The 54296-nt window shown below is 40.3% G+C and overlaps 2 protein-coding genes across 4 annotated transcripts; both read right to left on the bottom strand.

Moving 5' to 3' along the window:
• Positions 1 to 5311: 5311 nt before the first annotated feature.
• smad7 (SMAD family member 7) lies at positions 5312 to 14100 on the bottom strand. 2 transcript variants are annotated; one of them, XM_057360974.1, is made up of 4 exons: positions 12980 to 13585; positions 12193 to 12246; positions 8475 to 8539; positions 5312 to 6200 (listed from the first exon to the last, which is right to left on the bottom strand). In XM_057360974.1, the coding sequence occupies exons 1-4, from the start codon at positions 13434 to 13436 to the stop codon at positions 5658 to 5660; spliced, it is 1119 nt and encodes a 372-aa protein (XP_057216957.1). In that variant the 5' UTR covers positions 13437 to 13585; the 3' UTR covers positions 5312 to 5657. The 2 variants fall into 2 exon arrangements, with proteins under 2 accessions (XP_057216957.1, XP_057216956.1); XM_057360973.1 differs by having other exon boundaries at positions 5313 to 6196; positions 8474 to 8539; positions 12980 to 14100.
• A 5762-nt stretch (positions 14101 to 19862) lies between these two features.
• Positions 19863 to 53919, bottom strand: dym (dymeclin). 2 transcript variants are annotated; one of them, XM_057360698.1, is made up of 17 exons: positions 53713 to 53919; positions 51933 to 52129; positions 50531 to 50583; positions 50214 to 50307; positions 49775 to 49908; positions 48971 to 49043; positions 46296 to 46421; positions 45570 to 45709; positions 39600 to 39779; positions 38881 to 39059; positions 38639 to 38764; positions 37785 to 37898; positions 37352 to 37446; positions 29862 to 29967; positions 25811 to 25993; positions 25480 to 25593; positions 19863 to 21468 (listed from the first exon to the last, which is right to left on the bottom strand). In XM_057360698.1, the coding sequence occupies exons 2-17, from the start codon at positions 52070 to 52072 to the stop codon at positions 21319 to 21321; spliced, it is 2007 nt and encodes a 668-aa protein (XP_057216681.1). In that variant the 5' UTR covers positions 52073 to 52129; positions 53713 to 53919; the 3' UTR covers positions 19863 to 21318. The 2 variants fall into 2 exon arrangements, with proteins under 2 accessions (XP_057216681.1, XP_057216682.1); XM_057360699.1 differs by having other exon boundaries at positions 19863 to 21465.
• Between the last annotated feature and the right edge of the window lie 377 nt (positions 53920 to 54296).

Raw genomic sequence — 54296 nt, 5'->3', positions numbered from 1 at the left:
CTCTCTCTCTCTCTCTCTCTCTCTCTCTCTCGAGTCTCTCTCTCGAGTCAGCTTCAGTGCTAAAAGTTCATTATCACAATCATTATATAATGTTTAAAACACTTGTTTTTACAGACTCTAGATGCACAAACCTTTTACTCGCGCTATTTTATCTTTTATCTATGAGGTTGTTTTTGGATCAGACTCCTTGCATCACAGCATCACACAGCATCATGAACAGGTTCGATTCTTGTTTATGGTTCTGTCACCTGCGTAACTCAAGGTAGGTGTGACCTTCTTGTTGACATCAACATCGTGTGTGTGTGTGTGTGTGTGTGTTCCCATAACATCCCATAATCTCGTCTGTCCTTCACCGCAGTGATGTGTTGATGTGCAGTATTGCAGTACCCTTTATCTTGATTGTTTTTGGACTGTGAGAACATCCATCACGTGAAGAGGCCGGAGTGAAATGCCAAACGTGTTCACACACACGAGATGTTACACGTGGTCAGAATGAATGATGTTTTATTTCTAGGAAATTATTTGTATTCTAAGTATGTGTGTGTGCTTGTTTACAGGCGTTGTGTGTGTATGTGTTTACAGGCATCACACAACACACACACACAAAGGCTAGAAAGTGGAAACACGTGTGTGCCAGTAAATAAACGTGTGTGTGTTGAAGACTCCCTACAGTTCTTCTTACAGACACTTTAATTAGATAAAAGGCGTCTGGATTAAAGGCAGTTCCTTAATGCAAACACCCCTCCATTGTGCTGGAGCTGATTTATGGGGCATTAGCAGACAGAGCCGCCCGGTCAGGAGCTCGGCAGGTGGGACAGACAGCAGTCCTCCACCCCCCACTGACGGACATCCAGCCTGCTGTCACCACACACACGCACTCACACACACACACACGCACGCACGCACACACGCACACACACACACACACACACACACGTAACGCCGCTGTTTTTATTATCTGGTGTAATACTTGTTTTGTGGCCATTACGAGAAGTGCTGATTATTTTGAGAGTTTCAGATGAGTCACGTCTGAGGTTGTATTTAACTAATGATGTTGCATCTGTCTGATTCAGAGCCTGCTTTCATTTAACATCACACACGTTTATTTCTGTTTGTCTGAACTGTGCTTTATTGTTTATGATGTTTATTTGTTCGTTTTCTCTTGTAATGATTCTCCACTGTTTAACTGAACACAACAGAAGCGAAATACTTCATGACTTTTGAAGGCGTAGAGATAAAAGCGCGTGTAAATGACATGTTAAAACTCCTGAATGTGTTCTAGTAATCTGGTGATGACATCATTTGCATTGAAATCAGTCTGTTTGTTGTGTTACACATGCATGTGAATCTGTCGTCTTGTTTGGAGGACTAAACAAGTGAAGCGTTTGTGTTGTGTTATCTTATGAACACCGTTTCTCTGATTTTCTGTCTTTTAGAATCTACTGAACTGCACTTGACTGGTTCTGTGGAGACAAAAGTTTGAATGTTTCTTGCCGTTTTTTACGTGTAGGCCTGCACTGTCTTGTGTGTGTGTGTGTGTGTGTGTGTGTGTGTGTGTGCGTGTGTGTGCGTGTGTGTGTGTGTACTTCCACACTGTAAATTACAGCAGTTCACAGAGGAATTCACACGACTCAGCTTTTCCCCGACTCGCTCTCTTTTTTTTCTCTCTCTCTTTAAAACACTTGTTTTTACAGCCTCTAAATGCACTAACCTTTTACGCACACTGTAAACGCATCCAACGGCCACACCAAACACTGTTTTTATTTAGTTTATAGAGATTAGATGATGTATACAATAATTTTTGAAGACAATCTTTTCCGGGTAGGTTGATCTTGTTCTTAAAGGGATAGTTCACTCAAAAATGAAAACTCATTATTTACTCATTCCAAACCTGTCTGACTTCAGAATATCTTCTTTGTGTTTCTCTTCCTCTGACATCAGTCTGATTATCAGTCATTATCTGATGTTTCTAAATTACACCACAGGAAATCAAAAAACACTAGTCACCTTCTGTCTGCCTCTTTCTGTCTGTCTTTATCTTTGACTTTTTTTGGTCCAGAAAGTTTGTTCTGAAGACGAACCTTTTTTTCTGAAGTGTCATGTGTCCAGACTTTATCCTTTTCATAGATAAAATGATTCATGTGTTTTATGATTTGTTCTAGGTAGGGTTTGGTTTAGTCTGCATTAAATTTGAGTCATAAAACCTATATAATCCCTGTGGCATCTTCACAATTAAATAACGTCTGACTGGAGGTGTCATTGAAGTCACAGCCCATTTACACACCGATGACCAACTCACCTGTCTAGTAGTGACCAACAGCGTGTGAACATAACCAGCGCTGTCTATTAACCAGGTGAGATGTGACTGATTTGTTGCAGAACTAACACTGGGAGAGAGAGAGAGAGAGAGAGAGAGAGAGAGAGGGTGTTGTCTAACTAACAGACAGATCGGCTCCAGTAGACGCCTGCGGTTGGCTGGTCATTCGTAGTGTGTGAAGAGTACATGAAAAACATTCCCGCTCATGGGGGCAACAGCGTTATCAGAGAGAAAATGAAAAGAGAATGAGATGAGATAAGGTTAGTCCTGCTGTCAGACAGGTGAGAGGTGAGACCCCTGCTGCAGGACCACAGACATCATCATCAGATTCACACACGAATGCTCCTCAGTGAACCTGATGTGAAAAATATGAATTTTGAGTATTCGTGCGATTTACCCAGAAAGACGAGCCAACATATAACAATCTGATGTCATTGGAAAACATTTTAGTTTCACCATTTTCTTTCATTAGTTCTTTAAAAAACATGCTTTAGAGAACCAATAAACGGATCTAAAGAACGCAACATCATACTATCACAAAAAAAAACTTCCAATTCATTTCATGAAGTATACATGAGCAGAATATTTTATATGTACTTCAAATGTGGCCTACACTGTAAGAATTTGATGTAATTTCGCAGCAGGTTTGCCAGTAACTTACTGTAGATTTAATGTACAATTTCTTTTTAGCGTAAACTTGCCTAGTTTATATATTTTTCTTTCATAAAACAAGACTTAAAATCTTGGGTCACATTTCTTGTTATGTAAATGTCTCGTAATTTAAGAAGTTTTAAATATTTTTACAGAAAACAAGAGAAAAATGCTAAGGAAGAATGACATTTTTTGCATTTTGTTGCTGCGCTAATGCCAGTCTCTTCTTGCTCATTTTGAATCTCAAAAGTAAAAGTGTTTTCATTTTGATTAAAGTAATTGAAAACAGTACTAATTGGAAAGTATATTAAGTAGTAATTAAAGATACAGTAAGTTACTGGCAAACCTGCTGCAAAAACAACACTAAAGTTTTAAAGTGTATATATACTAAATTGGCCCACTTTTTAGTTTAGTTTACTTTACATATCCTGTTTTTCTAAGCACATTTTTACAACATGTTTTATTGCACAGATATATAGGAAAAAAACACAGAACAATACAGTGAACAAAACAATGTCTGCACTTTTTTCCATTAATTTTCCTCTCCAGACAAAAACCAAATAAACATTGGATTATGTTTTTCTATACTTCCTTGTTTTTAGTTAAAATCCAAAACTACTGGCCTGAATAACTGTAAAATCCCAATTTAATCACACAGAAGAACTCCACCAAGCAGTGTTCGTGCTAAGAATGTTTTTTTGTCAAGCCCAGCAGACAACACAGTCTGTTTTTCTTTTGTTTTGTCTGAGCCGAGTTGTTTTTAGCATCTCAGGATGCCGGACTTATCAAGATGGCTGCTGCCCGGAGCAACCGGCCCGTCTCTCCGTGAGCTGCTGATGTCCCATTCTACACCAAATAAACCCACTAAAGCTTTTTCACTCCAGATCACCTTCACAGTGCATTTAGTGGTCAAGATTTGCCAAAAAATGGGAAGAGTAATATCAGCGATCTTGTGACTTTTCAAATCAGTATTATTAGACATGAATCTGATCTGGGGGAGCATTTTGGTATTAAATGTCACTGCGTAAATTCTGTGTATATTAATTTTTTTGTGTGTATATTGTACCAGTTTTTAATATATTGTATTGTGGTTGGTGTATTTATTTGAGTAAATTGTCACACAAACTGCGCTTCTTCTAGAACGCATGAATGACACCAGATTTTCAGAATTCTAATACGAATGTTATTCATCCTTCAGTTGGTTATAAAACATGACCTTTGACCTCAATGACATCAAACCAAGCAGCAAATGTTATTTATACATCATTTTTCAAGAAAAGTGTTATCGAGACATTCATTTAGTCCATTTGTTCTTCACTCATCCGTCTCAACGTTTTTAAAAGCTGTCATGAGTTGGTGTTGAGCTAACAGTCGTGCGTTTGTTATCTGTTTGTAATAAAGCGTCTCCCTGCAGTCGTGTGAGGTTGAGGCGTCTGTCCGGGTTTCCTCGTCAGCACACGATTTAGACGCTTTAGCAGCGTTCGGATTACAGGACCGGAGACCGGCGTGACACTAATACCCACGAATACCCTTCAGACACGCTCGCATGTGACCCGAGAGACAAACAAACTTACTTAACCTTTATTTTGTACTTTTTAAAATAATTTTGTAATCATTTACCTTTGGGTCCATCTGTCAGGCTGTCGGGTTCAGATGGAATCTGGGGCTGTGAATGTAGGTCTCTGTCTCTCGGGGCCGGTCAGGTCAGAGCAGGCTTACGGCCCTAATCCCCCCACCAGACGTCCATATCAGGAGAGACAGTAGGAGGTGTGGCGGCAGTCTAGACGGGGCCACAGACGAGACCCTCCCCCAGAGTCCTGCTGTTCCTGCCACACATTCAACCCCCGGGGCAGTTGATTTACACGGAGGGAATGTGCTCTCACAGTAACCCAATCACATCGGCAACGTCATTTATTAAGAGCTTTAACTAGAACATGAAGCCATGTTCTGTGGTTCACCGAGAGACGCTGGGCTTTAAAATCATGAAGGTCAACGTAAAAACAAACTTAAAGGATAGTTGAACCAAAAACGACAATTCATTATTTATTCCAAACCTGTATGACTTCATTTCTTATGCAAACCACAAAAGAAGATGTTTTGAAGAACGTTGAAGAACGTTGATAACGAAACAACATTGACTACCGTTGTGTGAACACAAAACACAGAGACATTTCTCAAAATATCTTCGTTTGTGTTCCACTGAAGAAAGACTCGCTCGCATACAGGTTTACGACCACATCAGAGAGAATAAATGATGACGAATGATGAAATTTTCATTTTTGGTTGAACTATTCATTTCTTCAAGCAACCGCTTTCCATATAACACCAAATGATTCAAATAAAAACAAATTCCAAAGCATTTTGAGTATTTTTTGTTTAATTTTGGCATTTCTCTTGTCTGCATTTATATTAAGCAAAGTGCATCTTCTCATTGTCTGGTCAACACATTGCACAATACATAAATAACAATGCATATAAAACTTCGTATTTACACGTAATAATATATTTATATTTAACATAAAATACATCTTAGCTTTAATTTCACTTTCATTTCATTTAATTTCATTTCATTTATTCAACCAGTCCAAGTGAGTTTTCCTTTGCGTTCTTTCTGGGGGGAAAAGAAAACCGTAGCCCGCGAAAGGTAAGGGCTAGTCCGTCTCCACGGCGATGAAGGAATGGCTCAGCGTTATCGGTTATTGAATATGACCTCGAGCCAGCAGGGGCAGCTACTGATGAACTGTCTGGTGTAGCACTGACCCCAGCCCTTCACGAAACTGATCTGCACGGTGAAAACCGTCGGCGGCTGCAGACTGAACTCGTGGTCGTTGGGTCTCCGCAAGCTTTTCGCCTTCTGGAAGTCGAAGGCCTTTATGGAGAATCCGGGGAACACTTTATGCACCAGCAGCGTCCGCGAGTCCGGGTTGTCCAGTGTGGCCGACTTGATGAAGATTGGATAGCAACTGCGGTTGTACACCCACACGCCGTCGGCCTCGCGACTGAGCTGGATGCCGTAGCCGATCTTCGCCCGGACCGTTTGCACCAGCTGGCTCTTGTTGTCGGAGGCGAGCTGACCCAAGCAAAAGCCCGTGCCTTGAGGTAGGTCGTAAAAAATGTCCAAAGACGACTCCTGGACGGAATAGAGACGCCCCACGCGGGTCTTCTCCTCCCAATACGCCACGACGCACCAGTGAGGCTGTTCTCCACGTTCCTGAAGAGCCAGAGAATCTGCCGAGAGATGAAGACACCAGGTTAGACAAGATGCCAGGTCGAGCAAATGAAAGATAAAACGCGATGAGAGAAGAGGGGAGATCTTTAGTTCACACAAACACACGCACAAGCGCTTTTTGTTCTGCCAAACCTATCGAGCATCTTTAATATCGGCGTTCGTGAGAGACTGTGAGGAATCTGGCTCTAGCACTCGCCCGTTCCTTACGCCAACATCCCTTCTCGTTTGTGATGTCACGACTGGCAATTCATGACAACACAAAAGACATGCAGCTACAAATATTCGAAAACGTGCAAAAGATGCCAAGAACTCCCAGAATCCTCTGCGAGCGAGACGTCAATTAGCAAGAGCCGTCATTAAAACCCTGACAAACATAGCCGTAGTAATTTGCCATGATATGAATGTCATGATATTCTATGTATAAACAAAAGCGTAGTGTACATACGAGCTGTATGTGAACAAACATAATATACAGGTGGGGGGGTTAGTCTGTCTGGGCTTGTCAGCACGTCTCAAACCAAACACACACACGCCAGCATAAAGTACAGACTCCAGACCTGCTCATTATGACGGGTTGACACACAACGCGGATCCTAAATCAGACCTGAAGAACAAACTTAAATACAGTCAACACAATGTTTAGCTGTTGTGTGTTTGGTTGCTATGTGCTGCACTGATGCTATTTTAATCTTGATAGTTCACCGGTCTCTGTTATGACAGCATTAACACAACACACACACAACACATACACACGTCAAATCCCAAACTCTAGCTGGAAGCAGACTGTGCGTGTGTATTGCTCTGACAACCACACTTGATGAAATCTAACATTACACACAAATACTACTGCACAGGTACACAAATGTGTGTGTATGAATGGATGTTTTGTGTGTGGGTGTGGCGTCTGTGTGTCCGTCGGTTGAGTAACCAAGGTGTCACCCGACTGACATGGTGACAGCCAGACGCAGAGTGTGTCCTAAAATAGATTGTGTAACATGACACACACACACACACACACACACACACACACACGAGTGGGTCAATGGCAGTTTAGGATCACATCTTGTGTAGCCTCCAGCTTTCAATGGACATCCTGAATTGTGTTAGTTTAAATGCTCTCTCTCTCGCTCTCTCTTGTTTGTGGTTGAGCTGAAGTCAAATCTCCATTTAGAACTGAACCGCCTCAGGTAACAAACCATCTATCCTCAATCCACACTGACTCCCTTTAGTCTGAGCACTCACATACCAAACACACGCACACACACACGCGCGCGCACACACACACACACACACACACACACACACACATCTGGTTTACTATCCCCGTGGGGACAGTCCATAGGCGTAATGTTTTTATACTGTACAAACTGTATATTCTATCCCCTATCCCTAACCCTATCCCTAAACCTAAAGATCATAGAACACTTTTTGCATTTTTAGATTTGTAAAAAATATTGTTCTGTACAATTTATAAGCTTTTGTGCCCATGAGGACCTCAATTTTGGTCCCCACGGTGACACGAGTCCCCATGTGTTGGTGTGTATTCAGGTTTAGGTCCCCACCGGGATATACAAACATGAACACACACACACACTCACACGCACTCTCCTCCCTTGATCCTTTCCTCTCTCCGAGCTTCATTCACTCACTCCAACAGGAAAACACAAGTTCTGAGATCTTATTTTACATCCAAACGGTTGCGATTCTGCATATTGATGCTTTACATGCAACAGCCATGAAGTCAACCCTAAGAAAACAAATGAAATGTATAAATAAACGTGTTTTCTGTTAGAGGCCAGAATGGCTTTTCCTTCAGTAGAAATGCAGATTGAACTGGGGGAGAGGAGGTGTTTGTTTGTTGTGTGTCGGTACAGTTTCATCCACACACACAAGAAACACAAAACAAATGCCGGGGCCGTGGAGGCCAGAGAAGGGGGGTGACACACACATTCACTGAATAACCTATAGCACACACACTCGACTCTGAGCTCTGTACTTTAACATGTGTTTATGTAAAGCTTCCATCAGTTAGCCCGAAAGACCCCTCACACACACGCCCCGCGCTGAATTAAACACCGTCATAAAAACTCTTTAAAGTCATGTAATGAGAAACATCTGTACGCAGGATCCCAGCCTAGAGCTAGCATGCCCCCCCGCTCTCTCTCTCTCTCTCTCTCTGTCTAAACACTCTTTCGTCTTGTGCATGTTCACAGCTACAGAAGAACACGTGAAGGAACAAAAATATATAGGATGATAGAAATATACGATGCTCTTACCTGAGAACCCCATAGGGGCTGAATAAACCGTTCCCCCGGTTTCAGTGGAAGCAGAACCTGGAGAATCTGTGGAGAAAGAGAATGACAGCTGTCAATCACAGGGTTAAATAACCCGAGCGCCTCCTTTGACACGGTGTCAGAAAAACAGACCGCCCTCCTTTCAAGTATAACGTTAAACACTCCGTTTCCTCTGACTTGTGTTTTTCCATGTGAAATGTCAAAGTCTGTGCCAAGAACGCGGTTTGCGTGAGAGCTGTAACAGAAATACCCCGGATCGTTTTGGGGGATGTACTACATCGACGGGGTAGCCTGAAACCGTCTCCTGTAAATCTGACAGACGGGAAAAACACAACAACTCTTTCATCAAGCCATATGTTCTGATCTAGGGTCAGTTTCGGCGTGTATTCTCAATCTAACAGTTGCACGAGAAAGCACATCGTATCATAACATTTCCCAGCGCAGCTAGCTCCAGAACTGTGCGGTTACCATGGTGATTTTCGGTTCGCCTGACCAATCAGATGCCGCGTGCTGCAGAAATGCGTGGGCGCCTACTCGCTATTTTTGTGTCGCTAACAAAGACAAGACGTCTGAACTTTTAGGTTGAAATAAAAAGGACAAATGTTTGCGACGCGTTAATATGTTAAGCGCTGCGTGGTAGCATAATAAGCGCGATAAACGAAGTTAACAGACTTTGTGGTCACATACAAAACAGACCCTCTTCTATACCAGAAATCTTCTATATCAGGTTTGTAATGTACACACAACAAATAATTCTGGTTTGCAAATATACAATTAAATATACATAAGAATAGGCTAAATATAGGCCCCTACATAATACATAGTGCAGCATAATACATAGTGCAGCCACAGCACTTTTCTGAAGTGCGATTTTAAAGTTTACTTTCAGAGGACGCTTCTGAATATTTGTTCATTTTGAGGTGAACCAAACAAATTAATATTAACAAGATGCGCCACTGCCATTACAATGAATGGGGAGTAATGCAACGCTCCAGCGAAGGAAGTCCCGCCTTCCAGTGAAATCAGTATCAGTATTGACTGACGATTCTCTGGGGCGGGGCTCTCGTGATGCGCTTCAGTAGATGAAGCTATCTCGAACATTTAAGCTTAGCAAACCCAAGTTATGGTACAGTTCATGTCAGGTTTAATTATTGATAGGACATATGCTGTTTAATTGTGATGTTTGCCAGCGATTTAAAAAAATATCTGCCTTCCCCCATTCAAGTAGATAGGACTGTGGACTTGCTCTTAACTGCCCAGAGGCGCTGCACACATGGCCGCCGAGTGGCACGACTTCCGTAACCGGACTTTGGGTGAACTGTGAAATGACGTGGCTCACAGAAGTGTAAAGGACTGGACACTTTTCACACGCTCAAACCTGAATCAAAATCTCTGACCGCAAAACAAAAGTTGTTCACTTTTAAACAGCCCATCTTCGGGTCAAGCTGTCTCACCCAGCCCAAGAAACTCCCTCGATTATTACACGAAACCCTAAAGGCTGAAATACACTACAAGACTTCTGCTCAGATTTTCAGTCTGGACTTGTTGCAGAAAGTCTGTGCCAGTCTGCAGATTTGATCACTTAGTGTGTTTCTATCTGAAACTTTCAAAAAGTCTGCATGTCTATGATGTCTAGTTTAAAAAAAATCTGTTCATATTTTAAAAGTCTTGTAGTGTGTTCCAGCCATAAGACAGCTCACAGACAAACTGTCGATCTTTGCCTGTCTGCCAGTCTGTGGGTTTTACAGTAAAATCGCAAAAAAAACTGATCAGGTCACGTCCAAAACACTCTCTAGTTTAAGTGTTCAACCTCGTTTTTTAATAACACAAAACTCTAAAATACAAACACACAACACTGGGTAAGATAGCCTTTCTTTTTCTGTATGACATCAACATTTTTCTTGACTCATTTTGGATTAACTGTTCAGAATGTCACCAGTATATTACATCAATAAATCATGTCTAAGCACAGCGAATGCTGTCTAGGTAGGCAGCTCACTGGGATTTATCGCAGACCTGTCTGACTGTTAAAGGACAGTTCACCCCAAAAAACTGAGAAAGTTTTTTGTATCATTTACTTGACCACATGTCATAAACCTGTATGAAGAAGATAATCTTAAGAACACTGAATTGAACCCAATTGACTGATTTGCACACAAAACAAAAACATTTCTCAAAACATCTTTTGTGTTCCATAGCAAACATGCTTTCAAGCCAATGAGGGCGAATAAAACGACTGATTTTGTATTTTTGGTTGAACTAGGCTTTCACTCTATCTGTGGTAATGAAACCTTTGTGATTGAAATGCCTCTATTAGCATGCATGGCTGTTCTAGAAGAGCATTGCCAAACTTTCCGACTCTCTCGTTTGTGCTGCTTTGATTGTGAGTTTAAACCGATTGATATGCAAATGTTTACATAGACGACGTCTCTTCGCACCTCGCCGTCAGCAACGTGTGAACGTGGGATGGTTATGCATGTGTGTGTGTGCCTGACAGACAGTCTGCCTCATCCTCATCCTGACGTTATCACGAGACGCAGTCGCTCAGAGCCGATGAATTTACACACGAGCGTAAACGTCCTCTGCGTCCACGGATGACAAATAACTTCCTCTCTTAACTTTCTCTTTCAGTCAGAGAAAATCGACCGCCTGCTATTGTTCTGCATGTCGTCCAAGAGCCGTACTACGCAGCTGATGGAGGTGTGTGCGCGTCCCCGCAGGAAATGTCCCCAAATTGGCTTTCCTGTCTTCCACCACACTGCGTCTCCCGTTCGCTACCAAACTCATAAAGAGTCGTTCGCGCGCACACACATTCTGTCATAAGTGTCATAAAACATTACCAGACACAAATCATGACGTTCACGGTCTAAGATTCACGCAGACAGGATTTCAAAACAAGCACCCCGTCCAGGCCGGGCTGAATTTCAGCGTGTTCTGACTCTGAGTAAGCGATACGGTTTCTGTGAAATACCGTGAGGGCTTTTGGCTAGAATATAGAAGGATCTTTACGAGACCGATCGGCAGGAAACTTCGTTCTGGACTCTGCCAAATACAACACGCTCTGCGTGTTGCTTATCTGCAGTGAATACACAGGGCACACTTATGAAGCGCACGGCATTATGGGTAGAGAGAGAGTTCACTCAGAGGAAAGAAACAGGCACTCCCAAAACCTCCGATTAATTCGGAAGATAAATCAGCTCGGAGCTGTTCCCTTATGTGATCCATGCTTCCGCTTTTATACAAACTACTCATCTACTCTCTCTCTCTCTCTCTCTCTCTGCGGCAAAACATTCATGCAGACAACCCCCCCCCAAAAAAGTGGCAACGTGCCACCCTATGACAGCAGCTTCATTCTGTCTAAACTCAATCATAACATATCGCACACAGATCTGGCATTACCGTCAGTGTACTTTCCTATGTCAGTGCATACGGTATGATTGATTCCCAGAATGTCCTAAATAATACCGCGGCATCGTAACGCATGTTTTTACCGCGGTACGCTTCCGGAGAACGTTTTTGCCAAGACAGATGCATAGCGTGACGATATTTGAACAGGAAAAATAATAGACAGACCGGAAGTTACACTCCTGGGGAACAAAATGAAGGAATTCGCGCGTGTGACGTCACCGGCCTCGTGTTGCGTCATTGCTCCGACTAAACCGTACGCTTGAAATTGAATTCAATATAAGACTTCAACTTACCAGGTGGTTTAAGAAAGTCCGTGGGATATTTTGAGTAGGGGGGCGGGGGGGATTCTGGAAAGAGAGAGAGAAGAGTGCAGTGAGTGGAGATGTGGGCTGATGATAAGGCCTGGCATTCTCCAGCAGAAGAAGTGTTTGTGTAGTGTTGAGGGTTAGAGGCAGGACAGCTCTGATAAACACACAGCCGCCTGGCGCCAGACACACACGCACACACGCACACACACACACACACACACACACACACACACACACACACACACACACACACACACACACACACACACACACACACACACACACACACACACACACACTGATCACTGCGAACTAACTTCACACAGCTTTAAAGTGTGTTGTGTATACAAATAATCCAATAAGAAACTAAATGCGGAACCTGAAACTACAAACAAACGGTTGTTTAATCGAAAATTCAGAACTAGTTATTGGAAAATGAGTAAACTACCCAACAACACACAGACCATGTAAGGTTTATCTGCCTACAATATTCATTATAAGACAAAAATAAAAAAAGGATGCGCACCAAATAAATGCCTTAAAAACGGAATGATGTACTGTGCATTGAATAATTATTTTCTGTTCTTATATTTTTTAACTCTTAAACGAGGACCTTGTAATGTTTTCGCCACATTTAAAACTGCAATTATGACATACATGACACAAAACGTCACTGATTTACTATATCGTTTATATGACATACTACATCACATAAAGTGATCTTCTCTCAAATGCAAATGCATATAGGAAAGAGCGCAAGGCGACGTCTTACCGAGCTCGCACAGTCTGCTCATATGATGCGGGTTGCAGCACACGAGCTCTGGGTTGAGTTTCCCGTAAGATTCACAGCACGACAGTCTTTTTAATTCCGAGGAGTGCCGGAGGTCCGGCCACCGGAACACCTTGTAGAGCAGCAGCGGCAGCGGGTACGACTGTTGACCCAGCCGGGCGTCCACTTTAGCGGGCAGCAGGAGGCAGGGACTCTTCGCTCCCCCCTTGGACTCCACCGCCTGCAAAAGCACATCCAACTGTTTCTCTTTGATCTTCTTCAGGATGGAGTAGGTCAGGGCTTTCAGTTCGGCCTCGGTGCCGGGGTTCGGCTTACCGCCGCCCGGTTTCCCGAGGCAGCAGCCCGCGGTGCCGCGCGTCCCGGTGTCCGCGTCGCCCTCCGCGGGCGCGCGGCTCCTCCAGAGTCGCCGGACGAGCCCCGACCGTTTGGTCCTGAACATGCGGGACGGCGAGAGGGTTCCCCGGCTAAAAAACGGCCATTTTGTCCGCAAATCATGAAGATCCCGGGGTCCGAGTCCGGAGCCGGAGAGGACGCGGCGGAGAAACGGCGAGCAGGAGACGCGCAGACGATCTGTTTCATGCGCCAGTCTTTAATATTTCACCAACCGAACCGACACGAAACGAAACAAGAACCCGTTTGAGATCCAAAAAACTCAAATCTACCCGCAGATTGTCCGGTTTGGTGCAGATAACGCGTTCGCTCTGATGTCACCCTAACGACAAATCCACGAAACGGTCCGATATTAATCCACACGAGCACTGATCCTGTTCCGTTCCTCCAGATATCACCAAATCATGTGCCCCTTTTCTTCAAGCCGAATCCGCGGATCTGATCCAGTTGGCACCGGCGTAAAAATCCACGTCTGAGAAACGGAGAAAGTATTTTAAGCGCTTGTGTTTCCTAACGAATCTGGGCTGTGAAATGTTACGACGCTCGGAATATCCCCCCAAAAATCCTCGTTCAAATCAGATTATTCCCAAATCATAAATGCGTGGAGATCCCGAGCCTGGGAATCAGCAAGCGAGTTGATCAGAACTAAAACACTGAACGACAAGAATAAGACCAGGCGCCTCTCTCTCTCTCTCTCTCTCTCTCTGTGTGTGTGTGTGTGTGTGCGCGCGTCTCTGTGTCTCTCATTGGCGCGCCACGGGTCATGTGGTTGTCTAGACACCCTGTCGCTTTGAAAAAAAAAGAACAGGCAGGAAAAAAAGTGAATGTGTTGCGCAAATATGAAACAAAGTAACACGCAACATCAGACTGGATGTATTTGGCAAAGAGTTTACAAAGTTACGAAGTAACGCGCGCTTATGAGATGTGTTTATGAGAAATAGTCTCTCTCACACACACACACACACACACACACACACACTGGCGCCAAGCACACAGGTACACTCACGTTAAGTATGAAGCACGCACAAGGATGTCACACAGTCATTACACTCAACAAATATTTATTATGCAATCGTGACATTTCAGAAGGGAACACATCCCTCCTCCAGAACTGTTTGTGGGTAAATTGAAAAAAAAAAAACATTACGTTGTGAAATGTGCTACAAATATATTGCGTTAACATCAAAAGAACTGTATGGGTACATTATTGAACAAACTATAAATGTGTTATTTTTAAGAATTATGATCATAAACACGTTAAGTATGATAAAACTATATATTTATATATACAACATGAACATTTATCATGATAATGTTGACTTTGGCTGTGTTTGTGAATGAGCACCGCGTAGTGGTGACAAATAAAACACCTCATGGACAACTGACCCAACAAAATACGTTCTTCTACTGTTTTACTGACGCAACAAACATTTCTCTGTTTGCATTTATGAAGCATTTGTAGCTGAGTTTCATACATGTAAGTGTACATGAACAAAATGTGCAAAACGACGTACTGGAAGAAAAAACTTCACAGTAGCTAGTCCACGAAGATAAAAGGTTTGGCTTGAAAAAATGAGTTACAATAAGGTTGGAGCACAGGTATAAAGGAAAATGAATTCGAGGAAGAGCAATATTAATAGCGTTTTTCTCACACTTAATCCATAAGGGATGCTTTAACTGGCCATTCATTGTAAAGGTCAAACCCCCATCAAGCAAACAGAATAAAGTAGTTCCGCGGGTGTTTTTAAAGGGATGAGGGAGGTCACGCCCTCTGATCAATGGAAAGACACAATGGCGCGCGCCGGGTGACTGCAGGGTGACAGACGGGCGGCGCGCGGACACCGTCGCGCCTCACGTCACAGTGACCATTATGACGCAGCACATGTGTGGCCTGACGCTTCGCGAGCACTTTAATAACGGAATGACATTGTGACACAATAATCAAACGATATGAATAAACGCGCTAATCAAATACAGAAAGTGACTAAAGGACAAACGAAAGACAGGACAAAGTCAATAAACTGCAACAGAAAAATGTATACAAAGTTCAAGCAGTGGGAATTGTATCCTATCTTCGGACTTTAGTAGCCATCCCATAATGGACAGAGAGAGAGAGAGATAAGATCATGTTTGTGGTGCAGACAGAGCGCTGTTGTATTGCAGACAGTCTGCGTGGCTGCAGGGCGCTGGAGAGGAAGATAATGATGATGATGATGATGATGATGGCTCGCTATTGTTCGTGGATTCCCCACTGGCGCCGCGCGAGCTCATGAAGATCTGTGGTGTCACACATTCTCATATGAAGTCGGGCTTTTGCCTATATTAAAAAAGAACAGTATGTTTCCTGATGTAGCCTTTTCTGTTCGATTCAACTTCTTCTTTTATGTTTTCTTCATTTATTCGAGTTCGTTCGATTCTTTTAACGTTGATGGGTCGCCTCTATTGTTTTATACAGTACAGCAACAGCGCACCTTCTCCCTGTCACGTGCTTCAATCGTGCCCATACAATCAGTTTAACATGAGCAACACCGGTAGCTTTAGATCACGGCAGATTGGTAGTCTTGCATCTTATTTCTGCTCCTGATTTTAGTTTGAGCTGTAGATGTTGTTCATCTAAACGCAGTATTGCATGCGACTCATGGCTTTACATTGTAATTTCACATTTTAGATTATATTACATCTTTTACCACATCACCACATCCAAATATATATATATATACATACCAAAAATTAATTTTTAAGACAACATTATGTTTTTGTTTGTTTTTCAACTTATTTTTACTGTTCTAAATTGTGTCAGGCGTATTTCACTGGTTTTCTGCAAACTGGACATTGAAACAAGTGTGTGAGCTGTAGTTTCAGAGAACCTCTGAGACAGATTAATGGTCTGCTGGCAGATCTGACATGAGCCGAGTGTGACGTGACCACAGGAAAACCACTCCTTAGATGAGGTCAGAGGTCAGACGCATGGGCTGGTGACATTAAACCAGATCATGCAGAGAAATGTTTGAGTGGATGTTCTTTGGACTCAAACAGCAGATCATTTCAGCGTCATGTCAGTATTATCATTTTTTTTTCTATCATATTGTCATCAATGAAAATAACAATGTTTCGACATCTGAATGCACCAGACGCTTTGAAAACACACAACATTTTTAAGCAATATGGATCAGAAACATCGAGTTCAATGCGGGTGTCTTTTCTGGCAGATTTTTTTCTCTGATTGCTATACATTTGTTTACTTAAATGCAACACTAAATGTAAGATAATCTTCGCAGATTGTCAATGATTATTTTAGGGTGCATTGTCCTTTTAACAGCTGAGAGGTTTGATAGAGAGACTGCAGTAAACGGGAAGTGTGCTAGCAACAGGGAAGTACACACTGCAGTCAATGTCGTCTTGTCTAGCGTTGAACACAAACAGACATAAACTCCCTCTCGCGCTCCGTCGCCCCAGATGGGATGCCATATGCTGGGCTCTATCCGCCGGCTGACTCTCTCTCTCTGTCAATGAAAGGTATCGTAAAGACGAAACTTCTGAGAGTCGGTTGACCTCTAGACCTCAGTTTTACGAGTCTTATACGACATTGAATTGCTCTGTTAAACTTCAAGCCGTATACTCGAGTCGTTCAGAAAAGAATGTAGCCGACAAGAGCTCAGTGATGCATTTAGAAAAAGACACCCGTTAGATCAAGACGAAAAAGCAGAAAGTGGTTGAAAGTGTTTCCCATCAAATGAGCCCTTGTTTAAAATGATAAGCAATTCTAATCTGATGATTCCCTTAACAAACAGCACTTATCAGTAAGCTCACTGTCTGAATGACAATGTTCTGCTTTTAGAAGATGAGAGGATGGTAAAGGTTCCTGTGTGACGGCACCTTTAATGTTTCTTTGTCAAACTGTGCAAAATGCCAATAGCATCACGGTCGCCACGGTGATGTCCCAGCCATGTCGGAGTGGGTGGGGATTGTAGACTGACCCAGACGAATGACCTGCTGTCGGCTGTCTCCAACGCACGTATCGGGAAATACCCAGACAAACAGAGACACAAAGACACACGCGGAGACATTTGTTCACAAATCTATTAATATTAACGGGTAAAACTATCCATAACGTCAACAACAATTAACAAGTAGACATATATATTCTTAACAACAAAACGTTTCTAAATCATTATACCAAACAATGAAATTCTTGTTTTTGTAATCAACATGCAAATCAATCATAAACAACATAGAAATAATGATTCAACATGACTTGTTTACATGTCTTAGGCAACATGTTAAATGCTCTCTCATTCGCTTTGGATAAAAGTATCGGCTAAATGAGTAAATGTAAACGTAATTTCTTTAAAGCATGGAATCAAATTGTAGGAATTTGTGACATCAATGTTCATTGTACAGAAGTTTTCATTCAAATCATTATAATGATAACATCATTTGCAGAATATTTCTATTCTTTTTACTGAAGGATTTCTCCAGAACAGGTGCACAGCGTGAAACAATGCGGTGCGACCAATTGTAAACGGTACAATGCTTGCCTCATGAAATATTCATCAGTGTGGTACAGTTGATACTCTGACTGACCGTATACATTTGTTCGTATTCCTATACATCACTATACCGTCGAACAGGAACCCAAGATTGAAAATGATTAACTGTTCCAAGTGAAAAGCCCACGAGCAGGCAACTTACAGATCTACACATCATTACAAATGCAGCGGGTGCAATAAAATACATCATTTTCTAGCTTCTTGTGTCTGATAATAAAAATTCATCTTATTAATCAACACGATGCCACAGTCTGCTGGGAATATGATATTCACAATCCCACCGTACATTTATCTATCACATGAAAGACAGAGCCAGGGGTAGAGAAGGTGACCTCACAGGTAAGAAAAAGAACCTTCAGCATCTTTTTCAGCCATTTTCAGGATTGTCACATCCACAACGGTACATATTCCTCATAAACGGACACATGAAAATGAAGTTACTATTTTATTTTCTATAAAGAGGCATCACTTCTCTATTCGTTGGGTGTAATTGCTTCAGGTTTGCGCATTTTAATTCACAGAAATCCTACAAAATTTGTCGTGTCCATTTTTTGTCACATCCATAACGCATGTTCATTTGCCTTTTCTAAAATAGAAAATTTGTGATGTTTAGACTCTATCAACAAGGGTTTAGAAAAATATAAACCAGATGGTTCAATATATTCGTAACAAATACATTCTCTGAGCGTTTTTATGTCACATCCTAATGCAAAATGTCATCCATTACGCTGGAGTTGCCCATATGTTCAAATACAGTATATCTAAATAAACACATTTATTAAAAATAAAGGCTCCTTTACAGCAATGGAGAATCATTTCGCTTCCACAAAAAAAGAACCATGAATTCTCACCATTTTAACCTTTTCCACTACTGCATCAGAAAGTTTCTGTAGATGTCAAAGGTTTCTTTATAAAATCCTACACGTTGAGATAATGTTTTAGGAACGTTTGTTTTAGCTTTAAATGTATGAGAATGACGGATGTTTGATATATAAAAGAACGGTTCATTGGAAAATAGAAATGAGCTTTTCTGATGATGAAGAAAGTCATATACCGTACACCTGTAGAATGGCAAAATGGGTGAAAATATTATGGGGTCATTTTCTTTTTCTGTTGAACTGATACTTGCCTCAACAAACACCAGCTCCTAATAATAAAATAACCCAAATAAAGAGAACTTGATCAAATGAGAGACATTTGCAACCCTTTAACACACACACACGCACTTTTTTCGAATGGAAATTCTTCTTTCTCCTTGACCTATAATTACAGTAAACGTCGACTTCCCGAACATTCCTGCAGTGGAACACTAGAACCTCAAGAGAGAAACCGTCCGGAGCAAAAGTGTTCTCAGCTTTGATCTCTTAAATGACTCATTATAATGGCAGCAGACAATCAGAAAGAAAAACAAATAAAACAAACACTCATGAAAGAGTCATTTATTGCTTCACGTTCCGTTAGAAGAGAAAACATTCATGCGTGTGAGTGCAGCGCGAGTCATCAATATTGCTTTTTCAGAAGAGAAAGTCTGTCAATGTCAAATGAAATAAATCTAAAATCATCACGCATAACATATGAACTGTTTTGAACGTTTAGAAGCATATTAAAGTACAGATAATATTACGGTGTACAGGTTTATTATAGCTTTATATAGACACCTACATGCTGCATGTACACAATCACACAAAAATAACGGTTTCTGGTTAGCAATGATATTGTAAATAATAATCTGTTTGCAAAATTGTCATCAGTAGATATTTGAATCTGAAACTGAACTGAAAGGGCCAATAATATTGTTTATACTGGTATATTGTGACAGGTGATGACATAATTTCAAACATGTCATATATACAGTATGTATTTTTGGGGGGTGAACATTTAAGTCACCTTTAAAATTATAACCAAGAACAACAAAAAGTCCAATATTATGATTATAAGTATTTTATTGGTTGTATTTCACATTAGAGAAACTCTACGGAACTAAATGAAACAAAACTAAATGTAATATTGGAAACGCATGGAAAAAATAACTCCTAAAGCCAAATGTCTAGATGTGTTAAAGGGACAGTTCACACAAAAATGAAAATTCTGTCATGAATTACTCACTCTCTAGTTGTTCCAAATCTGTATAAATTTATTTGTTTAGTTGAACACAGAGAAATATATTTGGAAAAGTGCCCCAGAACGATTTGCTATCCTACATTCTTCAAAATATCTTCTTTTGTGTTCAACAGTAATTTTTCCTACTATGATAGTCAATGGGGTCCAAGAGCTGTTTGGTTGCAAGCATTCTTCCAAATATCTTTCTCGGAGTTCATCCGAACACAGACATTTATACAGGTTTGGAACAACTCGAGAGAGAGTAAATGATGACAGAATTTTTATTTTCGGGTGAACTATCCCTTTAAAATCTGTGAATGATTCTGAATCATGATCCATAATCAAAACAGATGTGAAACTGAATGATGACCTCTGGCGAGTTTGTGCTGTGTAACAGGGATGTCATGAAGTAACAGAGCTGACGAGTCAAGCCTACACTCCATTCATTTCAACTTTCATGGCCCGACCTTAAAATAAAGAGCAACAACCAATGAATACAAAACAGGGTTTCTAGAAGAATAAATGCTAAAGCTACAAACACATGTGCTCCGTTTATACAATAATGTACATGCAAATAACCAAATTTATATATATACATAAACCAGACACTCGGCTGCATTTACATGTGAAAGATGCTTATACTTTATCACACAAGTATCTAAATATGTGTTCATATTATTTTGAACCTAATTTAAATATTTTTCCCAACTGGAAAGATAAACAACAAAACATCCATAAACAAAATCAATTCATGGTTTATCTTTGCTCATATGAAGATTATATACGGGTAACATTTGAGCACAATTAACAAAAGGTAGCGACAATAAATAACTTAATTTAAAATAGCAAAGCGTCTTATAAAACAACCCAAAATATATAGGTATTCATCCCCTGACTATATGACTTGGTGATATGTGATCAATCTGTGCATGATAGAACAAACATCTTAATGGGGTTCAACGTCTTTGCAAAGCAAAAAACAGACTGACCAGAAGTTAACTGAAAAAGACTTGTTTACATTTTCCTCTCCAAGCACAAAACAAAAACAGAAATGATGATGAATGTCAGTATAAACAAACCATTCCACAACTGTACCATTCCCACAATTCAGTGCAGCCAGTGTTTGGGGGATCACGTGTCCTGTATATCACGATGACACGGATGGAAGCCTGTGAGCCCCACATGAACACACACAAAGTACCAAAACAACTCACGATGGAGGCACTTCAGCGTCCGACACACACACAGTCAGACAGAAAACTCTAGAATCACACGCTCAGTTTATGGCGAGTCCATGCTGAACAGCTCAATGCCCTGAGAGTTCCAGTAAAGACCAACACCAGAGTTAAAGACCAGCGACCAGACGTACGGGATGAAGAAATCCTCCGGCTGTTCTTCCTCCACGTATTTAAACTTCAGCTCTGGAAACTTCTGCAAGAGAGACACTTTGTAAGAAATCATATGGAACACTAGATTCTGTGAATATTTATAACAACATATGTTCCGTTTTCAGAAACATTTCTTTCTTTCTTTACTACACGGACTGTTTAAAAGTGTTGACAAACAAATGAAAGAGAGTAAATGAAAAGTGTGTTTCCAGCACAGGTCGTCTGTCAGCTGTGGGATCTCGTGTCAGGAGGAGCGCTTCGGGGTGTAATTTCACACACCTGCGAGGTAAATAAACTTGACTTTGATTGATTATATGACATGCAGCAAGACCTCAGACGCTTCTCTTCGTGTTTGAACACAAGTCTCTTAACCTCTGGGAAAACAATCCGTGTGGATTCTAACCCGAGCGGATCAGAGAGAGGACGTCAGGTGTTATCTGACAACAGACTTCCAGAATTGACCCCTGTGAGATGTGACGTTTTCTCGGTTTATTTATTAAACCAGGTTGTCTGATCGAGTTCTCAGTTGTGTTTCTTATTGAACTGCTTAGGGGGAATAAAAAAGGAATGATGGAAGTGTAAATGAATGGAGATCGTAGAGGTGAAATAATCTGGATTTGGGTCAATTTCATGGAGTTCATATAGAGATCGTCCATAATTATTGACTTTTGACGTCAGACTCGACACATCTGAGCTCAGACATGGTTGACATCTCTTCTGAAACTCTAGTGCAGTGGTTCTCAAACTGGGGGCCGTGGACCCCTGGGAGGCCCCAAGATGGATCCAGGGGGGCCACAGATTTTGTGGCATTATATGAAATAATAGACATTTATCATACATTTTATATAATCAAACATCAGAAAAATAAGACAACCGACCAAAAGTATTGATGTCCCAGGATTGTATAACAGAATTAGTTTTTGGTTTAATTAAAATGATACGTTTAAGATAATTAGTTTTTATAAGGGGGGCCGCAAAGCGATGCACTCTACACAAAGGGGGCCGCAGTGACAGTCAGATTTCAGACTCTTTATCTCAGGAGAAATATCTGAGACACAACGGTCTAGGAGAAATAAGCGAGCAGCAGGATCAAGCCAAACTAACAGCTGGGAGACGATGGTGACTCTACGGACGGTGACCCGACGCGAGCCCACGCTCAGGCGAGTGGCAGGTAAGCTGGCCATCAGTATGAATAATTCACGCTGGTCCTCTCATGTTCCCCGCCGCTCTCATTGTGTGAGACAGAGGCCGTATTGAAGCGCCTTCATATCTGACTCCACAGAAAGGGCTCAGAACTTGGCTGGACTCTCTGACTCCGGGTCCGCTGGCTCGGCTACACTGACGCTCTTCACTGTCCGTCCGGCGCTTTCAGAGCTGCGGAGCAAACGGAGCCGTCCCGTCAAGCGAGGAGGGTCAAAAGGTCAAAGGCTTTCAGAACGGCTTCAATCCAATCTGACATTCTTACGGCTCAATTTCACAAATAGAGCAGAAACAAAACCATAAAACATTCGATTATGTGCAATGAAGAATGTGAAGAATGCATCAAACATGTCTTTGTCACATGGTGATCCTCTACGGAATACGGAAAAAGATCCTGTTAGACAGGAAAATGATTAAATAAATGGTACGAAGAAAATTGCAACAAAGTGATTCTGAGATGTATCAGGACAGGTATCAGTCTGACTAAAGGAAGATATGAAGCCACAGCGGGGTCTCTCAATGCTCTAATGTTCTGTTAACTGAAGTCAAACTGTGAACTGCCAAACTGTCAAACTGTCCCCCCTGCGGGCCCCAGTGTTTCCTGGGAAGAGAAGGGCCAGATAGTGCCCGGGCAGAATGGTTGGCTGGGCTCCAAGGTCGCCCCGACACACACACACGTCTGGTTTATTATCTACGTGGGGACAGTCCATAGGCGTAAGAGAGAGAGAGAGAGAGAGAGAGAGAGAGAGAGAGAGAGAGAGACAGAGAGAGAGAGAGAGAGAGAGAGAGAGAGAGAGAGAGAGAGAGAGAGAGAATGAAAACAGAGGAAGAATATAAGTGCAGAGCTCTGGGCAGACTGGCTGGCCCTTCATGCTTCCTCTGTGTGTGTGTGTGTGTGTGTGTGTGTGTGTGTGTGTGTGTGTGTGTGTTGTGTTCCAGGGAACATCCCACACGCACACAGTTGCTCTCATGGGACTGTAATTCTGATAAGCGCTGCCCATTACATGTGTATGTATGAGTCTGATTGTCTAGACAAGAATTTTTCAATCTCAGTCTTGGGGGACACCGATGCAACACCTAAACACACACACACACACGGATATAAAAACACACAAGCAGACAGACACAAGGGGCAGATTACTAAGGAACACTGAGTACAGATCATCTTTAATATGACACATTACTCACAGTCTGTTTTGTTATATAAACACGGAGTTAAGTGATAATATTTGGCATCTCAGTGAAACTGATGTATATTTTAAACTCATTTTATCAATAGGCCAGGCAGGTAATTCTTTAATAAATGATTCTAAATTTGGATCCAAACCACTGAAGACTTGCAAATGACACAACCAGAAACATTAACACAGAGTAAAATGAATGCCTTCTGTTGTGTGAAACACTTTTTTAGTTTGATGCAAAATATATGTTGTGAGTTCACAATGCTTAATGTCAGAAAGACACAGACACCCTCGTGTGAGGGACCCCATCCTAAAATGTTAATGTCCTTAATCTTTATAAACACCCAATTTATAAACGGAGAAAATAATATTATAAATCTGAAATGATTTCATATTGCTACATTATTCTTTTATATATTTTTTGTTTTGCAACATACTGTTAAGTAAATCGAATGTAATCTATTTGATATATTTTAAATATGAAAAACTTTATTTTCATCATTTTTTGACTTAATTCTAAATAATTTACTTCCGTTAACATTTTTATGTCTTATTTTTCTAACGGTTATTCTCTGTTCTTTTCCTCTGACCCCAGTCTGAAACGGCTTCCTCTGTTTTATGCCCCATTTTTTATTTCCAAGCTGACACAGACCGAATCTAGTGCAGGATTATGGGTAATGCTAATCTTTACCAATTACACGCGACATGTGAATTCTTATATATCTCTTTTTCATGGGAGAGCTCATGGTAGACCTGTTTCTAAACGGTTCACACATTAATGGCTTAAAATCCATTTCACTGAAGAGAAAGAGAATGAGATTTTTACTAGCAGAACTGACGACCATCTCTTTCCTGAGCCATCATAAACACCACGAATGTCATCTGTGATATCTGAAACACTGAACATGCGATGGAACACGTAATTATTCTGCGGACGAACGCCACACGCCCCCCATTTGACCCGTGATTTAAAAGGAGCAGAGAGGATTGTGGGTAAGGATGAGCAGGTATTATGACATTTACACCGCTCTTAAATCAGTGACAGATAAGAGCGCGTGTGTGTGCGTGGTGTTCTGTTCTTCACATGTCATCACGCTGGTGTCTTGTAAAGGCGTAATGAACGGCCCTGCAGGAGTCATTTGTGATAATGAAGATTACGCTTGACCTACAGTCACGATGGCATGCGTGTTCTCCCGCTCGCTCGCTCGCTCTCTCTCATTATTCTCGTTCTCTCTCAACAGCTTTGTTCAACCAGATACAGTCGAAAAGTAAAAAAAACAACAAACACCAAATGCAAACAGAAACATTGTTTACTCGACAGACCAGCTGAACATTTTTCTTTGTTAAGATTCAAATGATGCGAACGATCCACTTCGGCTCAGTGAATCTTATCGGCTGACGTGTCTTGGGATTTTCCCCAATAATGCCAAATACAGTTTCACAGCTGTCGGAGGTGAATGTTCTCTGTTCAACTGTCTTTGACAGGTGTGGCCGAAAGCTCCTTTCAGTCTACATGTGTTGTTTCCATGTCAACAGCTGATGTTTGTGCACACAGATGACTGTTATCACGGTGTGTGTGTGAAGCTGGTGAATTATTAACACAATGTTTTTCTCTATGAGGAAGTCAAATGTCAGCGTTCTGTGGGTAAAAAGGAGTGTGTGTGCGTGTGTACCTTCAGACGGTCTTTGGGCAGGGCCACAGCACCTTTCTTGATGACCTCTTGAACTCTCTCTACTGAAAGGTCACTTCCTGCCTGCTCCAGACGCTGACTGAAGAATCCAATCACCTGCCAGACACACACTTACATCATCACCACGGCAACATCACTCCATCACAGCAACTCAACAGAATGCAGGCATACTGCATACTTCACAAATGAGTACAATGATAGTACACTCTTCCAAACACAGCCAAAGAAACCGTTGTGTGAGTTTAGATGCTCGCTTACATATGTAGACGGCTCACTAGGGTTTGAGGTTCTGCATCACACAGTAAAGTCTCACCGTGTCGAGGTTCTGCATGATGTCCTGGAAGGAGGGGTGAGATCGGAACTGTTCGAAGAGCTCGCGTTTATAAAGCAGAGCGTACAGAAGGTTGGGGTTGTGATGGAGCGAGTTACTCAGGCAGGAGTTTATGATCTCCAGCATCATTCTGATCACCTCCTCGATGACGTTCAGATCTTGAGCCTGAGGAACATACAGAGACCATTCAGTAACGCACATTAAAAAAAAAAAAATCAAATGTATCAAATCAAAAGAATGCACATATATAAATTAAAAATGTATTCAAATATATCAACTAAAATGAATACAAATATATAAAATAAAAAGTCCTTCAAATATATAAAACAAAGCAAATACATAAATTAAAAGGAAATTCAAACATATAAAATAAAATAATGCAAATCTAAAAAATAAAAAGTAATTCAAATGAATAAAACAAAAATAATTCAAATGTGTAAAATAAAAAGTAATTCAAAATATAAAATAAAATGCAAAAATGTCAAATAAAAAGTAATTCAAATATATCAAATAAAGCAAAGATATCAAATAAAATGCAAAAATGTCAAATAAAAGGTAATTCAAATATATCAAATAAAAAAGTAATTCCAATACATAAAACAAAAATCATGCAAATACATAAAATAAAAAGTAATTCAAATGAATAAACAAAAATAATTCAAATGTGTAAAATAAAAAGTGATTCAAATATATAAAATAAAATAATGCAAACATGTAAAACAAAAACTTTTGGTCATCATTGTTCAGATAAAGAAATATTCCAGTCATAAACCGTCTATGTAAATATGTTTGTCGCTGTCCATCCCAAACCTCGGATGTCCAAATTCGTATGAAATTGAAAAAACACAGTGCTTTTTCAATGATTGAATACTGTGTTGTTGACAATCACTTTTTAATACTCTTTATCGGTTAGATACAAGTTATGGCAAAAAATAAAAATCACGATATATGGAGATACAAGGTTTCAGAAGGAGAGCAGCGATATGATTATTTCTGCAGGTCTGTGATGACTTAAAGGAGTCGTATTAATGAAGTTATCCCAGATTAAACCCTCCGCTCTGGGTCCCGTTGCTCGCACCTTCCCCTGCTACCAGACGGAGGAAATTCCTGCCCTCCGTTCCCATGACGACCCCCTACACGTGGGAAAGATGTGCATGCGCAGCAGTTGGGAATATTAACGGGGTGGGAGACTGTCGCCACTGTTATTAACCCAATTAAAGCAAATTCTTATGAAACGGGTACACTAATAACAAAAGTGCAGGCAGAAGAGGATTACAGCAGACTTGTCTAGACCAGCGGATTTTAACTCTTGACCCAAAAATGAGAGAAGACAGAAGAAGAGGTGACAGTTGTCTGTCTGTGTGCGTGTGAGGTCCAATGATGAGCTAATGACTCCGATGTCAATACCATCTAAGCCATTAAGAGGCAAACTCTTGTCACCATGGTTACAAGGCTGTAGGCTCACAGACAGAAACAGAATAAAGGTCATTATGGAATACGCTACATTACATTTGCTCCAATTTTCAATATGAACTTTTTGCAAAAAGTCTACAGATTTTATTACACAGTTTGTGATGCCCTGTTTTTCTTTGCAAACTTTCAAAAAGTCTGAAAGTGTGTGATGTCTAGTTTTTTTCAGTCTCAGTCTCAGAAACCGAATCAAGAAACAGTTGAACTAAAACTAAATGTGTGTCATTATTTTAAAGCAGTATGACTGTCATAAAATGCCAGCGACTGACGCCAAAATGTTGTGTTCCACAGAAGAGATGACATGAGGATGAGTAATTGATCAAAACTATATGATCAACCATTCCTTTAACATAACAACCCATTAATCTGTTATCATTAAATGAAGGAAATCCCATGATGATAACAGTCACGGCAGACAAAAACATTGTGTGTGTTTGTTTGTCTTATGAGATATGACACAAGAGAAGCTTGTGAAATCAAATGTAGTCTAAACTCTTGCTTGATAAGTGCGGTTAAGGAAATCCTTCCCATGAAGCTCTTCTGAGAAACGGAAAGATCACAGCGGTGTGGAAACTGTTTGGGTGACTTTACATTTGCACAAGAGGATCTTCTGTCCCTAAAGACACCAAATCCAGACCTCACATCCCTGACCACTGCGTTCCCTCATTTCTGAGGCTTTCAAACCAGTTTCTCATCGGATACAATGTTACAAAACCAGGGCTGCAACTAACGATTATTTTGATACTCGATTAGTTGGACGATTATTTTTCCGATTAATCGGATAAAAAGTTTGATTAGATCTTTTGCTTAAAAACGAAATAAAAGAGAAATAAAAACTAAATCAGAGATGGGAAAAGTATACACAACTGAACTCACTAGCCTTCTCCCAAAACGTTGTGGATGTCTCCCTACCACCAAGGCTGATGAGTTGGTTCAGGTGTGGCATATTAGAAGCAGCCGACAATAGTCTCTCCCAAACGTGGGATGGAGGGTCGGCCAAGGAAATATTTTTTTTGTGGCATGAAAAGTGAGAGATATGTCATTAAAAAAAATACTTAAGTAAAGTACAGATACTCAATAAGTGTACTAGAGTTATTTCCCACCCCTGAACTACTGTAAATAAACCCCCAAATCAGGGCGTTTAGCCCATCATGTAGTTTGCAAAGTGCACACGCCACAAATTGGGTTTTACTTATATAATCTTTAATTTTGTCATTTAAAACACCTCTCCCCTTTAAACTTTAAAACTGCGCAGCTTGAAGAGATGCATGCAAAACATGTCTGACTTTTAAACTGCGCAACTTGTGCCGCACGGAGAGACGCATGCACGGAGAGACACGTCTACGGTCATTTTAAAAGGCCACTTGATTTATAACTGCGCAGCTCGCAAGTGACATAACAGAGCAACTAATCGATAATGAAATTCGTTGACAACTCTTCATTATCGATTATCGGTTTTATCGATTAGTTGTTGCAGCCCTAAACAGAACTACATCAACTTTAAACATACAACAAAACTTCAGATGACAAAACACAGCAAATCCAGCGGCTTTATTTCCACCGTCTATCAAAAATAATACAAATAAATCAATTTATCAAAACACAGTTGAACACAGTTTTGTATATTATATTGCATTTACGTCTATAGATCCTCCAAAAAACGACACACTATTCCTTTAAAATGAGTTCTCAAACACACGCTCATAAACAAACAGAGATGTGGAGGGTTTATCTGTAAGCTATTTGTTGTTCCTGTAGCTCAGCGGGTAGTAATGTAGTCATCTCAATGCAAACATGCCCATCTTCCTTTTGAGCATTGCACCAATTTGATGGAAAGGATGGTAGGAGTGAAGATATTTAAATGTAGAGAGAGAGAGAGAGAGACAGATGGATAGTTGAAGAGGAATACATGTGAATAGAGCAGGAGACACAAAGGACGTGTGTGAGGCCTAATGAGGACAGCAGACAGCAGTCTGAGCCACCCAGACACACAGCAGACATCTGCAAGACACTGGCCTGAGGCTGTTTGTGAACACACACACACATACATACACGCACGCACGCACGCACGCACGCACACACACACACCGAGCATCTCCAACACATGAAGGTTGCACTCTGAACTGAAGACAAATACACACACGCATCATTTACATCCCTATTGTCCTAGACACCCCTCCCCCTGGGGGTGGTACAGCAGGTTGGGCGGCGCCCTCTAGGGTCAAACCCGCTGACCTGAATGCCCCTCCCCCTTACCTCCCTATGGAAAAGTGACCAAAGACCACAAAATTGGTATACGCATCATTAAGAAGTGACCGTTCATTTGGTTAAGTTGAATCCGAGATATCAGGGCGTATTATAAAGCGCAGCGTTTTCATGACAAATGTGATGTTGTCTTGTGCACAACCTGACCGGACAGATGTTTGACCCGGCTGAAACATCCCAAGACGGAGGGACATCAAAAGGTAATCAATGATTATGATTCGTGTGACCGAATGAGCGAACGTTCTGTCATTTTCTTCTTATGAACGAGCGCATCCCAGCAGGGACAGGGAACACTTACATAATCAGGCTGGACCGTCCCGTCATCTGCTCCCAGAGGCCCACGCAAGGACTGGGTGGCCTGCTCCAAAACCTTATTGTGCTTCTTCGACAGCAGAGCAAACAAACTGAAACATAGAGAGAGAGATGATGAGAAGCAGTAAAAGTCTTTCTTAAAATCACGGTGAAATAGTGTCCCGTCTGTCACAGAATCAACAGAAGCAGAACACTGTTCCAAAACCTGCCTACGAAGGGAACATTTAGTATATCATATCATTTAATATTTATTATAGAAATTCATAAGTGGCTTCACACAAATCATACACAGATAAAACCATCCCGCGATGCAATACAAAATGCAAACCAATGGAAGTGAAGTATAGTTATAATAATATTGATTTGAGTTTTTTTCATCTTTTAAATGAGCTTTTATTATAATTAGATTCATAGTTTTTATGTTAATTTTATTTAAAGTTTTAGCAATTTTGTCATTATTTAAGTTACTTGTTTATTTTTTATGTTGCTATCTAAGATTAATATTTTAGTATTTGATTATTTTGATCATTTTAGTGCTTTGAACTTATTTTAGCTTATTTTTCATTTAGTTAAAGTTTTTCTAATCATTTTTCGGTCAATATTTTATTCAATTTCAATTAACGGAAACATTTTCAAAATGTCAATTTTAGTCAACTAAAATAAGGAAATGTTGGTTATTATACTCATCTACTTAGTGTTTGCATGCGTTACGCATCTCAAAGAGCTCTTTTTTAATGACGTTTATACAATATGTAATCTGGGTCAGAGTTTTCTCTCAGGTCAGCGCACGAGAGCGCTCAAACCACCACCCTCCAGTTTCTCCGAGAGCTTCATAAAGCAACTCATCAGAAAATGGGTCACGCTTTGGACCTGCGGATACAACAGACTGCAGGACGGCATTAAAACACAAACACACAGTGTGTTTGTGTACGTTTAAAGAACATCTCGTCTATAGGTATTTTCTCAAACAGTACGCCACCGTGGAGCTCGTGGCAATGCATTCTGGGAAGATCTCAGCAGGTCATCATGAATGCCGGTGTTTCACCCCGTAGGAATGTGTGATAACAGTCGGGTTGACATGAGCCAATCAGATTAAACATGAATCACAGGTTCATGGTCCCATTACGATGACCTTCATATATGTGTGACGCCATGCTGAACAGATGAGGGGTGATTGAGAACAGCAGGCATGATGGGAAGGATTAATGCGTCTCATGCTGATGACCTCATCAATCACTAAAGGACAGCGCATGCCTTGAGCTCAGTCATACGACACACACGCACACCTCCGAAACTACCAGAACCCCGCAAAACAGATTGTATTCTCACTGCAAGATGCTGGAGAAGGTCACGGTCGGTTGCCAGGGTGTTGCCATGTGGTTGTGTTTACAGCGTTGGGTTTTGTCGCAAACAACAGCACAGAAAAACAAAGAGCCCTGCGCTGAGAGACTCTCGTGATGATTCTTTTGTAATCGTGCTGCTGGGATGAGATTACAGTCAGACTGACAGTGTTTTCCAGAGATGGCTGAAATGTCTGTGGCAGCCCGGGCTTCAGATGAAACCACATGTCACAGTGACCTACTGAGAGAACATTAAAAGCCCGCTGGCACACACACACACACACACCCAGAACTAGCTGTCCGTCTAGTCTGGGTCTTGATCTGTCTGATAAACACACACACATTGTCTGGTACACTCTGTCTGTCTGGATAAGTCCGCTGTCAACTGAAGTGCTGCATTTGTTGACTTGATTTGAAGTCTCTTTTGTGTGTGTCTGGAGCAGGTGGTGTATTCTCTGTGCTAATGGGACGCGCGGCAGCGGGCGGCACTTTGTTGACTCTTAAACCAAGCCGAGCTAAAAATACTTTTGTGTATGTCTTCTTCAGCCAGAGCTCCTTCAATGCATTTCAAACCGCAAACACACACACACACACACACATGCATACATAAGCAACAGATATTAAATCAAACATAAAATCAGGGTTGAAAACTGTCTGCTCATGATTCACAATGGTACGCTTCGATAATGATTTCTTAGATGATCTAGCATGCGTAACAATGTACTGATGTTGTGCTGACATCATTTAAGGAATCTATACGATGTCTGGCAACGGTATTATATTTTGGACCGTTTAAATGCTTTGTAAGCAATAATACAAATATTAAATGTGTAGTAAAACAAAATGTGAAATATCAAAACTATATTAAAAAAGAAAAATTTCAAACAGATGGTAAAATGTTGCCGACTGATGCTTTAACATGGCAATCATCTCAAATCTGGGTAATATTTTAAAAACAAAAACAAAAGACAGTTTCCAAAGTAACAGTATTTTCAACATTTCCATCTTTTTAGGATCATTTTATCCAAAGAGAGTTACATATAGGGAACCAAAGAGATGACGCGTTTTTGTATGCCAACCCCAGAAGTGAGCGGCGCGCCGGTTCCCTCGATCGAAAGCCTATGCATTTTGCCTATGCAAAATGCACTTTTGAAAAAAAATCGCAAAAAATAAGCTCTGTGTTTAACAAAGGTTTATGACACCGCCACGTTTTGTCTGTCAAGATAATCTTTACAGGTTAACACCACATTTGAAGCCGAAATACAATCGTCAGAAGTAAAAAGCAAACACGATGCTATCAACAGACTACACTTAAGGTCGCTCGATATCAACGTCACCACCACCAAGCCTCCGCAACTCTTTCAAACTTTATTAAAAATGTCTTCCCTGGTAAGTAATTACTCCGTGAATGAATCCGCATCTGCGGTTTAGGAGATTTGTGCCCATGTTGCATTATTTGTGAGCTTTATATGCGCGATGACGTCTAACGTCCCCGCCAAAGGAAGCAGTCGTTTTAGCAACTTGTTAGCAACCGCCGTTTTTAAGACACAATAAGGCTTTAAAATAATCACAAGCGGGTTATAACTGGTGTGTTTATGTCATAGAATAAAACATGAAAATATTTAGAGGTTTTGTTGACCACAGACTTTATTTCGGGCGATTTACCAAAAACCCATTGGCATTGGAGCGATGGAACCGTAAGTCGTAAAATGCTAACTCGCTTGCGGGTTTTGCATACAAAAATACGTCATCTCTGAGCCTCCCTATTGAGGAACAATGTAAGATTAAGATTTTTCATCACTATACCAAAAATCCTGATCCTGAAAATGAAAAAATGTAAATAACTGTTTTTTAATGTAGAGTGAAATGTGACTTGGAGATGTTTAATGAAAAGATAATTACACAAAGCTGAATATCCTACAAACATATTTAGGAAACACAGAATATTTAGGGGGTAAATCTTGCATGTCTAATGGAGATCAGAGTTTTATACTCATACTGGGAGCTCAAAGAATCTTCAAAATTACCAGTATTTTCCAGATACAAATAGGATTTGTCTAAAACTTTGAGAATTCTGTGAGAATCTGTGGAGATTTCCATTGGCACGTGTTTGACTTTATGGGAATTTAAAATAAAATGAAAAATGAGTTCATGGCAATGAAGACCCTTCTGGACACCTGAAGCCATCAGAAACAGGCGAATCACAGCAGCAGTGTTGGAGATCTTGAGGTAAGTGTGTTCAGGAGTGTATTATAGTTGAATCTTCACGACAAAACATCGCTATAAAATCCTTGTTAAAGAAACGGACCCGTCAATCACTTTTAAAGTGCTTCAATTGACAAGTTTTAATATCAAAGCGATCAATATCGCCTTCAAATAACAATCAGACCCCAGTTGACACAATATTCATCTAAACCAGTTCACTGAGATCCATTCACACGTCCACAGCGGCTATAAATCCAGATCTTCACACTTCATCATCCACATACATCAGTCAATAACGTATTCCTATTGGCTAACTCAAGTCACTGGCTTTTCGTGACGATACGACAATGTGCAGACAGTGTTTAGACTACCACACGACCAAATTCTGTTTCCTGCTTGTTAGTTTGGCGGTTTTATTATCTCGAGGATTAACGTTAAGCCCTAAATGTCAAAAGAAAAAAAGAGTCGTCAGTATTTTCCCCTCTAAGAGAACACATTCTGACGTCTGTGAATCGTGTGTCTCGTCCTGTGGGTTTAGTCTTTTATGTGTTACGCCCATTACACATTGAACAAGAAATACAACCACAAAAACACACGCTGATCTGTGTGGTCTGCGTCTAACTCATCTAATACAGCGCTGGGCTCGTAACTCTAAACACTTCCTGTCCGCACAGGAAGCAGAATCCTCCAAGGCAGCCTGGAGCAATTAAAGTCTTTCAGTACTGAATTTGTACAGACACAGATGCTTCAAAGACAAGCACACAGTGTTCTTGTTCATTTCTGAAGCAGCTGGGTGCCATCTACACCCACCACAGGAAACAAATAAACATTACACTGACAAAAACACTATCCTTTAAACCAGTCTCGATAGGTGAACACTGTAAAAAGTGTCATATTGACAACACGATATGAAAAACAGACGTGCATGTATGAGGGCTGCACGATATTTAAGAAATGTGTGAAATGCTATAACTACCTAAATCATGCTGTATGCAATATGAATTAAACACTTAAAAGTAACATAACATAAATTTGAATGATGTAATTATACTTTTATTACCATGAATAAGTGTACTAAATAGGTAACAGAACTAAGTTGTATTCGGTCTGAAAACCCATTCGGCCGTCTGAAATAATCCCTGACTCCACCCTTAAAACCTCATAAAACGACACCATTATTCAATTTACCCACCATAAACACTGACCTTTGCTTACTTGCACATAACCAAAAACCATCGCCTGGCACGCACAGCCACGCCATCTTACGAGCAAACCGCCAGTGCACCGCAGCCCTACAAAACAGCTTTAACAGGAACTTGAGCGGTGCCACTATAATGTACAATTAGCGCTTGGCCCCGAGTTCCCCCATCATTAGCACGGTTGCTAGGGGCATTCATGCAAGCGATATGTGTTGCTACCGCTGGCGAGCATGATCTCCACTACGCCAAGAGCACGCGAGCATCGCCTGCCAATACTGCCGTGCTTCGCCAAGAAGCAGGAAAAAATAACTTGAAATGTTATTTGCATGAAAATAAAACGCAGGCGCAGGAACAAATCAAACCGATGCTGAAGCGAGGTACGCTTTCTGTTGGCAAAGATTTGTCTTCCTAACGAGGAAAACTAAAGAAATGGTGTTTCATGTGACTAGGCATGGGCCGGTTACCGAGGTTTGTAACGGTTTCAAAACCACTAACACTTACGGTTTCATGAACAGTTTCTAAGGTTTGAGCTGCGTCTACACAAAATGAATCCAATCATCAAATCGTGTCATTCAATGTGTGATGTTTCCTTTTATCTTGTTTGACAAAATAGGCCTACATATTGTAATTTAAAGGCTTTTTTTACCTGACATACATGTTCTATATGTTGCTTAAAAATAAAATATACTTTGTCCAAAAGTTGTTTTTATATGCAGACATTTGAAAAAAACACATTTGTAACGTGTTGTAATCGCAATATCGCAACTAGGACTGTCACCATAATCGCCTCAACGCAATTATTTGACATAATTGCAATTATTGTAAATCCGTAGAAAAGACGGGTGATCTGCAGCATTTTACATCCGCCGTCCTTGATCTGCACTCACTGTTACGTTCCAATGATTTTCCTCGTCATTTGAGTGTTTGTTAGGGATGTAACGATTCACCGTGAGCCGGTTGAAAATCGGTTATAATGAGTGAAGATTCAAATCGGTTGAGGTGTGAACTGAATCTCAATACATTTTTTGAACAGCAGGGGCCGCTATTTTCACTGCAAACCTAAACGTGGATGCTGATATTTCTTAAATGCAAAAAAATCCAAGAAAAGCACAGACAGTATTAGTTTGTTTATATTAAAGAGACTTTTTCTATTATTAATTTGTTATAAAATTGCAGTTTAGTTTTGTTATTTGAAATAAAACATTATTTAATCATACAAAGAAACGTGAAGCATTTAAGAAATAATGCAAGGGAAGTTGTTCATTTCTAATTTGTTTCAACTCATTTTTTCAAAATAAATCGTGAATAAATCGTGACTAAATCGCATCGTGAGATCAGAATCGTGACTCGCATCGCATCGTGAGCTGAGTGAATCGTTACATCCCTAGTGTTTGTGTTTATGAGTTTTATTAAAGTAATTCCAGATTTGCTGCATCTAAACATCAAGACGACATCATCCTCATATCTCTGTTTTCTTCTGTTAAGGTCACCCTTTAAGAAATGTTGCTAGTTATTTACAGAATTTTCACATTTCTTAATCTATCTATATTTTGTTCATTGAATAAATGAATTGTAATAAATCGTTATAACTGTCAAAGACTTTATACAAACAATAAATCACCATAATCGCACTATTTAATAGACAATTAACCGTCAGCCAAATGCCATAACCGTGGCATCGCCCAAACCGTAACACCGTAAAACCGTGGCATTTTTGCTTTAGATCATCATACCATCGAAATCTCACATCGGCCTATGCTTAAATGTGACCAGGATGAAAACCAAATTTCAGAATTTCATGTTAGATGTTCTTAAACATGACAGTAAAATACAGACAGTGTTGCACAAAAAACACACAAAACTAAAACTATACATACTGTATATTTACTTTATATATTTATATTGTTTTGCCTTCACTGGTTGTATGCAACTGCAAACTGTGCAGTTTATCTTGCGAACAAATTTCATTTTCAATCCGTCTCAAAAGTAGAAGAAAAATAAAAAAGAAGTTTAATTAAGCTTAAGATTATCATCCATCATGCTCAGAATAACTGCATTCACACATCGTGTCTGTAATCGTGACTGTTTATCATTTGCTACGTTCCCAAGGAAGTCATGAGAAATATGTGCCAGCAAATCATACGATTGGTAACACGCATTTACATTCACGAGGCAATAAAATAGTACATAAATGCATCAAACATTTGCGCCAAAACACATCAAGCATTTTCAAACTGTTTACAACGTGGCAGAGAACTCGATGTTTTTGTGTGACGACCCATACACATTCTAGACCAATCAGGTCGCTCGTGGGGCTTGAAAACATCCTGTCCTTCAGTGTTAGTGCGCTTCAGAGCATCTGAGGTGGTCAGCGTGTTTTTCTACCAAAATCAACAAACATTTAATTCCCTTCTACTATCGGGAGCGTGAAACACGATCTGTTTGTGTTAGAAACAGTCACATTGTGTTGTGTTCCACAACAGTTGCCACCTTTCTGATCTCAAACAGATCCAGTTTCTGGACCCATGCAAACAAGCCCATCTGTGATCCTGGCCCACGGCCCGACAACACTCGCACTCCACACGGACACAAAATGACTCACCTAATAACAACTTCAACACGCACACACGCTTCTGAGGGATGTGTGAAACTGACTGGTAGGTGGGTTGTCTGTTCCTTTAAAGACTAAAACTAGTTTCTTGTAAGTTGATCTTTAGAACTCAAACTCTTACCTTATAATTCTCTGAGCGGCGTACTGGTGGAGGTTACGAAACTGAGCCGACATGTTGGCCAGAGCGGCCAGGCAGTTTGTGTGGAGATATTTATCCTGAAGCAGAGAAATCAATAAAACGTGCATAAATAATGACATCTGTTCCTGCTCTCCGGGCAAAACCCAATCAACTAAACCATTGTTTGAACATTTACAGTTCACTGGACGCCCTGGACGGAATCAGTTTGCAGATAAAATAGAAAACTTTAGCAATCTTGTAAAACTGGGTCTTGTTGTTGCGAGTCTGTTTCCTCTTAATGTTTTTAATCTATGACATAATGAATCATGCATGAGCCGACAGAGGCAGGAGAAATCTTTGCTCATTTAACCACAAACTGGAAAGTCTGCATCTACGTGACTGCGGTTTGTTGTCGCGTGACGTGTCTGATTCTCACCCTGGTCCGTGTCATGTTGAACTGGATGGTTCGGATCACGACCAGAATCAACAGACTGCCCAGAGAGATCTCTGTTAGAACACGCTCGGTGTACCACGAGATGTTCTTCAGCGTCTGAAACCGAGAGAGGAAGACCGAGAGAGTTTGTTGTTATACAGAGACTGGTGGAAGATGTTTGAAGTACAGCTACTGTCGTATGCTACAAATAACATTTAAGCAACTATTTTATTTCATTTAACAAAATGTTAACAAAGCAAGACACACCAGATTAGGGGTGTTGCAACATACCCGTACTGACAGAGCTGCATTCATATTTTTATATTCATATCTCAATATAATCGCTTTCGTAAATTGTAATTGTGTCATAAAAATGACATCCCTACACCAAATATACAGTACGTAGGATGTGTCTTTAATGGCAGATTCGATGATTTCATCAGTTTTTACCCAGAAACCCCTGCACATGCCTATAACTGAATGCTGATTTTGAAACGCACGCAGGCAATAAAAAGACTGAAAGCTGTCAAGATTTATAAAACTATAAAATATTCTAATAGGATGGAACCCAAATTCCCATTTCTAATTATAACGTTAATGAATAATCTGATGAACACATCAAACAGGCTACATAGAACGGATCGTATTAAATTATTCGACCGGAACATAATTACTCATTAATATTCATGAGCTAAGCCTTCTGTTCCCACCACAAAATGATGTGAATGCGAAACCCTATTCTGCACACACAGCTCTTAAATATTCACACCAGAGTAAATACACACACAAAATATGCACATGATTAAAGAGCCAATGAGAGTGAAGAGGTGAGATGAGTGACATCAGTGCGACCTCACCACTTCATGTATTGAGCGGTTGAAGGTGTCGTCCTCTGTGAGGATGAGGAGGATGATGAGGGCCATGTACACGTGATGAGAGTTTCTCTCCTCTACATGATACAAGATCTCCAGAATGGGCAACACCTGCACACGCAAGAGAAATTTTATTGATTTCTCTGCTGAGAGAGACCCGAGTCGGACTTTCTGTAGAACGTGTTTGTGTGTGTTTGTGAATATTGTTGTGTGTGTCACGGTCTCACCAGGTTCTCCATGTCTGTGCGTGACAATATGTAGGTCCTCATGTTGCTGTTCTGATGCAGTAGTGTGTACAGCAGTAACGTCACCTGATCTGATTTCTGCTGTTCACAAAGAGCCGTGTACAGACTGTTAAAGTTGATCTGAAACGAGTGAGGCTGCGGAGACGGGAAAGACGACGAATCTAAAACACAAACACACACAGAAAACACCATGAGTGCTGCACACTTTAAAAATATCTGGTCATGTTGTTATTTTACGGGCTGGTAAAAAGGATATAATTCACCTATAACAAGATAACAAATCTAGTTGATTTAGAACTGGGGCTGTCAAACGATTAATCGTGATTAATCGCGTCCAGAATTAAAGTTTACGTATATGCATATTTTATGTCTGTGTAGTGTGCATTTTTTATTTTGTGTTTATAAACACACACATACATGTATATATATTTACGAAACATTTAGACGTATTTATTTATATTTACCAATAATTTAAATAATCCATAAATGTTTATTCTGGGTGCGATTAATCGCGATTAATCGATTAACAGCCCTATTTCCAACGTATGTCATTAGTTTCATTTACTGAACATTTTTTCAATTGTCATTTTTGTGAAAGTGTGATCAGTGCGGTCTGGCTATTGCTGTTAATATTGCTGGTTTCAGGTAACGACAATGCCAAAATGTAAGTATCAGGACACAGGTGTGAAGACGGGCCTTACCTTGTGTGTTTTTGAAGCAGGTAATGGCCTGGCGGTAGGGGTTCGGACAGTCCGGTCCATCTGTCAGATTGGCCAGAATCAGCAGTAATAACAGGCTCTGATTGGACAGCGGAAGAGGGTTCTGCTCCTGCTCCGGCCTGCTGCCAACACCGCCCAATGTGAACACGCTCCACAATCCACCTGAAAAACACACACGCACACAGTTAAATCGGAGTCTAAAAGCTGAACATTTCTAGCACAAGATCAGAGCAAAAGTACAGTGATAAAGAATATGTGCGCTTTAAAACGTGACGGTCGGCACGTGTGTCTTTAGAGCACAGGAAGTGATGCAGAAGATCATTCACACATCTTTAGGAAGAGCACAGAAGCAGAAATGGTAACGACTCAAAAAAGGACAAACTTCCGCTTCAGAGATTCTGGACAGAGAAGCACAAACCTCGCTCTATTCTTGTGTTTCTATAGTGCTGCATGTGACATCACAGCCTCTCATTTGCTCACTTATGTGAAAATAAAGATGTCTTACGGCAATTCGCGTAGCCGAGCGGAAGAAAACACAAACACACATGGGTTAATGTTACACAACGCCTCTGTCGTATGAAACAACATGACGAGTGTGTGTGTGTGTAACATATTCATGTGTAAAATGTGTAATGCACGCAAAAAAGAGCCACCTACAGGCCGGGGACTGAATTTATTTCAATAGAAAATGTTTAAAAAGGTCGTTGTGTTAATTTTCCGCACACACAACCGATGCACAATGGCAGTGAAGAGTAATTGATTTTAAACCACTAATCGCTCAAGCATCCTATCGGGTGGGTTGGAGAATAAGAGCGAGATGGAATCGAGATGAAAACGAGACGCCTGTCTCCGCTCCTAATCACTTGTGGCTGGACATCACGGCCCCATGGAGTCAACAAACATCCAGCACAATGAAAACAACAACATTTGCAGAAAAAGAAACAAAACAAAAACCAGAGCTCCCGCCCGACGCACTTCCTGCGGCTCTCCGCTGAGATCGGTTTCCTGAAGCTACTGCTGATACTGTTAAGAGACTCGTAACGTTAAAAGGTCATTGAACTGTTTTATTGGCTGTCGCGTAATGTTCAGAAGGAAATGAGGTCATGTTGAAACCGGAGTCTTGCTTGAAACCAGGTCATTACAGACGCCATGGCGACTCTAGCCGACCGATGACAGAGAGCGCAGACGCCGTCTACGATCTACACGTCAGAGCCAATCAGAAGAAAGCAAATAAAAGTTTCTCGCTTACACATGAAGTACATTACAAAACAGAAGACAGGAGTCAAATGTAAGACAGTGATTCATCCGGACACTGTTGCTTCGGTTCATGACTTTATCCAACAAGGCAGCAGATGAAGGTGGGTGGGCACTTGAGAATATTTCACTGTCCGTTATGAAGAGTTGAAGTAGTTTAAAGGACAACGGAAGTCAACTGAAACTCAACTTCCCAACGGGACTCAAGTGAATATTTGATGTTGGTAGAGTGAAAAGGAACTGCTGTGACAGAGACGTGACCCCACACGGCAGTGGGATACACTCGGCGTTTTCCTTTTATTTATGCACAGCCATCTGTCAGACTCAACACAGGAGTGTATACATCAACCCGCGTGTGCGTGTGTGTGACAGACGAACATATCTGTACTGTCAGAATCACTCACTTCTGCTGGCTGACACTGACCTCTAGAGAGAGAGAGAGAGAGAGAATGTGTCTGTGGGGGGGTCATAATGTATACATCAACATTGTCGGGATTTCTTCAAAGTCACATGTAACTTGCAGACACTGGGCTGTGGGGAGAGAGAGAGACACACACAGGTGCCTCAGCACACAAGTACCTCACCAATTCCTGTCTGTACTGCATATGTCCATCATTACTTCCTGTATCTTTGGTTTCCGCAGGAAATGTGAATGGTGCCCATGCACAATGTTAGGATGTTGTAGGCGGTTGCCAGGGCATTGGTAGGCGGTGGCTAATTCTATGGTACGTTACTATGTGGTTGCTAGGGGCTCAGGTCTCTGCTCCACCTAAATCATTTTTTACCCGTATAATCATCGGAAACGAATATCAGACAAATCAGAGCAGTAAAAACCACATCTCCCTTAAAAAAGAGACATGATGACATCATTTACACCCGTAGCACAAACACGGCTGAATGAGTTGTGTACTAAAAGTGAGGGGTTCATTCAGAGGACTGTATACTGTGTAGTACAGAGATTCTGTTCACAAGTACGCAAAGCATTTGCCTGCCAAATACTGTAAACCTACAAAAGTACCTAAAAAAAATGCCATGACAGTTTATATGTTGCTGGCCGGAGTCAAGTTTATTTATTCAAAATATATTCAAACTAAATGTTTTAACTAGGGCTGTTAAAGGATTAATCGCGATTAATCGCATCCAGAACAAAAGTGCGTGTTTACATAATATATGTCTGTGTGGTGTGCATATTTATTTTGTATTTATAAGCACAAAAACATACACATGCATGTAAACAAACACATACATATTTAGAATAAATGTAGATGTATTTATCTATATTTACCACTAATTAGAATTATATATATATATATACTGTATAACATTTATTAATTTTATATTATAATTTGTTTAAACATACACATGTGTGTTTTTATCAATTCAAAATTAATATGCACAGTACACAGACATGTATTATGTAAACACAAACTTTTACTCTGGATGCGATTAATCGCGATTAATCGTTTGACAGCCCTAGTTTTAACTAAATGTTTAAATATACAAAACTTCATTAGAAACCTTTTAAAGTTCCTCACAGGGGCAGAAGTACAACAGCCCAACAGATTATGTTTCATCTTGCTCTTTTCTGTATTCTCAGGGGATTATGGGTAATATTATCTCGAGATGCAAACCTGGAAAATCCACCGGCAATAGCATAGCAACCGACTGCACTAACAGCTGTTTAATAATCAGACAGATGGGTGAAGAAAACTTCTCAAGAAGTCAAGAGTTCACTCAGATCAGACAAATATTACTGAAACAAGAACATCAGGATACACAACTACACTGAGTATTGACACTACATGACCATACAGATATCTACAGAATGTTTTATATGTAGATTTAACAGAATGACCTCATGACCGTTATGGTGTAAAACACACTAATCTTTCGACAGATAGTATGGGGATATTACGAGGATTCAGCCAGCCACATCTCTGTCTGTCTGTCTGTCTGTCTCTCTCTCTCTCTCTCTCTCTCTCTGTCTCTCTCTCTCTCTGTCTCTCTCTCTCTCTCTCTCTCTCTCTGTCTGTCTGTCTGTCTGTCTGTCTGTCTGTCTGTACAGGGTGGACGGGGAGACGGCACTAATCTTGAACGCAGACAGCGACAGCATTATGATATTAATGCAACACACAAACAACAACAGGATTCTGTTAGTAAAGGAACATTTCACCTATTTGTACACATTCATAAAAACCATTTATTATATAAACACCGATGATTTACAGAAAATGCTATCGTTAAACAAACAAGAATCCAGAGTTGAGTTAGATCAGACAAACTGAACATGAGAAAACAAAGACTAATACTACGGTACTTTAACATGTCCTGTGAATGTTCTACATGTAGAGAAGCTCTAATGAGGCGGGTTTTTCTCATCTCTCTTGTTTCGAGTTGACAATCACACACATCACTTAGATTCCCATATATCGCATCTACAACCACTGACGAGATCTCTTTAATACCTCAGATACGTCTCCTAGACATCAGTGAGATTAAATGGAGAGCAAATGATAACTTCTGATCTCAACAACGTCTCAGATTTGTCAAGTCTAAAATCAAGCAAGTCACTATTTTGATTTCAAGTTTTCTGAATTTGAATAGGGTCCTGAAGGCTTCGAAACGCATGTAATTCCAGAGTGACGAATCGAGCGTCTAATCCTGCATGAATCTTTCCATCCCACAGCATCGGAAACAGGATCAGTTCCAGAATTCCAGCTGGGGGTGATGGGAATGACACACAGGCTGGTGTCTCTATTTAGCCGACAATGAGGACGCGCCGTCTGGGTTCCACACACACACACACACACACACACTCAGACATAATCCTGACACTGACTCACAGCTGTTAACAAACACATTTGGGGTGACAGTCAATGACACATTTACTTCTGGATGCTGCATCACACTTCTGACCGACTGCGTGTGTCAAACATCAACTCTCACATTCTAGTTTCACTTTTATACAGTTTGAGAAATGAAAAATAAGCAAGAACTGAAAGAAAAACTATTAACTGTCCATCAATGCCAAGCTGAAGAAATGTCAACAAACTTACAAATATCAGCCGCAGAAAAAAATATATTTTCCGTTTTTTATTTACTGTTTATTGGTATGTGTTTGGGTAAAATGATCATTTTTGCTTCATTCTGTGAACTACTAACAATATTTCTCCCAAATGTCAAAAAAATATTGGCATTTATTTGCAGAAAATGAAAACTGGAGAAGCAGGTGAACAGTAAAGATGCTGTGCTTTTTTCAGACCTCAAATACTGCAAAGAAAACAAGTTCAGATTCACTTTGAAGCTACACAACTGTCATATTTCTTCATGTATTTAGGAAATGTTAAATTTGATTTGTTTAAAGGTCAAAACAACAACAATGGCGTAGCTTGATGATGCTGTGAAGGAGCGTGGAATGATGGGATATGTTGTCTTCAACTCCACCCCTGACGGCCATCAATCAAGACAGGAACGAGAAATCATGTTAGCAGATGAGGTAAAGTTTTATAATTGTTGCGAATAATTGTGGTCCATAAATAAGTGCCTGCTCGAAACAGGTTAGTGGCTTGCTAGACGCCACTTCCGCATTTGTCCACGACACTGTTGTCATGCGGTTTCAAAGGGGAACGCGGATATGACGCCATTGACCGGCGACTGCACAGCCCCGTGTCACTGTTTAGAATGAAGATTTTCTCACGATTTACAAGTAGTTGGAAACATTTGAGATATTGTAAGTGCTCAGCTGAACAAAATATATAACACTGGTCTAGTGGTTTTTGGATATTTTACTGCAAAATTGTTACAAACTGCACCTTTAATGTGATAACCAGTTTTCATGCGTGTTGTCATGCTGTCGGTCTTTCACATCCCTGTTGGACTTTGTCACTCCTGAGGTTTGGTTTTTGTTGAAATTCAACAAACACTGGACTGGAATGACCACAATACATCTAGAAACGATGATTAAAGGAACATTTGGAGTGGTCTCTTCATTTTTCCCACGGCTGTATATGAGAGAAATTTGCAAGTAGTTTTCATCTTAGTGCAACGATCCAAAAAAAACAGCTACAATAAGATGTAAACAAAACAAGATGTGCTACACATCACCAGAAGTCTAGGGTATAACCACCATTCAGATTAGCCAGATTAAACGTGTGTGTAAGCAGGAACACACATATTTCTAGAGGTCAAAGGTCTGTGCAGGTCTCAGTCTTGTACACATGCTGTTACACGTCTGTGTTTAAACTGCGTCTCACTCTCAACCAGTTATTGTTTCGTTCCGACATCCCTGTACATCACCTGTGTGTGTGTGTGTGTTCATGTTTGTATATCCCGGTGGGGACCTAAACCTGAATACATACCAACACATGGGGACTCGTGTCACCGTGGGGACCAAAATTGAGGTCCTCATGGGCAAAAAAGCTTATAAATTGTACAGAACAATATTTTTTACAAATCTAAAAATGCAAAAAGTGTTCTATGATCTTTAGGTTTAGGGATAGGGTTAGGGATAGGGGATAGAATATACAGTTTGTACAGTATAAAAACATTACGCCTATGGACTGTCCCCACGGGGATAGTCAACCAAAGCGTGTGTGTGTGTGTGTGTGTGCGACTAAAGCTGTCTTGCGTGCGATTCAACCCTAATTGAAATGTGTGTGGTGTGTGTGTGTGTGTGTGTGCGTGCGTGTATGTACTGACTGGCAACTCCAGAAGCGAGTCCGTACAGAAGTCCTCCTCCATCAGACTGCGTCTGGAACACTTGTGCAGCAGGTGGATAATTTTCCTGTCTGATGAAGTTATACAGCAGCGTCTTCACCAGACGACTCGTCAGAGACAGACTGCAGACAGACAGACAGATGTAATGACTTTGAACGATTTCTTCTGAATGTACAGCTCATTAAAAATGTAGCTACGAGCGTGTTTGGGGGTCGTAGCCCGAGCGGGCTAAAGACACACGTGAGGGTTCAAGAGGCGACGGTGAGGACCTCAGACATGCAGACTCAGCTGCAGTGAAGATCTAATGAACTTTACAAGCGCTGGCGATGCAAATGAGCCCTCAGGGTGAACTCGCGCGCGCGGCACCAGACACGAGCATCTGCAGAATTAATGAACTCGCTCATTTGCATATGAAATGGCTGCAAGTGACAGTTGTCCTTCTGTTCATGCCGGTCAGGGGGCCACAACATCACGCTGGGACCAACAACGCTGTGACGGCCAACAACTTCTATTGGCTCTGCGTCATAAAGTTTAAAAGTTCAGCATGCATCACTGGAATTCTCAAGCAACTCATTTCAGTTTGTAACCAATTCTGTTTCAGCGGTTGTTATCCGAAATCCCATTTTTTGGGGATAGTCCGTCTCAGCGAAATGATGCATAACTTTAGAACCCATGTGACCCTTAAAACACATATACACGGTTACTCACCATCGTCCTCTGGTCAGGTAGCCGTATATAAGCCCCTCCCTCAGAATCTCCTTGTGGAAGAGCTGATAGGACAAGAGAATCAGGAGTGTGGTCACAGCCTCGAACAAGATGTTGTAGGTGATGTCCCTATAGGAACACATAAAGGTCAAACAAGGTCAAACATGGACTGGTATCAATGTACACACTAGACCATTAGATGCTGATGATGATTGCTTTGTACAAGAAACATTTACTATGGAAGAACGTTATTTTTTGGGCCTGTCTAACTTTATTGGAGAGTGCAATGAAAACAGATAACAGAAAATTCTGTGAGGAGAGAGCGAAGCGGGACTCGGGAAAGGACCACGGGCCGGCTATCGCTACAGGATGAGTTCTTATATTCTATCATTAAAAAAATCTATAATATGCGTAATATTAATAAAACATCTATATTTTCTCTCATTACGGTACTGTGAATTTAGGATAAAATTGTGGCAAATTTTCATAAAATGTTACTATGCAAGAAACCCCCTTTTACAAAATTAATTTCATAGGTTTTTATAAATGCATTAACAATGAAGAACAACCACAATACAATCTACAAACAATCATTCATAAATCAACAAGAAAGCAGTTTATTATGAGTTAATACAGTACAATGAACTCACCGACCCTCTCCTCAAACACACACTTTCACAACATCAATCTCTCTCTCTTGTGTCTCTCATTTCCTTCCTTCAGATCTCTCACTTCACTTCCACCGCTGTGATGTCACCTGGCACAAATCCCTCTCACTTTCACACACAATAACATCCAGTGTTTCCTGTAGGATTCTGTGGCGGTGCAGCAGGGGACCAAATATTGTCAATGTGCATTTTTAGCCACTGTACACACGCCATGAAAAACTCTCAGAGAACCAGCATTTTACACATGACCTATGTACGTATGTTCGTACGTAATTCAGTCATTGTTTGCACACCCTCTTGTCATTTCAAACCTGTATGACTTTCTTTCTTCTGCAGAACACAAAGAAGATATTTTGAAGAATGCTGGTAACAGAAAACCGTTGGTCCCCATTGACTTGCATTGGTGTCCATACAATAAAAATCAATGGGGTCCAACGATTTTTGCATGCCAACATTTTTCAAAATATCTTCTTTTGTGTTTCGCAAAGAGAAGAAAATGACAACAGGGTGAGTAAATGATGACAGAAATGTTCATTTTGATGGCAGACTATCCCTTTAAACGCTCAAGCACACAACCGCTGAGAAATAAATGTCTGAATAAGCAAACAATCCAGATCTGAGTTCAGAGTAAAAACACTCTTGTTTGTGCTTCTGACGCCATTTTATTTCTTGTTTTGAACGTTTTGGCAATGTAAGCTACAATTCACAACGTCCTTCAAAACAGCGCGATAAGAATCCCATCTCCTGCTACAGGAGAACTCGAAAACACGAATAAAACCTCTTAATGTGACCCGCGGCTGACTTCTCTCGTCAGCACGTAGCAAGGAAACAAGACAAACGGCCACCAAAACAGACGGGGAACAACAACAGCGGTCTAAACTCAGTTACAATCCAGTCACAAACTGTATGTGAGCCGACAACAATAACACACGGCCTTTATTGTCAAAACCACATTCGGTCATGATTATGTGAGCTTTCTCACTTTCATCCCCTCCTGATTTATTCGTCAACATCTTCTGTATGCGTATATTGGCTGTTAGCTGAACGCCAGCCCGGACTGTGCGTGTTATTCACCAAAAGAAATGTTATTTCAATTTCAAGTTGACTAATGGATGAGCATCATCATCATATCAGAATTTATCTGGGTTTAATATGATGCTTATGCTTGACAGAGCGAAACACAAGGACATTACAAACAGATTTACATTCATCATCTGTTCTTCAAACACATCTCGGCACGTACAAACCTAGTCTAATCATGTCTGTTGGCGTTTTTTTGATCTGGCCATCGCTCAATAAATCACATCTTCATGCATGAAGGTGTGTGAATGACAGCAGGTCCCACAAAAGTCTGATGAGACCTGAGGGACCATCAAAAAACTGATCGTATAAAACATCCATATGTAACAGGACGCACATTGACTTTATTGAAAATCAATCAAATACACAGAAAAAATAGATCTGTGTAGAGAAACTGACTTAAAAATCAATGCAATTCACACATGAAAGGCATTTTCACACATCACTTTTTCGTAATTTCATGTTTAACTCAAAATATAAAATGATGAGGGTAAATACTAGAGTACAATTGACTACTAATTCCTAAAAAGCTCTTCCAATAGCTTGCTCAGAAATAAAGAATTACACATATAGATGCGTTGCTGTGTTATTTCACAGATAATAACTATTGTAACTGTTATATATCGCAGATTCAGAATACACGAATTAACTGTTTACATTAAAAAGTCATCTTTTAGTGAGCATAACTTTTGATGAAAAAATAGATTTGTGTGAGTAAATATTTTCAGTGACAGGATGAGTCAGAGTCGACCTTCTGTACTCAGAATTCTCACTCTGTACGTGAGAGACCAATCACGCATCGCGACAATAACACGCACGTCACACTGAGACATACTTTGTCACTTAGTATTTGCAAGACGGAGAAATCTATAACAAAACAAACACTCTGTCGTCTCTCTCACACACACAACACACGTGTGTGGGACTTACAGAAGAGGCACTTCAACGATGAGATGCACCAAATTACAAACCAACTCCTCCAGAAGATCCTCACAGCCGGAGTCTGAAAATACAAAGACACAGAAATCAAAATCAAGTTACAGAGAAATTCTGACACAACAGGATCTTAAATATTCTGTGTGTGTGTTAAGTGTATACACAACTTGGACATTATTGTACAGTTTTTAAGTTTCTGTAGGATGGTTTTGAAAGGTTTTGGTAATTCTCCTTTGTTGTCTGATAAATGTCTAGACACATAATACAACTGCGAAGACATCAGAACAGACATACAGTCTAAACTAAAATACCAAGATTCCAGAATTCAAAATCTACAATAGAAGGAAGTCATTTGAATCGTGAAGGAATGATTGCTGTAATTCTTTTAAATAAATTTCTCTAACAAATATACAAACACAAGGGCTATAAGTTTGAATTGGTCATAATGTACGTATAATGTGACAATGTCCAAATGTTGACACAAAAAAACATTATTTTTTGTTTAGTTAAACAAAAAATGGCCTTGTTTTTATATCCTGGTGAGGACTTAAAACTGACTGCACATCAACTCATGGGGACTCGTGTCACCGGGGGACCAAAATTGAGGTCCCCACGGGCAAAAAAGCTTAGAAATTGTACAGAACGATATATTTTTTTTAATCCAAAAATGCTAAAAGTTTTCTATGATCTTTAGGTTTAGGAGATAAAATATACCAGACGTGTGTGTGTGTGTGTGTGTGTGTGTGTGTGCGTGCGTGTGTGTGTGTGTGTGTGTGTGTGTGTGTGTGTGTGTGTTACCGTAGGTGCCTGGCACCCTCTCCTGGTAAGAGAACTGTAAACGCAGCTCCTCTGCATTCATCTCTCTGATAAAGACTTTTAGCAGACAGCGAACCAGGAACAAAGCATTATGGGCCTGCCAGATAAACAACTGACTAGAGAGAGAGAGAGAGAGAAAGAGAGAGAATATTACACAAAGAAGTGGGTCACATTGTGGTTTTGAATGAGATCTGTGTGTGTGATGCTCTGGGCTGAACCGCTGGTATTCCCTTGGGAAAATCATATCATCACATAACATCTTAATGGATTCATCATGAGTGATTAGTGTGCTAGTGTGGAAAAGAATATTTCTCAGAGTCTCACCATTCTCCTGAGCTTTTAGAAAAACAAACTTCTATCCTGACCCCTCAACAGCTGTTTATTATACATCATAAAAATGGCACAAAAAGATGTTACTTACTCTTGACATTCTGTGGAAATCTTCAGCTCTTTGGTTCTGCTGAGAAAAACTCTCACCAACGCCCCGAAGTTCCCCGACCTGGGGTTGTTCTGAACTATAAAGGGCACAAACACTTCATCACAAAAAAACAAAACTGCAGGGTGCAAGTCAGACTGCTTAATCAAATAAACAAACATAAAGTCAAAGAAATGATAGAAATCATAAAAGCCCAGCTGTCTCGACAAACACATGTACACGCTGAACACGGACTGCAGACTAATAAAACAAATCAATTACACATGACACCGAGTTTCTGATCAACACAGCATGATACTCACTGAGAGTTTTAGCCAGCGGGACGACAGCCTCCTCCAGGAGTTTAGCATCAGCACTGCAGAGTCAAACAGAGAGAGCGCATCAAAATCTGTTCAAACAAATAACTGCAAGTGTGTGATGGGTACAGGAAACTGTTATGACACAACATGAGAAACAAATCACTGTAATAACACAGACGCTCATGGATTACTGGTTTTAGAATAGAAACTGTCAGTAACAGCATTGTTATAAGATACAAATGTTCAATATATATTTGTATTTAATATAAATAAACAATGCCTTTATCAAATAATGGTGTTCATTAACCTGACTATAGAATTCTATAAATCTTCCATAAGAGAGCAGAACTATCTGTAATTGTCTGTTTGATGTTAATCTGACTGTTATATTCACAGGTCTATTAAGTATGTGTGTCAAATTTAAATGTACCTTAGCAACGAAAGCTGTTAAAAAATGTATGTCTTAAAATATGATCAAATTAATATTCAACTAATAGGTCAATAAATAAAGCAGTAGTTAATGAAATGTTAAATGATATAAATGTAAACACTGTATAACCCATTTAAAAAGAACATTTCTATGAAATAAAGAGGAATCTGATTTAATTTAGTTCTCTGGTTCCCTCTGGTGTCTGCTCCCGGTATCACAGCGTGTGTCCACTGATTCTCACAGCATTACATCAGCAGCAATATAAACGATAACAAGAGATGATTGTCCATCATTAACTTTATACATAAACAGATAAGAATGTATACACAGAACGACAGAGAGTATAAAAACACTTAAGCGAGCAATCATCATTTACATTTACATTCATGCATTTGGCAGACGCTTTTATCCAAAGCGACTTACATTGCATTAAACTATACATTTGTTTCTGAGTATGTGCAATCCCCTGGGATTGAACCCATGACCTTGGCGTTGCTAGCGCCATGATCTAACCACTGACCCAAAGGAAAGCATTTTAGCATGTAAAGCATGCATTTTTAACATTAACAAGGCAAAAATGTTTCCTTTGCCATTAACTAGCTAGTTTTGTCTGTTCGTGTCACAGAAAATGACTGATGTGATTTTGGTTCCGCTTTGTTAAAGAAATTTCAAGTGCGCAGGGAGTGTGTGTTCATTTATAGGTGTGTTCCGCGTTCAAAGCGATTCATGTCAACAGCGTCTGTCGCAAAATGTCCATTCCTAGAGAAAAGAATTCAACAGACGTTGCGAAACTGACACTGCAAAGTCACTCAAAATCTGACAGTCATTTGCATACACCCATCTTAGAGGTATGGCAGCAAAAACAGGCGGTTTACTTGTAAAAGTGAAAGAGAGAGGGAATCTAGATATAAAGTGTTTTAGGATAGAGCAACTCGGACAACATGTATGAATTGTGGGGTCTCCAGATCATCTCACCTGCTGTTGGGGCTGCTGAAGGTGAAGGAGATCAGCTGGTTCCAGAAGGGCTCATTCTCAGAGATGGCATCCGGACCAATCAGTGTGCGGATGCTCTGGCTCTCTGACAGGTCGCTCACCTGGCTGGTGTTGGCACCCATCGCCCCCGGAAACCACAAGGGAGTTCCTCACAACCTCATCTCCAGCCCAGAGAGACCCTGGAATATCACAAGACAGGAGACAACATTTCCCTGTCAAGACATCGGTTGATTATCGTTTTAAAATGACTCATCAAGATTCATTTTGTTATCCAGACATTACTGAAAAGCAACAGAGGAGTATCATAATGTTCATTTCTGAACATACACTCAAAGTATCACACAAAGAGATCAAACTAAATATTTAGGCAAGTGTCGAGTCGATGTTATCCAGTACACACATCATCAAACATTAAACAGGTGTGACAGGTAGACACACAAACACACACCTCTTTGTTAAACACGCACCCTTAACACACACATTACAAATGAGTGCCACGGATCTAATAATGTCTCAGCACTTTTAAAAGGTAATAAGAGGGAAAAATCTGGGTCCTACCGGAGTCTGTTTGGATTACAGAATGTTGAACGATGTAAAGTAACCCTCTCTTAAACTTACATTTAACTCTATAGGTGAATGGAGTTCTCTGTCTTTCTTAAAACAGCACATAATACACAATTCTTACAATTCCGAAGTGAGGGTCAAGAGGGTTTTTAAGCTTTAAGATTTAAAGTGCAAGTTTATATTTAAATGTACACGACAGTAATTGTATACAGCAGGGGGTGGAAAAAATCAAAATTATTTTCATGTGTTTAGGGATCATTTTTGTTTCATTCTGTGAACTTCTAACAATATTTCCCCCAAATTTCAAATACAAATATTGTTTCTATTTGCATTTATTTGCAAATAGAAAACTAAAATACTGCAAATAAAAAATGAAAACCTCTTCAGACCTCGAATACTGCAAAGAAAACAAGATCATATTCACTTTTAAGCAAATGTCATTAGGAAAAGTTCAAAAAATATTTTTAGGTGATAACCTGGAGTTTTATCACAATTTTCACGTGTCTACATGCTGTCAGTCTTTCACATTGCTGTTGGATGACTTTAGGTTTGGTTTTGTTGAAATTCAACAAACACTAAAGAAAATCAGTGTCATGGCTGCAGCGGCTGCTGTAAACATGTCACATCAATAGTTAACTAATGTAATGAAGCACCGCTGCCTGCCAGTGACAACACATGACAGACGTCAACAAACCACGGGTGAATATCTAAACTACCAGGTCAAACACCCGCAGAACTTTAGAAAGGATATTTCTATGATTTCTTACATAATATGTAATAGTAAGTTTAGACAAATACATCATCAATACAGTGCAATTGCACCCACACACAGTATAAACAACACTGTATAGACATAATATGCGCAATGTACATTTTATAGTAAAATATACAACTATATAGAATGTATACTATATAAGGTTACAGTAAAATTATGATAATATCAACGTGTCTTTACTCATCTAACAATCTCCGTGAAGGCTGCCATATAACTTGCGCTTACGAAACACAAAATAACAAAACATATCCACTTGAATGACTTTATCACGTAATACAGTTTATAATTTACACATGAAGAAATGTGCAGGAATATCAGCTGGTAGCATCTACTAGCCAGCAGATCCGAGTGAACGGAGAAGTCCATTATAAACCCTTTAGCTTTCAAGCTAACGTGCTAAGACTCAACGGCTAGCAAACTTACCGGGTGAATGAATGTCAGATGTGACAGCTTTGTAAAAACGCCGCTTATGTTCCTTCAGACAAACGACTGTGTGTTTCCAGATGAATAAAAGTCAATGAGGAATAAATAGTGGTTGTAATCGTTGGGTGAAGTGAGTTTAACAGTGGAAGTTGTGCGTGTATTGACGGTTAGCGCTGCGTCTCCACGTCACCAGCGGCGCGCGGCGCGTGACATCCCACCTCTTGGAGCATGCGCAGTTCAGCTCTACACTGATACGGGAAGTTTGCCTCATGAATATTAATTACAAAATGAGAGGACTGTTGCCAGGGAACGCCATGATGAATTTAATTATATTTTTGCATGAAACGGAAGTAACGTTAGCGATTGTCTTTTTTAACCGTGGAGAAACGACTTCTGAAATTAGGATTTTTTTATGCTGATTTAAAAATGTTCTATGATTCTCTATCTTCTTCGCTTAACAGGAAAGCTATGAAAACTGCACTTCTAGTGAAAAAAATGTGGTTTCCTTATGAGGATTATTGCTTGTTGATTCTATGTGACACTTTTATTTTTATTGAATTATTATTTTTTTATAATTTTTTTAT

The sequence above is a fragment of the Triplophysa rosa genome, linkage group LG19 (assembly GCF_024868665.1).
Source record: "Triplophysa rosa linkage group LG19, Trosa_1v2, whole genome shotgun sequence".
NCBI lineage: Eukaryota > Metazoa > Chordata > Actinopteri > Cypriniformes > Nemacheilidae > Triplophysa > Triplophysa rosa.
Note: the sequence above shows the minus strand (reverse complement) of the source record. Positions and strands in the feature narration are given on the sequence as shown.

What these genes read in the sequence shown, in the direction of transcription:
- smad7 (XM_057360974.1), bottom strand. Translation starts at nt 13,436, where the DNA reads ATGTTCAGGACCAAACGGTCGGGGCTCGTCCGGCGACTCTGGAGGAGC. An exon ending in GAGCAGACTGTGCGAGCTCG is followed by an intron (nt 12,247 to 12,979) that starts GTAAGACGTCGC and finishes CTCTCTTTCCAG; the next exon opens with AATCCCCCCCGCCCCCCTAC. An exon ending in CAGCCCCTATGGGGTTCTCA is followed by an intron (nt 6,201 to 8,474) that starts GGTAAGAGCATC and finishes CTTCATCTCTCG; the next exon opens with GCAGATTCTCTGGCTCTTCA.
- dym (XM_057360698.1), bottom strand. Translation starts at nt 52,072, where the DNA reads ATGGGTGCCAACACCAGCCAGGTGAGCGACCTGTCAGAGAGCCAGAGC. An exon ending in TTCAGCAGCCCCAACAGCAG is followed by an intron (nt 50,584 to 51,932) that starts GTGAGATGATCT and finishes TTGACTCTGCAG; the next exon opens with TGCTGATGCTAAACTCCTGG. An exon ending in CCCGCTGGCTAAAACTCTCA is followed by an intron (nt 50,308 to 50,530) that starts GTGAGTATCATG and finishes TGCCCTTTATAG; the next exon opens with TTCAGAACAACCCCAGGTCG.